Source organism: Nomascus leucogenys, chromosome 5, assembly GCF_006542625.1.
Source record: "Nomascus leucogenys isolate Asia chromosome 5, Asia_NLE_v1, whole genome shotgun sequence".
Taxonomy (NCBI): Eukaryota; Metazoa; Chordata; class Mammalia; order Primates; family Hylobatidae; genus Nomascus; species Nomascus leucogenys.
The window spans coordinates 74,842,198-74,914,286 of NC_044385.1; the positions used below are offsets into that span (position 1 = coordinate 74,842,198).

Sequence of the window (72,089 nt, forward strand, 5' to 3'; positions counted from 1 at the left end):
GTAACCACTATTCTACTCTCCACTTCTATAAGATCAACTTTTTTAGCTTCCACATATGAGTGAGAACATGCAGTATTTATCTTTCTATGCCTGGCTTACTTCACTTAACATAATGCCTTCCAAGCTCATCCATGTTGCCACAAATGACAAATTTTGTTCTTTTTAAATCAATAAATAGTATTCAATTGTGAATATATACCACATTTTTCATCCATCTTTCTGTTGATGAACATTTCGGGTGATCCATATTTTGGCTATTGTGAATAGTGCTACAGTAAACATGAGAGTGCAGAGATCTCAACAAGATTCTGTAACCTTACTACTGAGTATATATCCAAAGTATTTTATTCTTTTTGATGCTGTTGTAAATGGAATAGTTTCCTTAGTTTCCGTTTTTGGATTGTTTATTGTTAGTGTATATAAATGCAACTGATTTTTATGTATTGATTTCCTATCCTGCAACTTTGCTCAATTTGCTTGCTTATTAGTTCTATTGGGGTTTTGTGTATGTGTGTGTGCATGGTATCTTCAGGTTTTTCCACATATAAGATTTTATCATTTGCAAACAGACATAATTTTACTTATTTATTTCCAATTTGGATCCCTTTTACTTATTTTTCTTGCTTAATGTTACTGCAGCTTTCTATCCAGGAAATGAGGATTTGAACGGTGATGGGGAGGTGAGCAATGGCTGGATTTGGAACATATTTTATGGGCAGAACAAATGGAACTTGTTGGCTCAGAAGTGGGTGGTGGAAGAAAGAGGGAAGTTAAAAGTGACTTCTAGGTTTATGGATGGATTAACTGGCTAAATTATTGTGGTGCCATTTGCTTAGACAGAGTAGATGGGGGGGATGCAGGACTAAGAGGGGAAGAGAAAAGCTCCATCTGGGCCACATTAAATTTAGCCATGATTGTGGATCAGATAGATAAAAGCAAGAGAAGGAGGGAAGAAGTCACAACACAGACCTCTGGGGAAAGCTCACACGTAGAAAAGGGATGGAAGAAGAGTCATCAGAAGGTGAGGCAAAGAAGAGCAATCTGAGGGGTAGAAAAATAACCAGGAAAGTCAGAGAAACAAGGGAAAAGTTTCAGGAAAGTGGCAATGGTCAACTATGCAAACAAGAGGGGAAGGAAGGTGAAGACTGAAAGAGGATTTTTTATGTGAGGAACAAGGAGGTTTTTGGTGACCTCTGACAGAACATTTTCAGCAGAGTGGATAAGGTCTCTGCCTGAGTGCAAGTGAGCTGAAGATGCAAGTGAGTGAGGGATGTGCTTTAAATAAGTCTAAAGTGCTATGTGTGTAAGGCAGTGTTGCTATTTCTGTTGCCATGGAAACAGAAACCATTTAGGAGAACTAAAAGCCACTTAGAATCCCCGATTCTAATCCATCATATCCGCTTGATCTCTTGAGAAAGATAATGACAAAAACCAGTTATTAGAGGGGCAGGGCAATTTTAGGTTTCTTCTTTTTAGACATAGCCCCTAAATGGAAAGTTTCCCCCCTCTTGAGAAGGGAGCTTGCACTAACATCTACACTGGCTTCTAAAAAGCACAGATGACCTGCTACACTTCCTGACTTTCTTGCTATTGGTTGGCACTGTTCATAAATATAATTTGCTGTTTCACTTTTCTTTGAAATGAGCAACCTGAATTACTCAGAGGAGAAAGGCAGGAGAGACAGAGGCAGCAGAAGCCAGGGCAGCTGAAAGACAGAGACCTTCAGGTGGGCATTTTAATCTTTGTTTTGTTAATTCAGTGTTGAGAATCGTGACTTGATGATCACATAATGGTCAGAGGAGTAATTTTTTAAAAGTAAATTTGTTTTGTTCTACTATAAATGTTATTTTCCTATCATGTACATGGTAGTTTAAAAAATACTGTGGAAGTACAAAAATGTTGAAAGAAGCCAAATTCTCCACCAAAATAGCCTCTATTGATATTTGGGGATTTTCCCTTTGTGTGTGTGTGTGTGTGTGTGTGTGAGTGTGTGTATGCACGTATAACTTTAGTTTTCATAGTTGCGTCCCCGCACTATGGACAAGTTTATATTCATTTCCTCCATTTCAGTCTATGGTTTTTCCATGTTGCTGTGAATTCTTTGTAATCATAAATTAAAGCTGCTGCATATTATTGCATTGAGGAACTTTACTATACTTCCTCCATTTTTGGCTGTTATCCTATTTTTCATAGTTTGGGTCCTTTTATTATATGAGATATATTTTTTCCATTCAGTGTCTTGTTTTAGGGGCAGAAGAAGTTAAATCTGAGCACATATATTTCAATGGTTTTGCTCAGAGGCACAGTGAGAGTGAAAGAGTATGTGAGATCATGAGCATATAATCTGTTCCTTACCCCACTGGGACCCTACTCAGTGTTTCTCAACTCTGGCTGCACATCTAGCCAGAATCACCCGACTCTGAGGAGATTAGAAAATTACCCCTAGAATAATTGAAGCTTGACTTTTGGAGATCAGTGAGTCATCTGCAGTATTTTGTCTTGTTTTCCAGAAACTTCTCAGGTGGTTCTAATGGGTGGTCAGCATAAAAACAGATAACCTAGGTCATTCAAAATATTTTTCTGTCTCTGAAATATACCTGAGAGTAATATGTATTAGGAGAAAGGGAGGTATAATTTCAGGCAAGCCAACCAAATCTCCCTTTCAACACTACATAAATAATGCAAATTATAAAATAATTTGTGGGAAACATAAGGCTTCTAGAAATTTCTATCATCTACCCAGCCACATAAAATCTTGAGATGAGAATCTACTTGTGTTTCGATTTACTAATGTTTTAAAGAGATGGATTTGTTTCCAGTGCTTCGGTGGTTAAAAGTTAGAGAATTTGAGGCTCTACTATGTTCTAAATGTATCTGAATCATGCCCATATCTGCTAGAATCTACCAAGGCAGCCAGGCTTCCTTTCTTTTGCAAACTCTTCAAGATTAAACACAAGGTGGGTATTTAATAGCTGGCCAGTTCACTAACACACTGTGGGCACAGCAAAGATCGATGGGATTGGATTTGGAGGCAGAAGGTGGCTCACTCTGGCTTTCAGGAGCCCCATAGACATGGCACTTACCTTGTCTGGACCTCATATCCTCAGGAGGGAAGTGGACAGAGTTTATGCCAGGGCTGCATTCTGGTTTCTCCCATCAGGGACTGAAAACAGAGCCAGAGCCCCTAAACCACACTGAAGAGTTGCTGTTGCACTCTTAGCCTGCTGCAGGCCAGGAATCATCCCAATGAGACCAGCAGCATGTTGTTAATCAAATTTCTTGTTTTGACTCAGTGGAGAACACCTGTTTAGTATCTTCTTTAATGAATGTAAACATTCACATAGTACTTTACTATTTACAAAACATGTTTACAGGCATCAGTTCATTTGATCCACATACTAGCCTTAAGAACTGGAGGATGTAATTCTTATTTTAAAGATGGTTAAGATGAGACCAAGAGAACATAGGATCTTTCCCAGGTGGAACCAGAACTGGTCCAATCTGGTTGAGCCCAGGGCACATGGTCCTTTCTTACAACTTAAATAATAGCTATTGTGGGAAATTGGTTAAACAAATTTCATAATGTTTATATAATTGGCTATTCTGTATCCAGTTAAATGATGACATTGATGTTGTTAGTTGGCAAAGAAAGGTGATCATGACACGAAATAAGAAAAAAGCAAGATACAAAACAGCATTGTAAGTGTGCTCATTTTTGTTTAAAAATACTTGTATATATTTCAAGAAAGATGAAAAAAACATACATGCAAAATTTTAGCTATGTCTGGTTGGTGGTAAAGTTCATTATTTAAGTTTATTTCAGCTTGTATTACATTGTAATTTTTTTTTACCATGAACATGTACTACTTGTGTAATAAAAATAAAGGAAAGTAAATAGAATTGTTCATGTGTTTCTGGTTGGCTCTTCTCCAGATGAAATGGCCCCATCTTCTTTCACTTGACCATAAAGAAGGCTCCTATTTAATTATCTGAGTTTTGTACATTATTGTCACAAATCTTATTGTGATTGTTAGCTAGTACTGACTGAACTCTTCACATGTGTTGGGCACCAAGTTAATCACTTAACATCCATTTTTTTTTCATCAATACTCACTCCAGTGCTCCTTTGGCAGACGAGAGTTTGAAGCTCAGAGGGCTGCAGTAATAAAAGAGACTAAAAGGCAGAGCTGAAACTTAAACCCAGGACCCTTTTAACTCAAAAGCGCATACTTTCATTCATTATATCACTCTGCCTCCTATCCACCTGGGATCACATGAGCAGCCTCCATTTTGTAGGAAAGGTGATATATTTTTTTCAGTGTACTCATTGCTGTGTACATGAGTACATGATGGTTACCTTGGGCATCGTTAGCATTTCCTGTGTACTCCAGAATCAAAGATCCTTTCTGCTTTTCTATAGTTTGCTCTGTGCACCAGATATCTGAGGCACTCTAGTTCCCCAAGGGTAAGCCTTTAAGATAAAAGCCTCACAAGGGATTGTGCAATTACCCATTGAACTCTGGCTAATGCGGCAGCCAAACTGGATAATACAAAGAAAGGCAAGCATTTTGCTGTGGGTGCTCAGCGTTGCTAGAGAGCTTTTTGAAATCCATGTCAGAACCCCCTAGCACTGTATTTCTTTATTTCTCAGGGTATTGGCCACTGCCTCCTTTGTACTGCAGTTACTTATGTACAGTATGTTCTATTGGACCAAGACTCTGACATTGGAGTCCTTGCATAGAACCTAGCACATAAACTCCATTGAGAATAAAGGCATTGTGTAAATAAATCATTTCACCCAATGAATGCAGACTTTAGTTACAGCTAATGTTTATCTCTGTTGAACTTTATTAACCTCTTTAATTGACCCATGGAGAAAATATAATCTTGACAGAATTTAAAGGAAAACCTCTTCCAATGGATTGATGACTTTGTGGCAGTATGGTCAGTCTTTTGACAAAGAAATCTAATTATTATTCAAGAGGCCCAGGATAAGGGTCTAAGCAGTGAGTTAGAGTCAAGAAATTCCGAAGTCGGAAAGGTCCTTAGGAAGAGCTGGGACCAGAGGCAGAGTTTTTTTTGCCTCTTTAGTGTAAAGTCCTTAAGGGAGAGGTTTCAAAAAAGTACAGGAAGCAGACTATAGAAAGAACAGAAGAAAGGAGAGAAAGGAGGGGAGTAGAGGAGAGGGGAGAGGAGGGAAAGAGATGGAAAAGGAGAGAGGAAAAGAGGGGAAGGGAGCCAGTTTACTCTGGAAGTTTAAATATTAATTAAGCTGGGAGAAATTAAAATAATTTAGTCTGCCATTATTACCTATATTTTATATTATATAAATAAGAATTTATTATAAAAAACATAATTTCCCATATAAGTCTCCTCCCATGAGGCTGTAGAAACAGCATCGTACCTTGTTTGTACCTCTAGTACAGAAAAACAATCATCTAAAGAGTATTTGAAGGCATCCTAGATTCTTTTTTCTCTTTTGTCAAATTATTATTTTTAAAGTATTTTAAATTTGTATAAATTTATGGATTACACATGCAATTTTATTACACATATAGATTGCATAAATTGTGTAGTGGTCAAGTCAAGGCTTTTAGGGTAACCATCACCTGAATAACATTGTATCGCAGATTCTTTTAAGTAAGTTGGTTTCTTTTTATTTTGAGTCTTACCTTAAAAATAAGGTAAATTCACTGAGAGATATGTAAATCTTTTGTAAATTCACTGTTATCTTGTAAATTCACTGAGAGATATGAAGGCGACTCCCTTTGTTAGTTGGAAGAGGCACAAATCCCTATTGGGAACCTGTTGGCACAGAGTCAGAGAAACAGTTTGCTACCCTCCAAGATATAAAGGGTGCTGCTTCCTACAGTGTTTAGAACAGAGCACCATTTGGGTACCCTCTGTGGCTGCCTTCTGCTCCCATGCCATGCCATTGACAATTGACCCTATATTCCTGTTCCCAGACTTTAGATTTGAATTTCGGGAAAGGAAAATTTTCAAGGAAAAACACATTAACATCATTTCATTGTAAAAACCATATGAGTTATTTCCCACCCCCCCAGAACATATTAATTGTAAGGCATAAAATGAGGGCATTGGATAACAGCTTCATTAGCTCATTTATTGATCTGAACACATTCATGTGCTTCACGCTGGGGCCTGGAGTACAGCAGTAGACACGTGTTTGCCTTCCATGGGCAAACAGTCTTGTGGGTAGGGATAGACAGGAGACAACTGCTGCCCCTGGAGTAAATGCTGGATGGGAAACCCAAGGGTCTGCAAACAGCCAAGTCGTGGAGGGATCAGGGAAGGCTTTTTCTGAAGAAAGTGATGTTTAGAAAGAAACAGGAGACTGGGTAAGCAATAGCCAGGAAATGAGCTGGAGCTCAGAAGAAATGGGCAAGAGAGAGCCTGTAGTGTTGGGGACCTTGAAATAGGCTTCATGAGACTGAATATCCTTTACTGAGAGGATGGTGGGGAGAGAATATGCTGGATAACAAGATCGATACTATGAAAAGCTTGGAGATGAACTTGACTCTGAGATGATAATGGATTTTAAGTGGAAGAGTAATGTGGTCAGATATGCATTTTGGAAAGGTCACTCTGGCCACTGTGTGAAAAATGAATTGAGAACAGCCAGAGTGGAGATACGGAGCCATTGAGGAGGCTGTGCCCATTGTCCAGGTGAAAGAGGACAGCCTGTACTAGACCGGTCTTGAGCTGACTCCTGAGATGAAAGGAGGGAGTTGGTGGAGCCTGCTGGGTAAACAGGCCAGGTCTGCCACAGAGGAGACACTGGGCAGCAGGACAAGCAGGAGAGGAGGAGAGCCCATGGTTTACTTTTGCTCCTGGCCCTCTCTTCTTTAGGTTTCAGATACCCACTGCCCCCATGCCACTGGCAGCAGGTGGGGTGGCAACAGAAATGACAATGCACGGTGCCAGGCAAAGTGCAGCTGCGTCCCTGGCTGTCACCTGTGCTGCCTCCTGGGGTCCTCTCAATAACTCTGAGAGGTTGAGTACTTGCTGATGGTCACACAGTTTGCACAAGGAAGAGCAAGGATTTGGGTTCAGTTGGGATTTATTCCAGAGGTTTTCCATGATATCGCAATGTCTCTATGTCATTTTAGGAAATACACATGATGTTTAACAAACTACCTTTGTAAATAATTTCTTTTCTCTAAGAAGTGAATTTAATAGTGGAATATGAAATGCTGTCTCGGAGAAATGAGAAAGAGAGGGAGTTTTAATTTGAATAAATGGGCTTGTGAGGAGCCCCTGAGTCATGTCATTTAGTTACCTTGATTATGGACAGGGAGGACCCTAATGTTGATCAATCCGTAGGGATTTATTGGAATAAACAGGACAATGTCTCTATGATAACACTTGCTGTTCTTCTGTCTTGGATAGAAAACAATTCTGTGATTCTGTGGTCTTCCTTAGATCAGACATTTGGTGAATAATAGATACCTCCAACCTTTCTAAATACAAGGATGAAGTGTCTTAGAAAATGAAAAATATATTGTTGAGATTTTTACACAAAATTAAATTCATAATCAGCATCATAGACTCATGTGTTATATTAACCAAGGAGAGCTGAGGAAAGTTTTGAGAGCCAGAGAGAGGGCAACATTTAGTCAAAATAATGTTTTTAAACAAAATGAGGCCATATCTCTAAGGAGCTCAGAGCTCTTCATATATGATGTTTTTGTTGAGTTGAATTTTTGTTTATTTGGTGGCTGAATGTTAGTGGTAGGATGAATGTGCAAGAGAAGCTAGCTTTTGGAGTCTATTAAAGGAGGAAACAAGGAGAATTAGTAAAGACAGAGGTGGGAAGAAGGAGGTCTGAGGTAATGCCATACATCTTGTTCTTGAGGGCAGAGGTGTACCCTGGCATGTTTGGATGCCAAACTTCTGCTAGGTTTCAATCCCTGCTGCATCCCTCGGGATAAGTTGTTCTCTGGGAGCATTATCTCTTCAAAATAAAACAAGAAAGAATGAAATTGTACAAGAACTCCCATTTTAAGGGAGTAATTGTCTGCAAATGTGTTCATAATCAATAGGCACCATTTCTGCACAGGGAAATTCTCAACAAAGAAACTTCAGTGAGGCTGAGTATGGTGGTTCATACCTGTAATATCAGCGCTTTGGGAGGTCCAGGCAGCCGGGTGGCTGGAGCCCAGGATTTTGAGACCAGCCTGGGCAACATGGCAAAGCCCTGTCTCTACTAAAAAGTACAGAAAGTTAGCTGGGCATGGTGGCATGCACGTGTAGTCCTGGCTACTTGGGAGGCTGAGATGGGAGGATCGCTTGAGCCTGGGAGGTCGAGGCTGCAGTGAGCCATGATCGCACCACTGCACTCTAGCCGGGTGATAGAGTGAGATCCTGTCAAAAAAATAAAAAGAAAGAAAGAAAAAAAGAAAGAAAGCGAGAGAGAGAAAAAGAAAGGAAGAAAAAGAGAGAAAGAAAGAAAGAGAAAGAAAGAAAGAAAAAGAAAGAAAGAGAAAGAAAGAAGAAAGAAAGAAAGAAAGAAAGAAAGAAAGAAAGAAAGAAAGAAAGAAAGAAAGAAAGAAAGAAAGAAAGAAAGAAAGAAGCTTCATTGGATAATGTACAAATTGACCAATCAAAATGACAGAGGGAAAAAACTTGTCAGCAAAAGATAGAGAAAAAAGCATCTATTGCTAAACTGTCAAGACAATGCTGATGCTTACAGGATCTGACATTTTGGCCACACAGACACTTTCCAAACTGTCATTTTTCAGCCATGCAAATCTTTGCCCTAATGACAGTCTGACAGTACATGTCTTTTTGAGGTATCTCTTCCTCCACCTGTCTGTGTGCATTTGTGGCAGAGGATATTATTACCACACATTTGGTGGTCTGGGCAAAGTTCTCCTTTCAGTGGAAGAAGGCCACAGCCAGTTCACACCGTACGTCCACCCACTCCAAGCTAGGCCCAAGAGTCAGTGCTTCAACAAGACCAGCAGCCCCAGGGAGAGTTCAGGCAAGGAAGGTGGCTCCTATAAGATCTCAAGAGCCAAAGAACATTCTAGAAAGAGTAAGAGGTAGACACAAGCTGAAGGGTGGATTAGTAGCTGGGAGGAGTTACTGAAAAGTTGGCAACCCAACTAACATGATTTCAAAAAAAATGTTCTAATTAGAAAACTAAATATCATACAAGACAGTGTATCTGAACTTTAGAATTAAAATAAGAAACCAAGATTTTAAAATTCAGAAGTTATTTGAGGGGTTTCTAAACTTTCTCTTTGCATTCTGGGATTTAGTCAGGAGGTAGGTTGGAGAGATGAACCAATAGCCAACATTCCCAACATCCCTGATATCCTCCTCACCCACACACAAATCCTGGTGGATTCCTGAGAATCTGAGGAGAGATGGAGAAGGGAGGCTGGAACATTTGCTTATATAAGAAGCCAATTTGATAAGGCAACTACAAGGGAGTAGTTGTGGCAGAGGATATTATTACCTGAATGCATTTGCCTCCCCAAGGGGACCCTTCCCTGTTGTGGCAATTGCATATTAAAGCCAACCCACTCTTGCCACAAGAGTTGACCCAGATCTACCCACAATGGAGAGCGGAACAGTTTCAGAGACTGCTCCTCAGGGGCTTCAAGCTGTTCTTAGGAATCTGTAGAATCCTATGACCCACTCACCAAATTTTCTGTCTACTGAGCTTCAGGGCAAGTCAGGCTCTGTTTAGTTGGGATTCAAGGGGAGAAGACTCTGTGAGCTTTGAGACTTCCAAATGTGGCATCTTAACTAAAGGAACTGCTAAGAGGAGGGTAAAAATGAGACAAGTAAAGCTGCACAGGCCCCGGAGGGGAAACTTTAGTCTCCCTGCAGGGTGAATTATCAGGCCCCTGGACTCTGGCTGAAAAGTCCTTCCCTGTCCCAGAGCTGTTGAAGAGAACCTCTGCAATACAGAGAAAGTGAATTGGAGAATTTCCTCCCCAGGGGACTTCCAGAGCCATAAATCCTTATTAACTGTACCAGTTTACAGTAGATCTGCCAGCAAACTCTTCACCAATGGCCCAAAGTGCTGACTTCATGGTTAAGTGGCATTCAGAAAGCAAAGTGTCACTAGCCTGGTGGCCAATGAAGTGACTCATACTTTGGGGGCTCCTTGAGGCACTTTGTGGGTGACAGGGTAGAGGAAAAATCAGTGCAGCAAAATTCTCCAAGGCACTGAGTCCATGAAAACAAGGCCCTGTGAGATTCACTCCCCTCCATCCCACTTCCCCTGGAAGCTCAGAGACCAGATCCGTTTCACATTCAAAATATGTCACAATTTCAGTTCTTTTTATCTGTGTTTCTGTTTTGATCTCCAAGAACTTAATTCACCTTGACTTTTTGAAAAAAAAACTTCTGAAAGCACAAGACCGTTCTTGGAAGGCCAGAAAGGTCTAGAAACCTTGGCATTTCTGACGTGACATTTGGAGCCTGTTACAAATAAACTCTGAGTTGTCAGCTTGGGTCTCGAGAGTAGACTCTCAGTGATACTTCCCTGTTCTGGAGGACCGTGTTAATTCAGCACTCTGGGGCCTCTGGGATTCTGAGGAACAAATGCATTGTAGAATCCTCTCTGCACAACTTCAGAGACCTTATTCTGTCAGCCTTTGCAATAACAACAGCTAACACTTAATATGGCACTTTCTCTGTTCCAGGCCCTGACCTAAGGGCCATTCATGTATTATCTCACTTTATCCTTACAACCCTATGAAGTAAGAACTATTATTAGCATTATCCTCTTTCTTTTGTTTATTTATTTAAATTAATCTTTTTTTTTAATTTTTCTTTTTTATTGAGACAGTGTCTTGCTCTATTGCCCAGGTTGCTCTTGAACTCCTGGGCTCAAGTGATCTTCCTGCTTCAGCCTCCCAAAGTGCTAGGATTACAGGCATGAGCCACTTTGCCTGGCCGCATTATCCCCTTTTACTGATAAGGAGCTGACGCCCAGGGAGACAAAGTAATTTTCCCATGGTCATAGAGGTAGTCCATTAATGAATCAGGATTTAAATCCTGAGGTTGCTGCTCTGCTACTGCTTCCCTGCAGCTAAGAGCAACACCTGTCATGCTTCTCACCATTTTTTATCATTAAATCATTTCTCAGCCTTGCTTTTATATATTTACTAGTGCCCTGGGAAAATTTTGCCTCCTTAATGCTTGTTCTAGGTCCCAATTCCGAGATTTAATAATAATAGTTAACATCACTGAGCGCTCCTCACCCTGTATGAGACAACTCACCTTCATTATGCCATTTATAGACAGCGTAACTGAGGCTCAGAGAAGATAGGTCACTTCTCCAAGACCTCACAGCCAGTAAGTGGCAGATGTGGCCTGCTACCTTATACCAACTGTCTCCTGTGAACACTTCTATTTGTTTTAATTTATTTGTCAAATTGACAAATAATAACTGCATATTCATGGGGTATATATTGATGTTTCTATACATATAATGTTTATTGATCAGATTAGGGTAATTAGCATATACATAATCTCAAATATTTATCATTTCCTTTTGTTGGGATCATTCAATATCCTCCTTTGAACTAGTTGAAACTATTTAATTCATTATTGTTAATTAGAGCCATCTTACAGTGGTACAGAACGTTAGAACTTACTCCTCTCATCTAGTGGTAATTTTGTATCCTTTACCAAATCTCTCCCTTTCCCCCACTCTTCCAGGCCTCTGGTTTCCTCTGTTCTACTTTTTACTTCCATGAGATCAACTTTTTTTACTATTCCACATACGAGTGAGAACATATGGTGTTTGACTTTCTGTTTCTGGTTTAGGAAATATAATGGACTTAACATAATGTCCTCCAGTTCCACCCTTGTTGCCACAGATGACAAGATTTCATTCCATTTTATGGCTGAATAGTATTCCATTGTGTATATATACCACATTTTCTTTATCCATTCATCTGTTGTTGAACACTTAGGTTGATTCCGTAACTTGGCTATTGTGAATAGTGCTGCAGTAAACATGTGAGTGCAGACATCTCTTAGGCAAACTGGTTTCAAAGCTTTTGGGCAAGTACCCAGAAGTGAGACTGATGGATCTTATGGTAATTCTATTTTTAGTTTCTTGAGGAACCTCCATATAGTTCTCCATGGTGGCTATACTAGTTTACAGTCCCACCAACAACACATGAGTTCCCTTTACTCCACATCCTTGCCAACATTTGTTTTTTCATCTTTTTGATAATAGCCATCCTAACTGGGGTGAGATGATACCTCATCGTGGTTTTCAGTTGCAAAATCATCACTGATGATTAGTGATGTTGAACATTTTTTCATACACCTGTTGACCATTTGAATGTCTTCTTTGTAAAATGTCTGTTTAAATCATTTGCCCATTTTAAAATTGAATTTTTTTTGCTGCTGTTGAGTTGTTTGAGTACCTTGTATATTCTCAATATTAGTCACCTGTCAGATTAGTAGTTTGCAAATATTTTCTCAAATTCTGTAGGTTGTCTTTTCACTCTGTTGATTGCTTCCTTTGCTGTGCAGAAACTTTCTAGTTTGATAATCCCATTTGTTTATTTTTGCTTCTGTTGCCTGTGCTTTTGAGGTTTTATTCATGAAATCATTTCCCAGACCAGTGTTCTGAAATGTGTGTCCCATGTTTTCTTCTAGTAGTTTTTATCATTTTGGATCTTATATTTAAGTCTTTGATCCATTTTGAGTTAAATTTTGTAGAGTGAGAGGTTTGGGCCTAGTTTCTTTCTTCTAGAGATATCCAGTTTTCCCAGAACCATTTATTGAGGAGACTGTCTTTTCCCCAAAGAGTATTCTTGGCACCTTTGTCAAAAATCAGTTTGCTCTAGATATTTGGATTAGTTTCTGGATTCTCTATTCTGTTCCATTGGTCTTTGTGTCTGCTTTTGTTAGTAACATGCTGTTTTGGTTACTATAACTCTGTAGTATATTTTGAGGTTTGGTAGTGCGATACCTCCAGCTTTGTTCTTTTTGCTCAGGTTTGCTTTAGCTATTTGGGTTCTTTTGTGGCTCCATACAAAGTTTAGAACTTTTTTCTATTTCTGTGAAGAATGTCATGGGTATTTTGATAGGAATTGCATTGAATCTGTAGGTTGCTTTGAGTAGGGCTGTCATTTTGACAATATTAGTTCTCCTCTATGAGCATGGATTGTCTTTCCATTTGTTTGTATCCTCTTCCATTTATTTCATCAGTGTCTTGTAGTTTTCCTTGTAGAGGTCTTTCACCTCCTTGGTTACATTTCTTCCTAAGGTTGTTTTTTTGTTTGTTTGTAGCTGTTGTAATGGGATTGCCCTCTTGATTTTTTTTTCAACTAGTTCATTGTGTAGAAAACACTACTGATATTTGTATATTAATTTTGTTTCCTGCAACTTTATTGAATGGTTTATTAGTTCTAAGAGTTTTTGGTAGAGTCTTTCTATATATAAGATTATCATCTGTAAACAGGAACAATTTGACTTCTTTCTCTTGAATATGAATGCCATTTATTTATTTCTCTTGCCTAATGACTCTGACTAGGATTTCCAGTGCTATATTGAATAAGAGTGGTGAGAGCAAGCATCATTGTCTTGTCCCAGTTCTTAGAAGAGAAACTTCCAGCTTTTTCTAATTTAGTAAGATGTTTGCTGTGAGTTTGTCACATATGGCCTTTGTTATATTGAAGTACTTTCCTTCTATACCTAATTGTAAGAAGTTTCTGTCATGAAGGGAGCTTGAATTTTATCAAAAGATTTTTCTGCATCTATTGAGGATCATATGGCTTTTGTCTTTCACTCTATTGATGTGATGTATGATGTTTATTTATTTGCATATGTTGAACCATCCTTGCATCCTGAGATAAATCCCACTTGATCATGGTGTATTGTGTTTTTGATATGTTGTTTGATTTGGTTTGCTAGTATTTTGTTTGGCATTTTTGCTTCTATATGTATCAGGGATATTAGCCTGTAGTTTTATTTTTTTTTTCTTATGTCCCATTCAGTTTTGGTATCAGGGTTATGCTGGCTTCATAGAATTAATTAGGAAGAATTAATTCCTTCTGCTTCAATTTTTTGGAATAGTTTGAGATGAACTGATATGAATTCTTCTTTAAAGATTAAGTAAAATTCATCAGTGAAGCCATCTGATGTTTCTTTTTGGGAGACTCTTTATTACTGATTCAATCTTACTATGTGTTTTTGGTTTATCCAGGTTCTGTTTTCTTCATGGTTCAATCTTGGTAGGTTGTATGTGTCTAGGAATTTACCCATTTCCTGTAGGTTTTCAAATATATTGGCATATAATTGTTCATGGTAGTATGGTAGTCTCTAATGATCCTTTGTATTTCTGTGGGATCTGATGTGATGTTTCCTTTTTCATTTCTGATTCTATTTATTTGGTTCTTCTCTCTTTTTTTCTCAGTTTAGCTAGTGGTTTGTCCATTTTGTTTACCTTTTCAAAAAACCAGCTGTTCACCTTTTGTATTTTTTTAAGTATCAATTTTATATTTCTATTCTGCTCTTTATTACTTCTTCTACCAATTTTGGGCTTAGTTTGCTCTTGCTTTTCTAGTTCCTTGAGGAGCATTTTTAGGTTGCTTATTTGAAATCTTTTTGATTTATAATGTAGGCATTTATTGCTATAAATTTGCCTCTTAACACTGCTTTTGCTGTGTCCCATAGTTTTTGGTATATTGTGTTTCTATTTTAGTTTGTTTCAAGGAATTTTAAAATTATATTCTTAATTTCTTTCTTTACCCATTGGTTATTCAGAAGCATGTTGCTTAATTTCCATGTATTTGTACAGTTTTGGATGTTCCCCTTGTTATTGCTATCTATTTTTGTTCCCTTGTGGTCAAGTAAGTTACTCGATAAAATTTTAATTCTTAAAAAATTTTTTTTGAGACTTGTTTTCTGTCCTAATATATTGTAAATCATGGAGAATGTTTCACATGCTGATGAAAAATAAATATGTATTCTGCAGCTGTTGGCCGAAATGTTCTGTAAATGTCTGTTAGCTCCATCTGGTGTATGGGGCCATTTAAATCTGATGTTTCTATGTTGGTTTCCTGATTAGATGATCTGTCCAGTGCCAGGAATTGGCTGCTGAGTCCCCAGATATTGTTGTACTGGGGTCTATCTCTTCCTTTAGATTTAATATTTGCTTTATATATTTGGGTGGTCTAGTGTTGGGTGCATATATACTTACAACTGTTATTTTTTGGTGAATTCATCTTTTTATTATTATATAATGTCCTTCTTTTCTCTTTTTAGAGCTTAACCTGAAGTCTGTTTTGTCTGATATAAGCATAGCTATTTCTGCTCACTTTTGATTTCCGTTTGCATGGAATATCGTTTTTCGTCCCTTCACATTCAGTCTATGTATGTCTTTACAGGTTAGATGATTTTCTTATAGGTAGCACATAGTTGGGTCTTGTGTTTTTAAATCTATTAGGCTAGTCTATGTCTTTTAAATGGGGAATTTAATCCATTTACATTCAAGGTTATTATTTCTTGGGAGGTGAGGACTTACTTCTATTATTGTATTGATTCTTTTCTGATTGTTTTGTGTATCTTTTGTTCCTTACTTCTTCTCTTATTGTTTATCTTTGCAATTGAATGGTTTCCTGTGGTGATAAGGCTTGATTCCTTTCTGATTCTCCTTTGTGTATCAGCTCTACTAGCAAGTTTTATAGTGTCGCATGTTTTCATGAAAATGGTTATCATCTTTTCACTTCCAGATATGGCTCCTTTGAGCATTTCTTTTAAGGCTGGTCTAGTGGTGATACATTCTCTTAATTTTTGCTTGTCTGGGAAAGATTTTATCTCTTCTTCATTTCTGAAAGATAGCTTTGCTTGGTATGATATGCTTCATGGACAGGTTTTTTTCTTTTGGTATGTTGAATTTATCATCTCAATTCTCTCTTGACCTCTAACGTTTCTGCTGAGAAATCCACCCTTAGGCCAATGAAGATTCCCTTATATGTGGCTTGATGCTCTTCTCTTGCTTCTTTTAAAATTTTTTCTTTGTCTTTGACTTTTGACAGTGTAAGTATAATGTGACTTGGGGAGGATCTTTTCGCACTGAATTTATTTGGAATTTTTTTAGCTTCTTGGACCTGGATGCCCATCTCTCTCTCAAGACTTGGGAAGTTCTCTGCTATAATTTTATTAAATATGTTTTCCTACCCTTTTCTCCTCTCTTTGCCTTCTGAAACACCCATAATATAAGCATTTCTTTCCTGAATGGTGTCCCATAAATCCTGTAAGCATTTTTCATTTCTCTTTTATGCCTTTTTTTTTTGTCTGCCTGGGTTATTTCAAAAGACCTGTCTTCGTGCTTAGAAATTCTTTCTTCTTGGCCATTCTGTTGTTGAAGCTCTCTATTGTATTTTTATTTCATTCATTGAATTCTTCATCTCTAGGATTTCTTTTTGGTTCTTTTTTATGATGACTATCTTTTTTGTTGAATTTCTCATTCAAATTGTGAATCATTTTCCTGATTTCATTGAATTGTCTTTCTGTATTCTCTTATATCTCACTGAGTCACCTTCAGATTATTATTTTGAATTCCTTTATTTGCATTTCATGTATTTCCTTATGATTTGGGTCTGTTACTAGAATTATTATTTTCCTTATGAGGTGTCATGTTTCCATGCTTTTAAATATTTGATGTGTTCCTATGCTGATTTCTACACATCTGGTGGAAAAGTTTTCTCTTTCAATTTTATGGACTAGGTTGCACAGGGCAAAGCTTATTCATATAAATGTGTCCTGGAGTATCAGTTCAGTGAGATGAGTAGATCTTGGTTCTACATAGACATTTTAGTGTAGTCTTCATGTGGTTTCTTTGGCTGTAATCCACATTAGTGGCATTTGCAAGTCTCTCAGTGGCCTAGGCTGTAAGAATTTGTAGTGATTGCCAGATGTGGGCTTCCTGGGCTGTTTCTCAGATAAAGGGCATGTGTGTACACGATGGGTCAATGAACTACAGGTTAAGTTTGCTAGGGTTAAGGCTATGGGGCTGTTACCCTGGCTGGGAGTATGTGAATGCAATTGCTCAGTCAGCCTGGGGGGTAGAGGGCATGCCTGCCAGGAGTGGCTTGCAGGGATATTTCTCAGTCTCAGGATGCAGGTACATAGCTGCTTGGATGGCCTGAGGGAACATTTGCTGGGGCAACCCATTAGGCTGTTTCTCTGGCTCAGAATGTGGACACAAGTCTGCTTGGCTTGCCTGGGGACATGCCCTCCAGGGGTGCCCCACAGGGCTGTTTTTCAGGACTGTTGTATGGGTGCACAATTGCAAAGCTAGCCTAAGACTGGTTTGCTGGGCGTGACCTCTGGGGATGTTTCTCAGGGCCAAGACTCAACTGCACAGCTGCTTACTTGGCCTGGGAGCGTGTTTCCTGTGAACATTTCTATGATCTATAAAAAGTGTCCTATTTGCCCTTGCACAGTATGTGGTAGCTCTTGGAGCTAACATTCAAGACAAGCTCTAAAGTTATTAGATAAAACATACAGTACTATTGTGGGAAGAGCTGTAGATTGCAGGGTGGGGTATTAAAGTAGGAGCCTCTTAGTGTGGAGAATTAAAAACCGCAAAAGAGTGGTTAGATGAAAGTGAGGAGGAGAAGAGGAAGCCTAATGTGGCTGCAAATTTGCCTAGACCATCAAATCCTATGGTTCCATGTCTAATACTTGTGCTTTAAGAGCACACTGCAGTAACACTTGTTTTCCTAGTGATGATGTTTACTAAGTTCCCTCAAATATGTGCTTGTCAGAATAGGGTATGCAAAATCAGTGGAAGACTGTCCATTCCACATGAAAATCTGATTATCTGGAGAGGCAGACATGATGTGTCTGCCTGACATATATCCTCTGAAGAGCAAGGAGAACTAATCTTAGGCTGCAGTAGTTTTTATACAAGTGCCATAGGAATAAAAAAAAAATAGAGAGACCCTTGGGAAATGTCAGTTGCTAAGGTGGTCTGCAGAAGGCAATGTAGATGTTGAAGAAGATTATTTGGATTGGCAAGAGTTAGGCACATTGCAGGTTGAGGAAGGGGGGGATTAGGAAGAGGGGCAGGTTAGAGACCAAAGAGAGTGGCATGAAAGGCACAGGAACACGCATGAAGAAGTACAAGCCCAGGTCTTGGCTGCCTGGTCTTGAAGAGAAGTAAAATAATAAAAAAAATACCAGTGTCATAGTTTCAAAATGTCTTTACATGCATTATTATATTTGCTTCTTTTGGAGCCCTCATCAGATATGGGGTTGGGGGGCATCATCCTCATTTTATTTTATTTTTATTTATTTATTTTATTATACTTTAAGTTCTGGGATACATGTGCAGAATGTACAGGTTTTATACATAGGTATACATGTGCCATGGTGGTTTGCCGCACCCATCAACCTGTCATCTACATTAGGAATTTCTTCTAATGCTATCCCTCCCCTTGTCCCCCACCCCCCGACAGGCCCTGATGTGTGATATTTTCACTCCCTTGTGTCCATGTGTTCTCATTGTTCAACTCCCACTTCTGAGTGAGGACATGTGGTGTTTGCTTTTCTGTTCCTGTGTTAGTTTGCTGAGAATGATAGTTTCCAGCTTCATCTATCTCCTGCAAAGGACATGAACTCATTCTTTTTTATGGCTGTATAGTATTCCATGGTGTACATGTGTCACATTTTCTTTATCCAGTCTATCATTGATGGGCATTTGGGTTTGTTCCAAGTCTTTCCTATTGTGAATAATGCTGCAATAAACATGTGTGTGAATGTGTCTTTATAGTAGAATAATTTATAATCCTTGGGTATATACCCAGTAATGGGATTACTGGGTCAAATGGTATTTCTGGTTTTATATACTTGAGGAATTGCCACACTGTCTTCCACAATGGTTAACCTAATTTACACTCCCACCAACAGTGTAAGAGCATTCCTATTTCTCCACATCCTCTCCAGCATCTGTTGTTTCCTGACTTTTTTTTTTTAATTTAAGTTGAGGGATACATGTGCAGAATGCGCAGATTTTTTACAAAGGCATACACATGCCATGGTTGTTTGCTGCACTCATCAACCCATCCTCTACATTAGGTATTTCTCCTAATGCTATCCCTCCCCTTGCCTCCCACCCCCCGAAAGGCCCCAGTGTGTGATGTTCCCCTACCTGTGTCTATGTGTTCTCATTGTTCAACTCCCACTTATGAGTGAGAACATATGGTGTTTGGTTTTCTGTTCCTGTGTTAGTCTGCTGAGAATGATGGTGTCCAGCTTCATCCATGTCCCTGCAAAGGACATGAACTCATTCTTTTTTATGGCTGCATAGTATTCCATGGTGTATATGTACCACATTTTCTTTATCAAGTCTATCATTGATGGGCATTGGGGTTTGTTCCAAGTTTTTGCTATTGTAAATAAGCTGCAATAAACATACGTGTGTATGTGTCTTTATAATACAATGATGTATAATCCTTTGGGTGTATACCCAGTAATGGGATTGCTGGATTGAATGGTATTTGTGGTTCTAGATCCTTGAGGAATTGCCACACTGTCTTCCACCATGGTTGAACTAATTTACACTCCCACCAACAGTGTAAAAGCATTCTTATTTCTCCACATCCTCTCCAGCATCTGTTGTTTCCTGACTTTTAATGATTGCCATTCTAACTGGTGTGAGATAATATCTCATTGTGGTTTTGATTTGCATTTCTCTAATGACCAGTGATGATGAGCTTTTCTTCATATGTTTGTTGGCTGCATAAATGTCTTCTTTTGAGAAGTGTCTGTTCATATGCTTTGCCCACTTTTTGATGGGGTTGTTTGTTTTTTCTTGTAAACTTGTTTAAGTTCCTTGTAGATTCTAGATGTTAGCCTGTTGTCAGATGGATAAATTGCAAAAATTTTCTCCCATTCTGTAGGTTGCCTGTTCACTCTGATGGTAGTTTCTTTTGCTGTGCAGAAGCTCTTTAGTTTAATTAGATCCCATTTGTCAATTTTGGCTTTTGTTGCCATTGCTTTTGGTGGTTTAGTCATGAAGTCTTTGCCCATGCCTATGTCCTGAATGATATTGCCTAGGTTTTCTTTTAGGGTTTTTATGGTTTTAGGTCTTATGTTTAAGTTTTTAATCTATCTTGAGTTAATTTTTGTATAAGGTGTAAGGCAGGGGTTCAGTTTCAGTTTTCTGCATATGGCTAACCAGTTTTCTCAACACCATTTATTAAATAGGAAATCCTTTCCCCATTGCTTGTTTTTGTCAGGTTTGTCAAAGATCAGATAGTTGCAGATGTGTGGTGTTATTTCTGAGGCCTATGTTCTGTTCCATTGGTCTATACATCTGTCTTGGTACCAATACCATGCTGTTTTGGTTACTGTAGCCTTGTAGTATAGTTTGAAGTCAGATAGTGTTATGCCTCCAGCTTTGTTCTTTTTGCTTAGGATTCTCTTGGCTTCATAGCCTCTTTTATGGCTCCATCTGAAATTTAAAGTAGTTTTTTCTAATTATTTGAAAAATGTCAATGGTAGCTTGATGGGAATAGGATTGAATGTATAAATTGATTCTTCCTATCCATGAGCATGGAATGTTCTTCCATTTGTTTGTGTCCTCTCTTATTTCCTTGAGCAGTGGTTTGTAGTTCTCCTTGAGGAGGTCTTTCACATCTCTTGTAAGGTGTATTCCTAGGTATCTTATTCTCTTTGTAGCGATTGTGAATGGGAGTTCACTCATGATTTGGCTCTCTGTTTGTCTATTATTTGGGTATAGGAATGCTTGTGATTTTTGCATATTGATTTGTTTCCTGAGACTTTGCTGAAGTTGCTTATCAGCTTAAAGAGTTTTTGGCTGAGATTATGGGGTTTTATAAATATACAATCATGTCATCTGCAAACAGAAACAATTTGACTTCCTCTCTTCCTATTTGAATACACTATTTCTGTCTCTTGCCTGATTGCCCTGGCCAGAATTTCCAATACTATGTTGAATAGGAGTGGTGAGAGAGGGCATCCTTTTCTTGTGTGTATTTTCAAAGGGAATGCTTCCAGCTTTTGCCCATTCAGTATGGTATTGGCTGTGGGTTTGTCATAAATAGCTGTTATTATTTTGAGATATGTTCCTTCAACATCTAGTTTATTGAGTGCTTTTAGCATGAAAGGCTGTTGAATTTTGTCAAAGGCCTTTTCTGCATCTATTGAGATATTCATGTGGTTTTTGTCATTGGTCCTGTTTATGTGATGAATTATGTTTATTGATTTGCATATGTTGAACCAGCCTTGCATTCCAGGGATGAAGCCAACTTGATCGTGGCAGATAAGCTTTTTAATGTGCTGCTGAAGTTGGTTTGCCAGTGTTTTATTGAGGATTTTCACATCAATGTTCACCAGGGATATTGGCCTGAAATTTTCTTTTTTTGTTGTGTCTCTGCCAGGTTTTAGTATCAGGATGATGCTGGACTCATAAAATGAGTTAGGGAGGAGTCCTTCTTTTTCTATTTTCTGGAATAGTTTCAGAAGGAATGGTACTAGCTCCTCTTTGTACCTCTGGTAGAATTTGGCTGTGAATCCATCTGGTCCTGGGTTTTTTTGGTTCGTAGGCTATTAATTATACTGACTCAACTTCAGAATTTGTTATTGGTCTATTCAGGGATTCCACTTCTTCCTGGTTTAGTCTTGGGAGGGTGTATGTGTCCAGGAATTTATCCATTTCTTCTAGATTTTCTAGTTTATTTGCATAGAGGTGTGTATAGTATTCTCTGATGGTAGTTTGTATTTCTGTGGTGATATCCTCTTTATCATTTTTTATCGTGTCTACTTGATTCTTCTCTATTTTCTTCTTTATTTTTCTGGCTAGTGGTCTATCTATTTTGTTAGTCTTTTCACAAAAAACAGCTTTTGAATTCATTGATTTTTTGAAGGGTTTTTTGTGTCTCTATCTCTTTCAGTTCTGCTCTGATCTTAGTTATTTCTTGTCTTCTGCTAGCATTTGAATTTGTTTGCTCTTGCTTCTCTAGTTCTTATAATTGTGATGTTAGGATTTCTATTTTAAACCTTTCCTGCTTTCTCCTGTGCACATTTAGTGCTATAAATTTCCTTCTAAACACTGCTTTAACTGTGTCCCAGAGGTTCTGGTACATTGTGTCTTTGTTCTCGTTGGTTTCAAAGAATTTATTTATATCTGCCTTAATTTCATTATTTACCCAGTAGTCATTCAGGAGCAGGTTGTTCAGTTTCCATGTAGTTGTGTGGTTTTGAGTGAGTTTCTTTCTTTTTTTTTTTTTTGAGACAGAGTCTTGCTCTGTCACTCAGGTTGGAGTGCAGTGTCACAATTTCAGCTCACTGCAACCTCTAACTCCTGGGTTCATGTCATTCTCCTGCCTCAGCCTCCTAAGTAGTTGGGACCACAGATGCCTGCCACCACGCCCGGCTAATTTTTTGTATTTTTAGTAGAGGCGGGGTTTCACTGTATTAGCCAGGATGGTCTTGATCTCCTGACCTTGTGATCCACCTGCCTCAGCCTCCCAAATTGCTGGGATTATAGGCATGAGCCACTGCACGTGGCCTTGAGTGAGTTTCTCAATCCTGAGTTCTAGTAGATTGCACTGTGGTCTGAGAGACAGTTTGTTATTATTTCTGTTCTTTTGCATTTGCTGAGGAGTGTTTTACTTCCAATTATGTGGTCAATTTTAGAATAAGTGCAATGTGGTGCTGAGAAGAATGTCTATTCTGTTGATTTGGGGTGGAGAGTTCTGTAGATGTCTATTAGGTCCACTGGGTCCAGAGCTGAGTTCAAGTCCTGAATATCCTTGTTAATTTTCTGTCTCATTTTTCTTTCTAATATTGACAGTGGGGTGTTAAAGTCTCCCACTATTATTGTGTGGGAGTCAAAGTCTCTTTGTAGGCCTCTAAGAACTTGCTTTATGAATCCGGGTGCTCCTGTATTGGGTGTGAAGGGGTGAGTTGCCCCTCCACACCTGTGGGTGTTTCTCGTTAGGTGGAACAAGAGACTTGGAAAAGAAAGAGACACAGAGACAAAGTATAAAGAAAAAAGGCGGCCCAGGGGACCGGCGTTCAGCATACAGAGGATCCTGCCGACCTCTGAGTTCCCTTAGTATTTATTCATCGTTCTTGGGTGTTTCTCGGAGAGGGGGATGTGGCAGGGTCATAGGATAATAGTGGAGAGAAGGTCAGCAGATAAACACATGAACAAAGGTCTCTGCATCATAGACAAGGTAAAGAATTAAGTGCTGTGTTTTAGATATGTATACATATAAATATCTCAATGCCTTCATGTCCCACCTCCAGCCCTAAGGCAGTTTTCCCCTATCTCAGTAGATGGAATATACAATCGGGTTTTACACTGAGACATTCCATTGCCCAGGGTCAGGCAGGAGACAGATGCCTTCCTCTTGTTTCAACTGCAAAGAGGCATTCCTTCCTCTTTTACTAATCCTCCTCAGCACAGACCCTTTATGGGTGTCAGGCTAGGGTACAGTCAGGTCTTTCCCTTCCCACGAGGCCATATTTCAGACTATCACATGGGGAGAAACCTTGGACAATACCTGGCTTTCCTAGGCAGAGGTCCCTGTGGCCTTCGACAGTGTTTGTCTCTCTGGGTACTTGAGATTAGGGGTGGTGATGACTCTTAACGAGCATGCTGCCTTCAAGCATTTGTTTAACAAAGCACATCTTGCACAGCCCTTAATCCATTTAACCCTGAGTTGACACAGCACATGTTTCAGGGAGCACAGGGTTGGGGGTAAGGTTACAAATTAACAGCATCTCAAGGCAGAAGAATTTTTCTTAGTACAGAACAAAATGGAGTCTCCTATGTCTACTTCTTTCTACACAGACACAGTAACAATCTGATCTCTCTTTCTTTTCCCCACAGGGTGCATATATATTCAGGATAGTTAGCTATTCTTGTTGCATTGACTGCTTTATCATTATGTGATTCCCTTCTTTGCCTTTTTTGATCTTTGTTGGTTTAAAGTCTGTCTTATCAGAGACTAGGATTGCAACCCCTGCTTTTTTTTTTTTTTTTTTTTTTGCTTTTTCTTTCCATTTGCTTGGTAAATATTCCTTCATCCCTTTAGTTTGAGCCTATGTGTGTCTTTGCATGTGGGATTGGTTTCCTGAATACAGCACACCTATGGGTCTTGACTCTTTATCCAATTTGCCAGTCTTTGTCTTTTAATTGGGGCACTTAGCCCATTTACATTTAAGGTTAATATTGTTATGTGTGAATTTGATCCTGTTATTATAATGCCAGCTGATTATTTTGCACATTCGTTGATGCAGTTTCTTTATAGTGTAGATGGTCTTTACATTTTGGTATGTTTTTGCAGTAGCTGGTACCGGTTTTTCTTTTCCATATTTAGTGCTTCCTTTGGAGCTCTTGTAAGGCAGGCCTGGTGGTGACAAAATCCCTCACAATTTGCTTGTCTGTAAAGGATTTTATTTCTCCTTCACCTACGAAGCTTATTTTAGCAGGATATGAAATTCTGGGTTGAAAATTCTTTTCTTTAAGAATGTTGAATATTGGCCCCCACTCTTTTCTGGCTTGTAGAGTTTCTGCAGAGAGATCTGCTGTTAGTCTGATGGGCTTCCTTTTGTGGGTAACCCGACCTTTCTCTCTGACTGCCCTCAACATTTTTTCCTTCATTTCAACCCTGGTGAATCTGATGATTATGTGTCTTGGGGTTGCTCTTATTGAGGAGTATCTTAGTGGTGTTCTCTGTATTTCCTGAATTTGAATGTTGGCCTGTCTTGCTAGGGTAGGGAAGTTCTCCTGGATAATATCTGGAAGTGTGTTTTCCAACTTAGATCCATTCTCCCTGTCACTTTCAGGTACACCAATCAGACATAGGTTTGGTCTTTTCATATAGTCCCATATTTGGAGGCTTTGTTTGTTCCTTTTCATTCTTTTTCTTTAATCTTGTCTTCATGCTTTATTTCATTAAGTAGATCTTTCAATCTCTGATATCCTTTCTTCCATTTGATCAATTCTGCTATTGATACTTGTGTATGCTTCACAAAGTTCTCGTGCTGTGTTCTTCAGCTCCATCAGGTCTTTTATGTTCTTCTCCAAACTGGTTATTCTAGTTAGCAGTTTCTGTAACCTCTTATCAATGTTCTTAGCTTTCTTGCATTGGGCTAGAACATGATCCTTTAGCTAGGAGGAGTTTGTTATTACCCGCCTTCTGAAGCCTACTTCTGTCAATTCATCAAACCCATTCACCATTCAGTTTTGTTCCCTTGCTGGTGAGGAGCTGTGATCCTTTGGAGGTGAAGAGTCATTCTGGCTTTTGGAATTTGGGGCATTTTTGCACTGGTTTTTCCTCATCTTCATAGATTTATGTACCTTTGATCTTTGATGCTGGTGACCTTTGGATGGGATTTTTGCATGGGTGTCCTTTTTGTTGATGTTGATGTTATTACTTTCTGTTTGTTAGTTTTCCTTCTAACAGTCAGGCTCATCTTTTGCAGGTCTGCTGGAGTTTGCTGGAGGTCTACTCCATACCCTGTTTGCCTGGGTATCACCAGCAGAGGCTGCAGAACAGCAAAGATTGCTGCCTCCTCCTTCTTCTGGAAGCTTCATCCCATAGGGCACCTGCCAGAAGCCAGCCAGAGCTCTCCTGTATGAGGTGTCTCTGTTGACCCCTGCTGGGAGGTGTCTCCCAGTCAGGGGGCATGGAGTTTAAGGACCAACAGGGTTCGGGGATCCACTTGAGGAGGCAGTCTGTCCCTTAGCAGAGCTCAAGTGCTGTGCTGAAAGATCCGCTGCTCTCTTCAGAGCTGGCAGGCAGGAACGTTTAAGTCTGCTGAAGTTGTGCCCACAGCCGCCCCTTCCCCCAGGTCCTCTGTCCCAGGGAGTTGGGAGCTTTATCTATAAGCCCCTAACTGGGGTTTCTGCCTCTCTTTCAGAGATGCCCTGCCCAGAGATGAGGAATCTAGACAGGCAGTCTGGCTATAGCAACTTTCCTGTGTTATGGTGGGCTCTGCCCAGTTCGAACTTCCTGGCAGCTTTGTTTACACTGTGAGGGGAAAACCGCCTATCCAAGCCTCAGTAATGGCGGATACCCCTCCCCCACCAAGCTCACACATCTCAGATTGACTTCAGACTGCTGCTGTGCTGGCAGCAAGAATTTCAAGCCAGTGGATCTTAGCTTGCTGGGCTCTGTGGGGGTGCATCTGCAAGTGATCTGCAAGATCACTTGGCTCCCTGGCTTCAGCCTCCTTTCCAGAAGAGTGAATGGTTCTGTCTTGCTGGCGTTCCAGGCTCCACCAAGGTATGGAAAAAAAAACTCTGCAGCTAGCTCAGTGTCTGCCCAAACAGCAGCCAAGTTTTGTGCTTGAAACCCAGGGCCCTGGTGGTATAGGCATCCAAGGGATTCTCCTAGTCCGCAGGTTGCAAAAACCATGGAAAAAGCAGAGTATCTGGGCCAGATAGCGTCATCCCCCATGGCACAGTCCCTCAAGGCTTCCCATGGCTAGGGGAGGGAGTTCCCCAACCCCTTGCACTTCCCAGGTGAGGCACTTCCCACTCTGCTTCTGCTCACCCTCCATGGGCTGTGCCCACTGTCTAACCAGTCCCAATGAGATGAGCTGGGTACTTCAGTTGGAAATGCAGAAATCACCCACTTTCTGCATTGGTCTTACTGGGAGCTGCAGACCTGAGCTGTTCCTATTCAGCCATCTTGCCAGTCACCCTATCCTCATTTTATAGATAAGCTTCCCTCAAAGAAGCTAAGTAATTTGTCTATCCAAGGTCACCTAGTTAGAAAAGGCAGACCAGAATCCAGGCCTCTGTGCTCTTTCTGCCGTCTGTTCCCTGATTGTACAGCTCCACTAGTTGGTGCTGACTCTCATATATGAGAATACAGATACGACTGGGACCAAGTGGTGGAAAGTCATATTTGTGGTTGAGGAATTTCCATTTGGTCTGATAGGCAATTACACTCTCCGAGTGAAATGAAAGTTGCATTTTCGTTGGTTACATCTAGCAATGGTATATAGATTTTACTGGTTAAATCTCTAAAAACAGATGATGCTATGGTTTCTACGCATCAGCTAACAAAGTCTGAGGTTAGGATAGTGATACTGTACATATAGAGTAGGGACAAAGTATAAGAAATATGATATAAAAACAATGGAGATAACTCAGCCAATAGATTGCATGTGAAGTATAGAAGAGAAAAGAATTAAAGAAAACATCCCAATAGTGGTTACCAACTGAGTGAGATCAGTTTGAGGAGATGGATAAATTCAGGCAGAGTTTGAGGTAGAGGCAGAATCTCCAAATAAGACTATCCTGTAGGCAACTAAAAATGTTGGAACTATATCTCAGGTTAGAATTTAGGAAAAGCCATTTGAGCTCTCCTAGTCCCAGATTTGTTTCTTTATTTGTAAAATAGAGATAACAGTGCCAATTTAGCCCGTCTCAAGGATAGCCAGTGGGGCAAATGAGATCTCTGAAAAGAAAATTCTTTGCAAACTATAAGACGAAAATATGGGCTGTCAAAAGGCATATCTGGGAGGCAGAGGCAAAGAAACAGTGCAAAGTTTCCATGGTGAGTAAATCCTTTGAGGCAATATAGGCAGAGGTGAGCCGAGGACAAAGATGGGGCTCCAGTGGGTGTCCACAATAGGGTAAAGATGAAGTGACTGGGGGTCAGAAGGGTGAGCAGTCAGGAAATGGAAAACCATGAAGCCTCAGGGCTACAGAAGTCAGATGAGTGGAGGTTTCAAAGACGTGAGAATTGAAGTCTACAGAGTGACTGAAAAGGAAGTTTGAGAAAAGACCAGTAGAACAGGCTGCTGAGCAGGAATGAATGATCTTAATCCTAGTCATGTAAAATTCTAAGGAGGGTCTCCTCTGAGGTGGAGGGCATGGGGCAGGGAAGGCATATTGCTGTAGATTAGGAAGAAGATAATGACAAAGAAATGACACCAGAGTCCTCTGGTTCAGGGTGTCTAGGTGCAAAAGAACAAGAAGAAATGGTACAGAATTTCAGTTGGTCACAGAGTTTGGTAGGAGGACTCACTAGCATTTGATACTCAGAGAGCAAAGGTTACACAGCTATAGAGTGGGAAGGTTGAGAGTCAAGCCTGGTCTCCTGGATTTCTGGTAGACTGTACATTCTACCATACTATGGCTCAAGTGCATGACATTCAGAGAGGAAGAGAGATGAACAGAGGAAGAAACTAAAGTTACATGAGAAAGATGCACTGAGAGTAAGAGTCAAGGTGACCCAGAGAGAAGTACATATCCTCCCTCCCTGACTCAAAGTCTTTCTCCAGCAACAAAGCTTTTGCAGTAGCTGCAGAACTCAAAAGCATCCTCTCTCCTTCCTGAGGTCACTGTTTCAACTGCTGCTTTTGTTTTTTTTTTTAATTAGCTTCCTGCCTTCAGCTTTCTACACCACCCCTCTGATCACTGATAACCTTCCTGTTACTGAATCGCCTGGTACTTTTTTTTTTTTTTTTTTTTGAGACAGAGTCTCACTCCATCACCCAGGCTGGAGTACAGTGGCACAATCTCAGCTCACTGCTGCAACCTCCACCTTCAGAGTTCAAGCCATTCTTGTGCCTCAGCTTCCTGAGTATCTGGGATTACAGGCAAGCACCACCACATTTCTCCATACCAAGGAATTTGGGTTTCATCCTGAGGGCAGTGAGAGCCTCTGAAATGTGGAGAGGAGATCTCCATTTTAGAGAGGTGACACTGGCAGTAGATGAGGACAGTTTGGTGGAGGCAAGCCCACGTACAGAGAGGCTAATTTTTGCATTTTTAGTAGAGTTGAGGTTTCACCATGTTGGCAAGGCTGGTCTCGAACTCCTGGCCTCAAGTGATCTGCCCACCTCAGCCTCCCAAAGTGCTGGGATTACAGGCATGAGCCACCGCACTGGGTCCACCTGTTACTTCTTATTCCCATTGAACACTCACTTCTCCTTAAAGCAGTCTTTTTCTCCTTAAAGCAAGTCTTGGCATTGTGTTCTTGACTCTCCTCGTATCATTTGGCCAGTCTTTCCCAATCATCATTCCAGCCTCTTCTCTCTGCCTGTCCCTTAATTGTTAGTGTTCCCCAGGGTTCTATTCTCCTTTCTTCTCACAGCCCCCCTGTGTGAGCCTCTCCACTCCTCTGGCTTCAGTTACCATCAAGTGCTGACAGCCTCACATTTATCAGGTTTGCCTAGTTCCTCCTCCCCAGCTATATAGAGCAACAGGACAGCTCCATTTGCCTATTTCTTGAACGCCTCAAATCCAAAATGCCCCAAATTAAACTCCCCATTTCTTCAGCCCAATCAGCATCTTCTTTGTAAGTTCCCTTCGTAAGTTCCTTTTATTAATGAAAGGCACCACTTCCTTCCCCTAATACCTGAGAGGAACCTTGACTTCCCTTTTCCCTGACCCTCTATATTTAGTCCATCCACAGTCTGGTCAGTTCTCACTCAGTCCCATCCAGGTCTGTGCAGCCTCTCTGTTCTGCCCAATCACAAGAGCACCCCTACTCACCTCTCTGTACTTGGGCTTGCCTCCACCAAACTGTCCTCATCTACTGCCAGTGTCACCTCTCTAAAATGGAGATCTCCTCTCCACATTTCAGAGGCTCTCACTGCCCTCAGGATGAAACCCAAATTCCTTGGTATGGAGAAAGGCCCCTCTGGAACCATTCTTTGCCCACCCATCCTCCTTGCATGCTTCACCTAGGCTCTACTATATTACTTACACTTCCCCAAACTTGGCATGTGCTCTCAACTTGGGGCCTTTGTACATCGTTTTCCACTGCCCAGAGTCCCTGTCCCTCTCTCCTTAGTCAATTTGTCTCCCCAAGAACCTTAAAAAAACTCCCCTCATTCCCCAAGGCTGGTGTGGCCCCTCCCCTGCATTCTCATAGCACTCTTGAGGTTTCTTTCTGTGGGCCCTTCTTCCTCATAGAGCTTTGTCCTGTTGACTTGTTTGACCCATTCATCACCCCAGAGGTTCCTTTTGGTCTGAGATTATGTTTTCTTCACTGTCATATACACAGGGCTGAGTATATGTGGCTCAGAGAAGCAGGACAGCATTTTGATTGAGCAGACAACTGGGTTCAAGCCACATCCTACCACTAACTTGCAAGGGAATTTGGGCACACAAGCTATTCCATGCCTGTGCACTTTGGTCTTCTCATCTATAAAATGATCAAATCAGAGTACCTAGAGCTGTTATCAAGTAAGAGTAGCAAGGATTGTTTGAGGACTAATTGAGTTAATAGCATAAGGAGATGGCAGAGTGCACGGCACAGAGTAACTGCAGTACAACTCACTGTTGCTGCCCCTTGTTGGATGAAGGAGCATCTGTGGCTTGAGGTGTGGTGGGTTGATAAAGGAAATGCATTTCCCCAGAGCCCTTGGGCAGGCTTGGCCAAGACAGATGGCTTGAAGTGAGGAGCCATGAGGGTAGCAATCAGAAAGTCAAGAACCCTGATGCCAATTTACCAGAAGGGTTTCCAATGTGGGAGTTACAGGTGGCAGAGACAGTGGGCAAACAGTATACTCAGAAGGTCACTGAGTAGCAACTAGGGAGGCTTCCACGTGGCAGGTCTACCAGTTTTCCCCCTCTGTCTCAGGGCTGCTCTACACAGAAGCCTATCATTATTTCCTTGTAAAGATGATGCAAAGTGCACCAACCTCTGTTCTCCAGGTTATTTGCACTGTAGCAATTTGCCACAAGGTCAGGGCAGCTCATTGTCTAATTGCACACTGCTCGCGGCTATTCTGGGTTTGTTTGAGTCAATGCATCTTCAGACTCTGTGGGCAGGATGCAGATTCAAATCTGGGAACCAAAGGTGGGCAAACCCATCTGCCCATAGTCAGTGTTGATGGAGAGGGGTTAGTGGGGGAGGAGTCTGTGCCAGTGTCTAATGATCCCATGAGAATCTATCAAAAGATGTATTTTTCTAAGTATAAATGAAAATAACATCTGTGAAATCAAGAACAGTTGCAGCTTTGCTATCACTCTGACAACATTCTAAGCATCGACGTAAGCTATTCACCCTCATCAGACTTTAACTGGTCACACAGCATGTTTGGTTTTCTTCCTAACTCAAATATGGAATCTCCATCTGCTGCTGCTGCTCCCTGTCCCTTCTTTGTTGTTTAATTACCAGCAAAGCTGCAGGAGATGAAGTCTTAATTCTGCCTTTGTTCTGAATCCCCTTTCAGTACAGTAAGCTGTGCACATGCTCACTCCTCTCCCATTAAGGCCGTGGAAATTATGCTGCCAAATAATTTCCCAGTTTCCCTTGAATTTGCCTTTTCATATATTTCTCAGCTTCCTGTCACATACTTCATTGGTCTGGCTAATTTTTACAGTCGCATCTAGCGGACGATTTTCTTTTCTTTTTTTCGTTTCTTTTTTTTTTTTTTTTTTTTTGCAGTCTAGTGAAATGTTGCAGTGTGGTGTAGTCAAATGTATTTTATATGGGCAGGAAAGCACAATCAAAATATTTTAAAGGTTTCTCAAGAGAAAGTGTTGAGCTAACTGGAATTTTGAATGTGGGCTGGCCCTGCTTTTTGCTGGTAGCCTTTAGCTATATGAGGTTTCTCGGAAGGATGTTTGTATAATTTTTTTTCTTTAGCTTTCTGGGAATAAGATGCTCTTAGTATCAATGCCCCCGGCTTCTGTGATTATACTCTCCCTACAACTGCAGCTGCTTGACAACCATCTATGACGCCCATTTCCCATTCCCATCTAGCCCCCTGTGGGGCCTAAAACCAACCCCAACCTCAAGCAGAGGAACTGAAACAATTCTAGAACTCAGTGTTGCCCTTGGTGTTGCTCTGATCTTGATCTTGTGCTTCAGTTCTAACATTAAACTTCTCTTTTGTTCCTGAGATATTGTTCCCAGTTCATTAGGGGAAATGGACCCCTGTCTTGGCATTCATGGTCTGAGTCTCTGCACTCAAGGCTTTGTCTAATTCAGAATTCAGGACTCACGGCCCACCTGCACTAGCCATGCCTCCTCCTAAGTCTAAAGTTCTCTCCTTGCACTGTGACCTGGTAGTAAGTGCCTTGCTGCTTACAGATGGACTTCCCCATTGAGGTCTGCCTTCCTCCCCAGTTGCTTAAGAAGTTGTTATTGCTGGGGTCTGTTTTTGGTCAACCTGCTCCCCGCAAATCCTTGTTGGACCACCTATTACTATTGTTTTTGGTGATCTGTTGTCTGTGGTCATGCCTGCTGGATTTCATGCCCTGCCTTTGACAAGGAACTTACCCCAGCATCTGTAGCTGACAGTGTCCCTGAGGGCCTGCTACATCCCAGCAAGTGAGGAGTCCAGGGCTTGGTCCTGCCTCTCTCAAGCTGCCCTTTCCCTGCAATTCACAGCCCTCTTGATCTTGAGATGGAACAAGCGGTGGTCTTCATGGTCAAAGAGTTAAAGACTTGATTGCTTTCAAATCTATTTCTACTTTTTCATCCCCTTCTCTAACTTCTTAAACTGTGAGCTTTCCCTAAGATTCTAACAGAATCTTGGCTCTAAAGTTAAGTTCTTTAAGACTAAAATAGGTTCTATATGGCCATGTGGATGGACAAGACTGTCCTTTTCAATAAAAGGCCATTTGTAATGAAAGCTTTATATAAAAATTCCTCTAACTGATTCCATATCAGTCTTAGTTCTCTCTCCTTGTCCCCTAGGCTCCGTGTGTTCACTCTGGTTCTAGTGCCCTGCCCATCCAGAGCTGACACATAATTGTGACATTAGTCCCTCTCCACATTTGCTTTATTGACCTGGCTTGTGCAAGCTGCCTGTACCACCTCTAGTATTCCATCGGAGTACCTTCTGATTGTGCATTTAGTCCTGCTGTCCTGGCCCTGCCAACTGACAGAAAGTATAATTCACTGTAAGATTGAGTAAAGACACTATCTCCAAGCTTCTAGCTTTGTTGTATTCACTTTCCTGAGTCAGGCTCACAGAGTTCTGGCCTCTATGTGACTATTTCCCTGAATTATATCTGCCACCTTGACCTGTCTCCTTAGCTCTAAAGTATGTGCTCCCCATTCCAGCTAATGGCCTCACAATTCACCTTACAATCTAAGCTAGGAACCTCAGATTTGCTGTTGAGATACATCAGAATGAGAGAGCCATTATCCATGTAATCAGAACTAAGGCCCCAGCAGTAAACTCAGAAATAGGATTGGATGCTTAGCTCTGCACATGAGAAATTTCATATCAGTTCTCAAGAAATCAACTTACACCCACAGAACTCATAGGGAACTACACCCACAGAACTAATAGGGAACTAATTTTTTTTACCTTTTATTGTAGATTCAGGGGTACATGTGCAGGTTTGTTATATAGGTAAATTCGTGTCACAGGGATTTCTTGTATAGATTATTTTGTCACTCAAGTACTAAGCTTAGTACCCAATAACTATTTTTTCTGATTCTCTCCCTTCTCCCACCATCCACCCTCAAGCAGATCCCAGTGTCTGTTGTTCTTCTCTTTGTGTCCATCTGTTCTCATAATTTAGCTCCCACTTATAAGTGAGAACTTGTGGTATTTGGTTTTCTCTTCCTATGTAAGTTTGCTAAGGATAATGGCCCCCAGCTCCATCTGTAGTCCTGCAAAGGACATGATCTCATTCTTTTTTATGGTTACATAGTATTCCATGGTGCATATGTACCACATTTTCTTTATCCAGTCTACCATTGATGGGCATTTAAGTTGATTCCATGTCTTTGCTATTGTGAATAGTGCTGCAATGAACACATGCGTGCATGTGTCTTTATGATAAAATGATTTACATTCCTTTGGGTATATATCCAGTAGTGGAATTGCTGGGTCAAATGGTAGTTCTGTTTTTAGCTCTTTGAAGAATCCTCAGACAGCTTTCCACAATGTCTGAACTAATTTACACTCTCACAAATAGTGTATAAGCATTTTCTTTTCTCTGCAACCTCACCAGCATCTGTTTTTCTTTGACTTTTTAATAATAGCCATTCTGACTGGTGTGAAATGTTATCTCATTGTGTTTTTGATTTGCATTTATCTAATGATCAGTGATATTGAGCTTTTTTTTCATATGCTTATTGGCCACATGAATAATATGTCTTCTTTTGAAAAGTTTCTGTTCATGTCCTTTGTCTACTTTTTAATGGAGTTTCTTTTCTTATAGGTTGGTTTAAGTTCTTTATAGATGCTGGATATTAGACCTTTGTCAGATGCATAGTTTGCAAAAATTTTCTCCTGTTCTGTAGGTTGTCTGTTTACTCTGTTGATAGTTTCTTTTGCTGTGCAGAAGCTTTTAAGTTTAATTACATCCTATTTATCAATTTTTGCTTTCGTTGCAATTGCTTTTGGCATTTTCATCATGAAATCTTTGCCAGACAGGGAACTAATTTTTAACCCAGAATTCTGTTTTGTAAATTTAGAATGAGGATTATAATGGGGTATTCAACTTTCCTTTTATTGCATTCTTCCAGTTCACAATCCATAGTCACTTTTTTAAAAAAATTATTTTACAGACAGAGTCTCACTTTGTCATCCAGACTGAAGTATAGTGGCATGATCATAGCTCATTGCAACCTCAAACTCCTGGGCTCAAGCAATCCTCTTACCTTAGCCTCCTGAGTAGCCAGGACTATAGGTGCACACCACCATACCTGGCTAATTTTTTTAAATTACTTTTTGTAGAGATGGCGGGGGGGGTCTCACTATGTTGGCCAGGCTGATCTTGAACTCTGGGCCTCAAGTGATCCTCCCACCTTGGCCTCCCAAAATGCTGGGATGACAGGTCCATAGTCCCTCTTCCAGAGAAACTTCACTGAGTGGATGAGTTATTGGGGGTTCCATGGAAGAAATAGGCTTTGAGTAAAGGAATGGGGTAATCTTGAAAGATTCTCATTATGAACATGTCGGAATAATCAGAGTAATCCGTGTTTCTATAGCGAGATGGCATCAACTCTCACATTCATATAAGGTATAAAAAGTAAACTCCTCTTGATGTCTTCCTAGCAAGCATCAAGAGGATTTTACTTTTTATACCTTATGTGAATGTGAGAGTTTATGTCATCAGTTCATCCTTGGTAGCTAATGGGATGACAGGTGTTGAGGTTAGATCATCCGTACATTCATTCACAAAGGTGGAACAATGAGGGAGCACTTAGTGCCAAGTACCCTGTGAAGCATACACAGTGTCTCAACCTCTCATATAATACAACAACTCCATGAAATAGATGTTACGTATCCTTGTTGTGGTTGAGTTATGTACCCCCAAACAATATGTCCAAGTCCTAACCCCAGGTACCTGTGAAAGTGGCCTTATTTGGAAATAAGTTCTTTGCAGATGTAATGTTAAGATGAAGTCATACTGAATATGGTGGACCCTAAGCCCAATATGACTGGTGTCCTTATAATAAAAGGAGAAGACACAGAAACACAGAGAAAAGACGATGTGAAGAGACAGAAGGAAAATGCCAATAATGACAGAGTCAAGAGATTGGAGTCACATTCTGTAAGGCAAGAAATGCCAAGGATTGCTGGTAAATACCCAAAGCTAGAAGAGACAAGGAGGGATTCTTCCCCAGAGCCTTCGAAGGAAGCACAGCCCTGCTGTATTAGTCCACTCCTGCACTGCCATAAAGAAATACCTGAGACTGGGTAATTTATAAAGAAAAGAGGTTTAATTGGCTCATGGTTCCATAGGCTGTACAGGAAGCATGGCAGCATCTGCTTCTGGGGAGGCCTCCGGGAGATTTTACTCATGGCGGAAGGTGAAGCAGGAGCAGTTGTCTTACATGGCAGGAGAAGGAGAAAGAGAGAAGGGGGAGGTGCTATACACTTTTAAACACTCATGAGAACTCACTCACGAGAACTCACTATCACGAGAACAGCACCGAGGAGATGGTGCTAAACCAATCATGTGAAATTGTTCCCATGATTCAATCACCTCCCACCAGGCCCCACCTCCAACACTGGAGATTACAATTGAACATAAGATTTGGGTGAACAGAGATCCAAACCATATCCCCTGCTGACACCTTGATTACAGACTTCTGGCCTCCAGAACTGTGAGATAATAAATTTCTGTTGTTTTAAGCTACGCCTGTTTGTGATACTTTGTTAAGATAGCCCTAGGAAACTAGTACAACCGCCATTTTCCAAATGAAGTAAGGTATGCTTGGAAATGCTGATTTACCCAATTGCAATTTCTTAGAGCTCCCTGACTGCAAACTCTTGAACTAATGCTCCTTTACTCTCTTGCTGGTTGATCTAGCCTATTAGGTGATAGTTCCCTTTCTTTTCTGTTAACGTCATATTCTAGATAAATGACAACATCTTTGAGATAAATTACATAACAATATAATCATTCCCCCAAGTCTGATTGTGCAGAACATTAGTTCTATAAGATGTGTTAGCATGCAAAATGTTTTCAAAGTTAAAAAAAAAGAGAGAGAGAAATTCTGTGTAAATCAGGCTTTTTGTTTGTTTGTTTTCTGTAGGACCTCATAGAAACTTCAAAATGTACTGTGAATCTCCAAGAGGGGCATATTAGAGCTTGCCATGTTTCTCAGGCTAATTTGACCAAGAAAACCTTTTCTTTTACAGAGCATCTCGTGGATTCGTGTTTAGTGGAAGATACAGTGGGAAGTGCTAACTTGAAGGATTAGTAACTCTTTTCTTTTTTTTTTTTGACATCATTTACATGCCAACCATGTTTTTTGAGTATTATCTTCACATAGATGTCTAAAGAAGAATTGAAAAATATTATTGCTGCATCAGAAATATGTTGACAAACCACCTTTTGGGGTAGGTTAAATTAACTACTGCTTTACCATACCTCTTTTATTCTTTAGATCATTATATGGATTCTCAGGGTCAAGGTCTTCTAGTCAAAGGCCATTAGGGACATGGCTGTAGTTAACAAAATTGGGTTCATGGACTTCTTGTATCCAGAGAAAATGCACACCATTGGAAATTGCGGTGTCTCAGGAAAGGGTGTTAGTCATGAATTATATATATTATAAGATTTGTGCTCATGTTAGGTAATTTGAGGATAAGATTCCAGGAAGTAGGACTTTGCAGAAGCAAATGTGGTTTTTAGTTCTTCTAATAGACTCTGAAAACAGGGACCCAGATTATCATACCCAAGCAATGAAAATATGTCCCCCAAAATCTGTGTGTTCTTTTCTAGATGTCCAATAGGCTTTCCTCCCACAGTCATGGGCTGCTCTGTAGTATTTATACAGGTGCAGCAAGAAGTGGTTAGCACAAATTTCTCTTTGGCTAGCTAAGAAGAGATTTAAGGCTATGTGATTATCCGTGACAACTTTGCCTTACAAATTTGAATGTAAACCTAGGCTTCCAGAGCAGAAGTAGTATAATTTACGACTTTTTTCAGGCTCAGAGAAAAGTTTTAGTTGATACTTTCCAGCTGTAGTAGTCATTGCTTGCATAGTGTCATTTTTAAGTGTCGACTGGATTAAGGAATACCTGGAGAACTTGTAAAGCATGACTTCTGCGTATGTCTGTGAGGGTGTTTCCAGAGGAGATTATTGTGTAAATCAGTGGACTGTGTGGGGAACCTCTGCTCTCAATGGGTGGGCACTGTCTAATTGGCTTGGGGCCAGAATAGAGCAAAAAATAAGAGAAAGAGATTTGCTCTCTTGCTCCTGGAGCTGGGACATTCTTCTCCTTCTGCCCTTTGACATTAGAACTCCAGGCTCTCTGGCCTTAGGACTCCAGGACTTTCACCAGTGGGCCCCCGGGTTCTCAGGCCTTCAAACTCAGCCTGAGAATTACACCTGGTTCTGAGGCCTTCGAACTTGGACTGAGCCACACTGTTAGCATTCCAGGGTCTCTATCTTGCAGACGGCCTGTTGTGGGACTTTTCAGCCTCCATAATTGTGTGAGCAAATTCCCCTAATAAATCTCCTCTCATCTATCTATCTATCTATCTATTATCACCTATCTACTTATTATGTAGATGATTGATAGATGATAATTGGTAGATTATCATCTATCAATCATCTATGTATTATCTATCGATTATCATCTATCAGTTATCCATCATCTATGAAATATCTATCATATACCAATTATCTATAATCTATCTATCATCTATCTATCTCTCTATCAGTCATCTATTATCTATCGATTATTTATCATCTATCAATTATCTATCATCTGTCTATCATCTATAATTCTATAGTATCCTATTGGTTCTGTCTGTCTGGAGAACCCTAACTAAAACACATAGTATGCAACACAAGAATGCAGCCCTCCATCTGAAGAGTTCTCTCAAGTAGCCTGTGCTTGAGTTTTTTGGAGATTTCTTTGCATTCTTTTTAGGGAAACATGATCCACTGGAGGGGTGGTAGTTTTAAACAACTGAAATTCTCTAACAATTTTCCTGAATATACAGTAAAGTTAGTGTGTGGCAAGTGGCCATAAGCTTTATGTCCACGTAAGAAGGACTGCCCTGATGAAACAGAAACTGTATTAATATTGGCAATTTAAAAATCATTAATTACAACAGGAATTCGCCTTTTTCTTTATTTGGTCGTGGTTGTGGGGGTGTGTCACTAGAGGTGGGAAAATTCCTTCAGTGAAGTCAAACTAGTTCTGCTAAGCAGGCTGGAGTGTCTCTGAAGTAACTGTTCTTACCCAGGATCGGCCCAATCTTTGTTCTCACTCCTCAAGGATTAGAGTTTGCTGATAGGCTTTTGAGGACCTCAGCAGACATATTTTTCTGGAGTGCAGTGGTGCAATAATGGCTCACAGTAGCCTCAAATTCCTGGGTTCAAGCAATCCTCCTGCCTCAGCTTCCCAAGTATCTGAGATTTCATCTTTTTTATAGGGGTTCTTGTAGTGTCAAGAGACCTCTTCTTCTTTTTTTTTAATTATACTTTAAGTTATGGGGTACATGTGCAGGTTTGTTACATAGATATGCAAAGGCCATGGTGGTTTGCTGTGCCTATCAACCCGTCATCTACATTAGGTATTTCTCCTAAGGCTACCCGTCCTCTAGCTGCCCACCAGCCAATAGGCCCTGGTGTGTGATGTTCCCCTCCCTGTGTCCATGTGTTCTCCTTGTTCAACTCCCACTTATAAGTGAGAACACGTGGTGTTTGCTTTTCTGTTCCTGTGTTAGTTTGCTGAGAATGATGGTTTCCAGCTTCATCCACATCCCTGCAAATGTCATGAACTCATCCTCTCTTATGGCTGCATAGTATTCCATGGTGTATATGTGCCACATTTTCTTTATCCAGTCTGTCATTGATGGACATTTGGGTTGGTTCCAAGTCTTTGCTATTTTGAGTAGTGCTGCAATAAACATATTTGTGAATGTGTCTTTATAGTACAATGATGTATAATCCTTTGGGTATATACCCAGTAAAGGGATTGCTGGGTCAAAAGGTATTTCTGGTTCTAAATCATTGAGGAATCCCCATACTGCCTTCCACAATGGCTAAACTAATTTACACTCCCACCAGCAGTGTAAAAGCATTCCTATTTCTCCACATCCTCTCCAGCATCTGTTGTTTCTTGACTTTTTAATGATCACCATTCTAACTGGCATGAGATGGTACCTCATTGTGGTTTTGATTTACATTTTTCTAATGACCAGTGATGATGAGCTTTTCTTCATGTGTTTGTTGGCCGCATAAATGTCTTCTTTTGAGAAGTGTCAGTTCATATCCTTTGCCCACTTTTGATAGGGTTGTTTGTTTATTCTTGTAAATTTGTTTAAGTTCCTTGTAGATTCTGGATATTAGCCCTTTGTCAAATGGATAAATTGCAAAAATTTTCTCCCATTCTGTAAGTTGCCTGTTCACTCTGATGATAGTTTCTTCTGCTGTGCAGAAGCTCTTTAGTTTAATTAGATTCCATTTGTCAATTTCGGCTTTTGTTGCCCTTGCTTTGGTGTTTCAGTCATGAAGTCTTTGTCCATGCCTATGTCCTGAATGACATTGCCTAGGTTTTCTTCTAGGGTTTTTATGATTTTAGGTTTTACATTTAAATCTTTAATCTATCTTGAGTTAATTTTTGTATAATGTGTGAGGAAGGAGTCCAGGTTCAGTTTTCTGTATATGGCTAGCCAGTTTTTCCAACACCATTTATTAAATAGGGAATCTTTTCCCTATTGCTTGTTTTTGTCAAGTTGTCAAAGATCAGATGGTTGTAGATGTGTGGTGTTATTTCTGTGGTCTCTGTTCTGTTCCATTGGTCTATATATCTGTTTTTGTGCCAGTACCACACTGTTTTGGTTACTGTAGCCTTGTAGTATATTTTGAAGTCAGATAGCATGATGCCTCCAGCTTTGTTCTTTTTGCTTAGGATTGTCTTGGCCATACAGGCTCTTTTTTGGTTCCATATGAAATTTAAAGTAGTTTTTTTTCTAATTCTGTGAAGAAACTCAATAGTAGCTTGATGGGGATAGCATTGAATGTATAAATTACTTTGGGCAGTATGGCCATTTTCATGATATTGATTCTTCCTATCCATGAGCATGGAATGTTTTTCCATTTGTTTGTGTCCTCTCTTATTTCCTTGAGCAGTATTTTGTAGTTCTCCTTGAAGAGGTCCTTCACATCCCTTATAAGTTGTATTCCTGGGTATTTTATTCTCTTTATAGCAATTGTGAATGGGAGTTCACGCGTGATTTAGCTCTCTGCTTGTTTATTATTGGTGTATAGGAATGCTTGTAATTTTTGCACATTGATTTTGTATCCTGAGACTTTGCTGAAGTTGCTTTGCTGAAGGAGTTTTTGGGCTGAGATGATGGGGTTTTGTAAATATATAGTCATGTCATCTGCAAACAGAGACAATTTGACTTCCTCTCTTCCTATTAGAATATGCTTTATTTCTTTCTCTTGCCTGATTGCCCTGGCCAGAACTTCCAATACTATATTGAATAGGAGTGGTGAGAGAGGGCATCCTTGTCTTATGTGTATTTTCAAAGGGAATGCTTCCAGTTTTTGCCCGTTCAGTATGATATTGGCTGTGGGTTTGTCATAAATAGCTCTTATTATTTTGAGATTATGTTTCATCAATATCTAGTTTATGCAGAGCTTTTAGCATAAAGGGGTGTTGAATTATATCAAAGGCCTTTTCTGCATCTATTAAGATATTCATGTGGTTTTTGTCATTGGTTCTGTTTCTGTGATGGATTATGTTTATTGATTTGTGTATGTTGAACCAGCCTTGCATGCCAGGGCTGAAGCCAACTGGATTGTAATGTATAAGCTTTTTGATGTGCTGCTGGATTCAGTTTGCCAGTATTTTATTGAGGATTTTTACATTGATGTTCATCAGGGAAATTGGCCTGAAATTTTCTTTTTTTGTTGTGTCTCTGTCAGGTTTTGGTATCAGGATGATGCTGGCCTCATAAAATGAGTTATGGAGGAGTCCCTCTTTTTCTATTGTTTGGAATAGGTTCAGAAAGAATGGTACCATCTCCTCTTTGTATCTCTGGTAGAAATTGGCTGTGAATCCACTGCTCCTGGGCTTTTTTGATTGGTAGGCTATTAATTACTGTCTCGATTTCAGAACTTGTTATTGGAGACCTCCTCTTTTTCAATGCATTGGGAACTCAAGACTAATCCCAAATCAAATGCCTATGCCAGTGTATAAGTATTCTTTTTTCTTTTGTCAGCTTGCAGGTCTGGATGAGGGCAATTTATTTTGCCATCTGAACTTATTTTATGTCTAGGTAAAGCTTATATTACTTTTGAAATATAAACTTTACCTAGACTTGCTATCACAAAGTCAGTGATAGCATATCCTACGAGGCAAATTTTACTTTTTGTTCATTTGTTTGTTTTCTCAGTCTGAACCAACAACAAGCAAAGTTAAATTATGGATATCCAAGGGAGTCTATAGAAGGTCCATGCAAGGTATGGAGAGTTCCTCAACAGAGGTAATCAATCATCAGCTTCTTTTTCTACAGATGAAGGAAAGAGGGTCACTGGGTTTAGAGTGTTACAGTGATGAATGGCAATATTTGAAGGGAAACCAACAATATTTCCTAGGAGATTAAGTGACTAGCTGAAAAATCTTGAGTTACATCTATCAATAAAACATCAGGGGAATTATTAAGTTTAGTGTAGACCCTAGAACTAATTTGACAAAGTCACTCCAGCTTCCACAAGCTTTGCTGCAGCTGCTAGAACTCTTAAACAAGACAACTATGTTGTGACTACTGGAGCTGATGAAAGACTGAAATAAACAATAGATTTTTGATGAGTCCCATATCCTTGAGTCAAAGCCCCTAGTGTTTTTTCAGACTTCTCATGACAAAAAAGAAAAGTGGGGTTGCTAATTGAGAATCTTGGAAGAAGATATTTTGATACACAGTTATCTTTGTGCTTAAACATGAGCATTCTTTTTTTAACCCAAAAAAAGGGTATCATCCTTGAAAGATATTTATATTAGCATATTTTACTTAAATATAATTAACTTAGAAAAAATAAAAATATTTTTATCAGCTTTTTATTAGTAAGTTTGGTAAATAAAAGAGCTCTCATAATAATTTAAATTAATTTAAATTCAAAGGATATTTGAAAATCTAATTATTCCCATTGTCTTTCCTTTCACAGATGACAAAACAAATCTTGTTACCTAATAGCCATTACAGTAAATCCAAAGATAGTTTAGGCACAAAAGACATATTAATAGCTTGATTATTCTGAATTTGGGGCCTGAATTTTGGAAAGAATCAAGAATAGTTGTTCCAGGAGACAAGATGTAAGTCACAAGTATCTAGGGTCCAGAAGTAATTATAGACGACATTGTAAAATAATTGCTATGTGTTAGCAGTTAACAATAGTCACTAGAAACAACATTTTATTAAAGCAAGGAGTCTTTTAAAAAATGATTTAAAAGTGTCAAAAGCACTGAAAGTTAACAGAATATTTTATTGACAAAAAGAAATATTTACTAATATGGACATAGCATAACTTAATTTTTGTATATTAAAAAGACTCCAATTCTAATTTTACTCTTTTTGTACATCATTCATGTAACATTCTACAGGAGAGGATTTATTAATATGGCTTTACATGTATGCATTTAGGCATACACAGATATGTAAATATACAAATAGATACTACATTTTAAATTTTACATTTTAACTATAGCTTTAAAATTAAATCTATTAGATAAAATAATATGTATGTCAAAATAAAATTTACCCTCTGAATAAATGGTTTCAACTTTCCTAATAAACCGAAAATCAACAGGATATTTATTCTGTATACATATTTGTGTTTCTCTGTATTAAACATTTATATTAATTCTCATCTTTAACCAAAGTTATCAACCTTCCTTTTCTTTAGGCACAAAAGAAAAAGGAGAGAAAACATAATTTACTTAGATATTTTTTGGTCTACTAGCATTTATTTCATACAATTTAAACAGTTTCAATATATAAATATAGGATGTCATTCAAAGGAATTTGCATGTTTTGTTAATCTATTGTCATTTTAAGAAATAAACATAATTGTATTTAATGACCAGTGTTTTTGTGTTTATTTAGAAATTGTGTAGGCATCCAAAGGATTATTATCAATTAACCATTTGTCTAAGTCCTTAAAGTTTGTTAAGGATCAGGAAATTACAATTTTAGTTAACAAATGAAAATTTGATTTGTAGCATTGTAAGAATTTTATAAAAATTATAAAGGCATTTATTATTATCATTTGCTTTAGTTTAATACAATTTTATATATATTAAACTAAAATTCTAAATTTAGACAAGTTATAGAAATAGTGGAATCTTGTTGAACTCATAACTAATGTAGAAAATTCAGTTTAATAAAAAAATTTAATTTTGACCTTGTAGAAACCAAAATATTGGGCTGACACTAGTTTTTGTATTAAAGTAATTTTTTGAAGACTCTGAATCACGCCAAACATGTAATCTTTTAACTTATATATAATGCCTTTTCTTCTTTTCTCATAATTATAATAAAGGCTACTATGTAAATATACTGTTAGTGCCCACAGAAAGAAACACAGTTTAATAACATTTTTTCCCCTTTTTTTCAGACATTTTGACTATTTATCTGAACTAGAGATCCCTTGAATGTGCACACGAAAAGTGAATGGGTCATTTGATAAGGTAACGATTAATTTCCGAAGAGAGGGGAAAAGAGAGAAAGAGAGGAGGGGGAATAGGGGGAAAAAAAGAAAGAAAAGGGAGCCTGCTGCAGATGAATATGAAATCAACACCAAAAAAACATAATTATATGTTCCCTCTGAAAAGAGAGGGAGGAAGGTTTATATGTAAAACAATGGATTTTGAAATATAAAAAGAGTGACATTAAAATTGGTTTAAGCCCCTGGTGATTTTATCAATTAACTAGCACTTACTAATTCCTAATGTATGGAAATAAAAGGAGGGGCTATCACCAACTTTAAACAAAAGAATAACTGTTAGACAAACAGAACAATCTCCTCTTGAAGGTTTCTTCACTTTTCTAAAGTGCCTCTAAAGTAAAACATCATGTTTATATTAAAAGTTCCTCAAGGTGGCCATTGCAATTCCAGATTGTCCTTGGTGAAACTGTGCCCACTGTAGAGATAAACATGCACGTTTGTGTTACATTGTGGAAATCTCAAAGAAACAGGTATCTGGCCTGGAAGAAGTGCAGTTTTAGGTTGAGTGGAGCCCATCAGAGATGCAATGGTCTGTAAGGGTGGCACTTGTCTGACCTTGATTCTCCGATCTTGAGTCTCCAGAATTTGGGCAAAGGTCAGTTGCCTACAATGAGGGCTGAGAAACGAGAAAAAAAGTAGTTCTCAAGCTCACAAAGATAAGACAGAGGAAGTCCTTACAAGTTTTGAAATGGCGACCTGACACAAAGTTTATCCAAAGGCCAAAGTTTGTCTAAAGCATGTCAGTACTGAATTCTCAGTCCCTGGAGCCAGAGGACAGACTTATGGGGACTTGGCTTGTCCTTTCCTTATGGACTTTTCCTTGTATAGACAAACAACACTCAGGACAATAGACAGATCATAGAACAGGTGTTAGAGGCTAGAAAACAATATTTCCAACTGACTAGATTTGCAACAAGTTTTACAGACTAGAAAGACTCCAAGGATCTATTCCTAGGAAAACAAAATAAACACATTGCTGACAGTTCTCAACAAAATAGGGGAGCCTAGCCATGAACAGGGTCCCACATGTATGCATCATTACTGAGTCAAGGGTACTTGCTTAAGGCAGCAAGGACTTTTGAAGAATCTCATGAAACTCCATTTTCATCAATCCTTCAGAGCCCAAGACCACCAGAAACACTCCTGTAATGGAACAAGTTGGCTTTCTTACTAATTGCAACAAAGCTTTTGAAAGCCTTCTCTCATCTTCCTGGGGATCATCTCTCCAGGTGTACAGAGACAGCGTAGGTAGGTTGTGGGGGAATGGAGAGGAAGGGGAGCTTCCCTAAGTGAAAACCTAAGTGTTTTCCTAAACACAAGCACCACTGAGCAGTTTGTAGATGGAATTTTGCAATCAAAATTGCAGGGTATTCTGTTCCAGCACACCTTTTTTTTCCCTCCATTTTGAGATGATTAAAAATTCCCATGTAGATGTAAAAAAAAAAAAATAGAAAAATCTCTTATACCCTTTCCCCCAATGGTAACATCTCGCAAGACCATGGTATATCAGAACCTGGCTTTTTTATTTTTTTATTTTTTTTGGTAGAGTCTCACTCCATCACCCAGGCCGGAGTGCAACTGTGTGATCACAGTTCACTTCAGCCTTGATCTCCCGGGTTCAAGTGATCCTCTCATCTCAGCCTGCTGAGGAGCTGGGACTACAGGCATGCACCACCATGCCCAGCTAATCTTTTTCATTTTCTTTTCTTTTCTTTCTTTCCTTCTTTCTTTCTTCTCTTTCTTCTTTCTTTCTCTCTCTTATTCTTTTTCTTTTCTTTTTCTTTTTTCTCTTTCTTTCCCTTTCTTTTTTCTTTCTTTCTCTTTCTTTATCCTTTCTTTTTCTTTCTTTCTTTCTTCTTTCTTTCTTTTCTCTCTCTCTCTCTCATAGAGATAGGGTCTCAGGTCTTACTATGTTGCCTAGGCTCATCTCAAACTCCTGCACAGCCCAAATATTGACATTAATACAGTTATGATGTAGAACATTTCTGTCACCACAAGGATGCCTCAAACTCCACTTTTTAGCTACCTCTACTTCCCTCCCACCCCCACCACCTTCTTAATCCCTGGCAATTACAAATCTTTGTTCTCCATTTCTATAATTTTGTCAGTTCAAGGATGTTATATAAATGGGATCACACTGTATGATTAGTTTTTATTTTCACATAGCATAGCTCCCTAGAGATTTATTCAAGTTACCAAATGTATTAATGGTTCACTCCTTACATTGCTGAGCAGAATTCCATGGTATGCATGTACCACTCTTTAACTATTGAAGGCTATCTGAGCTATTTCCAGTTTGGGGCTGTTACAAATAAAACTGCAGTAATCACTGACTTATAGGTTTTTATGTAACCATAAGTTTTCATTTCCCTGGGATAAATGCCCAGGAATATAATTACTGGAATGCATGGTAGTTGCATGTTTAGTTTTTTAGGAAACAGCCAAATTGTTTTCCAAAATGACCATATCATTTTACACTCTCACCAGCAATGTCTGAGTGATCCAGTTTCTCTATATTTGGTGTAGTCACTATTTTTTATTTAGCCACTCTAATATATTAGTATGTAGTAATACTTCATTGTGGTTTTAATTTGCGTTTCCCTAATGGCCAATAATGTTGAACAATTTTTTATGTGCTTATATGCTATCTGTATATCTCCTGAAATGTTTGTTTCTATCTTTTGCACATTTTCTAACTGGAGTTTTTTATTTGTTTGCTTGTTTTACTGTTGATATTCAAGAGTTCTTTATATATTCTAAATAATCCTGTTTTAATAAGTGATTTGCAAATATTCTCTCCCAGTCTGTAGCTTGTATTTTCATCCCCTTAGCAGAGTATTTTGTGGAACAAAAGTTTATCATCTTGATGAGCTTCAATTTATCAATTTTTTCTTTTATGGATCATGTTTTTCATGTCAAGTCTAAGAACTCTTTGCCAGTCCTAGATCCCAAAAATTTGTTTCCTAAAAATTTTATAATTTTACATTCTAGGGAAAACTAGTTTCCAAGATGGCAGAATAGGAACAGCTCCAGTCTGCAGATCCCAGTGTGAGCAATGCAGAAGATGGGTGATTTCTGCATTTCCAACTGAGGTACCGGGTTACTCTCACTGGGGCTTGTCAGACAGTGGGTGCAGCCCATGGAGCAGGGTGGAGCATCGCCTCACCTGGGAAGTGCAAGGGGTCAGGGAATTCCCTTTCCTAGCAAAGGGAAGCCGTGACAGACGGTACCTGGAAAATTGGGACACCCCCACCCTAATACTGTGCTTTTCCAACGGCCTTAGCAAGTGGCACACCAGGAGATTATATCCCCCACCTGGCTCGGAGGGTCCCACATCCATGGAGCCTTGCTCACTGCTAGCACAACAGTCTGAGATTGAACTGCAAGGTGGCAGCCAGGCTGGGGGAGGGGCATCCACCATTGCTGAGGCTTGAGTAGGTAAACAAAGCTCGAACTGGGTGGAGCCCACCGCTGCTCAAGGAGGCCTATCTGCCTCTGTAGACTCCACCTCTGGGGGCAGGGAATAGCTGAACAAAAGGCAACAGAAACTTCTACAGACTTAAACGTCCCTGTTTGACAGCTTTGAAGAGAGTAGTGCTTCTCCCAGCACGGAGTTTGAGATCTGAGAACGGACAGACTGCCTCCTCAAGTGGGTCCCTGACCCCCAAGTAGCCTAACTGGGGGACACCTCCCAGTAGGGGCCGACTGACACCTCATACAGCTGGGTGCCCCTCTGAGATGAAGCTTCCAGAGGAAGGATTAAGCAGCAACATTTGCTGTTCTTCTATATTTGCTGTTCTGCAGCCTCCACTGGTGATACTCAGGCGAACAGGGTCTGGAGTGGACCTCCAGCAAACTCCAACAGACCCACAGCTGAGGGTCCTGACTGTTAGAAGGAAAACTAACAAACAGAAAGGACAACCACACCAATACCCCATCTGTACGTCACCATCATCAAAGACCAAAGGTAGATAAAACCACAAAGATGGGGAGAAATGAGAGCAGAAAAGCTGAAAATTCTAAAAATCAGAGTGCCTCTTCTCCTTCAAAGGAACACAGCTCCTTGCCAGCAACAAAGCTGGACAGAGAATGACTTCGAAGTGTTGAGAGAAGAAGACTTCAGATCATTGGTAATAACAAGCTTCTCCAAGCTAAAGGAGGATGTTCTAACCCATTGCAAAGAAGCTAAAAACCTTGAAAAAAGATTAGACAAATGGCTAACTAGAATAAACGGTGTAGAGACGTCCATAAATGACCTGATGGAGCTGAAAACCATGGCACAAGAACTACGTGATGCATGCACAAGCTTCAGTAGCCAATTTGATCAAATGGAAGAAAGGTTATCAGTGATCTAAGATCAAATGAATGAAATGAAGTGAGAAGAGAAGTTTAGAGAAAAAAAGTAAAAAGAAATAAACAAAGCCTCCAAGAAATATGGGACTATGTGAAAAGACCAAATCTACGTCTGATTGGTGTACCTGAAAGTGACGGGGAGAATGGAACCAAGTTGGAAAACACTCTTCAGTATATTATCCAGGAGAACTTCCCCAACCTAGCGAGGCAGGCCAACATTCAAATTCAGGAAATACAGAGAACACCACAAAGATACTCCTCAAGAAGAACAACTCCAAGACACATAATTGTCAGATTCACCAAAGTTGAAATGAAGGAAAAAATGTTAAGGGCACCCAGAGAGAAAGGTCGGGTTACCCACAAAGGGAAGCCCATCAGACTAACTGTGGATCTCTTGGCAGAAACTCTACAAGCCAGAAGAGAGTGGAGCCAATATTTGACATTCTTCAAGAAAAGAATTTTCAACCCAGAATTTCATATCCAGCCAAACTAAGCTTCATAAGTGAAGGAGAAATAAAATCCTTCACAGACAAGCAAATGCTGAGAAATTTTGTCACCACCAGGCCTGCCTTACAAGAGCTCCTGAAGGAAGCACTAAACATGGAAAGGAACAACCAGTACCAGCCACTGCAAAAACATGCCAAATTTTAAAGACCGTCAATGCTAGGAAGAAATTGCTTAATTAATGAGCAAAATAACCAGCTGGCATCATAACGACAGATCAAATTCGCACATAACAATACTAACCTTAAATGTAAATGGTCTAAGTGCTCCAATTAAAAGACACAGACTGGCAAATTGGATAAACAGTCAAGACCCATCAGTGTGCTGTATTCAGGAGATCCATCTCACATGCAGAGACACACATAGGCTCAAAATAAAGGGGTGGAGGAAGATCTACCAAGCAAATGGAAAACAAAAAAAGCAGGGGTTGCAATCCTAGTCTCTGATAAAACAGACTTTAAAACAACAAAGATCAAAAGAGACAAAGAAGGCCGTTACATAATGGTAAAGGGATCAATTCAACAAGAAGAGCTAACTATCCTAAATATATATGCACCCAATACAGGAACACCCAGATTCATAAAGCAAGTCCTTAGAGACCTACAAAGAGACTTAGACTCCCACACAATAATAATGGGAGACTTTAACACCCCACTGTCAACATTAGACAGATCAACGAGACAGAAAGTTAACAAGGATATCCAGGAATTGAACTCAGCTCTGCACCAAGTGGACCTAATAGACATCTACAGAACTCTCCACCCCATGTCAACAGAACATACATACTTCTCAGCGCCACATCATGCTTATTCCAAAATTGACCACATAGTTGGAAGTAAAGCACTCCTCAGCAAATGTAAAAGAACAGAAATTATAACAAACTGTCTCTCAGACAACAGTGCAATCAAACTAGGACTCAGGGTTAAGAAACTCACTCGAAACTTCTCAACTACATGGAAACTGAACAATCTGCTCCTGAATGACTGCTGGGTACATAACAAAATGGAGGTAGAAATAAAGATGTTCTTTGAAACCAATGAGAGCAAAGACACAACATACCAGAATCTCTGGGACAATTTAAAGCAGTGTGTAGAGGGAAATTTGTAGCACTAAATGCCCACAAAAGAATGCAGGAAAGATCTAAAATTGACACCCTAACATCACAATTAAAAGAACTAGAGAAGCAAGAGCAAACACATTCAAAAGCTAGCAGAAGGCAAGAAATAACTAAGATCACAGCACAACTGAAGGAGATAGAGACACAAAAAACCCTTCAAAAAATCAAAGAATCCAGGAGCAGGTTTTTTGAAAGGATCAATAAAATTGATAGACTGCTAGCAAGACTAATAAAGAAGAAAAGAGAGAAGAATCAAACAAAAGCAATAAAAAATGACAAAGGGTATATCACCACTGATCCCACAGAAATACAAGCTACCATTAGAGAATACTATACACACCTCTATGCAAATAAACTAGAAAATCTAGAAGAAATGGATAAATTCCTGGACACATACACCCTCCCAAGACTAAATCAGGAAGAAGTTGAATCCCTGAATAGACCAATAACAGGTTCTGAAATTGAGGCAATAATTAATATCCTACCAATCAAAAAAAGTCCAGGACCAGATGGATTCACAGCCGAATTCTACCAGAGGTACAAAGAGGAGCTGGTACCATTCTTCCTGAAACTATTCCAATCAATAGAAAAGGAGGGAATCCTCCCTAATTCATTTTATGAGGCCAACATCATCCTGATACCAAAGCCTGGCAGAGACACAACAAAAAAAGAGAATTTTAGACTGATGTCCCTGATGAACATCGATGCAAAAATCCTCAGTAAAATACTGGCAAACCAAATCCAGCAGCACATCAAAAAGCTTATCCACCATGGTCAAGTTGGCTTCATCCCTGGGATGCAAGGCTGGTTCAACATATGCAAATCAATAAGCATAATCCATCATGTAAACAGAATCAAAGACAAAAACCACATGATTATCTCAATAGATGCAGAAAAGGCCTTCAACAAAATTCAACAGCGCTTCATGCTAAAAACTCTCAATAAACAAGGTATTGATGGGACATAACTCAAAATAATAAGAGCTATTTATGACAAACCCACAGCCAATATCATACTGAATGGGCAAAAACTGGAAGCATTCCCTTTGAAAACTGGCACAAGACAGGGATGCCCTTTCTCACCACTCCTATTCAACATAGTGTTGGAAGTTCTGGCCAGGGCAATTAGGCAGGAGAAGGAAATAAAGGGTATTCAATTAGGAAAAGAGGAAGTCAAATTGTCCCTGTTTGCAGATGACATGACTGTATATCTAGAAAACCCCATTGTTTCAGCCCAAAATCTCCTTAAGCTGATAAACAACTTCAGCAAAGTCTCAGGATACAAAATCGATGTGCAAAAATCACAAGCATTCATATACACCAATAACAGACAAACAGAGAGCCAAATCCTGAGTGAATTCCCATTCACAATTGCTTCAAAGAGAATAAAATACCTAGGAATCCAACTTACAAGGGATGTGAAGGACCTCTTCAAGGAGAATTACAAACCACTGCTCAATGAAATAAAAGAGGACACAAACAAATGGGAGAACATTCAATATTGTGAAAATGGCCATACTGCCCAAGGTAATTTATAGATTCAGTGCCATCCCTATCAAGCTACCAATGACTTTCTTCACAGAATTGGAAAAAACTACTTTAAAGTTCAAATGGAACCAAAAAAGAGCCTGCATTGCCAAGACAATCCTAAGCCAAAAGAACAAAGCTGGAAGCATCATGCTACCTGACTTCAAACTATGCTACAAGGCTACAGTAACCAAACCATCATGGTACTAGTACCAAAACAGAGATATAGACCAACGGAACAGAATAGAGACTCCGGAAGTAATACCACACATCTACAACCATCTGATCTTTGGCAAACCTGACAAAAACAAGAAATGGAGAAAGGATTCCCTATTTAATAAATGGTGCTGGGAAAACTGGCTAGCCATATGTAGAAAGCTGAAACTGGATCCCTTCCTTGCACCTTATACAAAAATTAATTCAAGATAGATTAAAGACTTAAATGTAAAACCTAAAATCTGGCCAATATCCAGAATCTACAAAGAAACAAATTTACAAGAAAAAATCAAACAACCCCATCAAAAAGTGGGCGAAGGATATGAACAGACACTTCTCAAAAGAAGACATTTATGCAACCAACAGACACATGAAGAAATGCTCATCATCCCTGGCCATCAGAGAAATGCAAATCAAAACCACAATGAGATACCATCTCACACTGGTTAGAATGGCGATCATTAAAAAGTCAGGAAACAACAGGTGCTGGAGAGGATGCGGAGAAATAGGAATGCTTTTACACTGTTGGTGGGAGTGTAAACTAGTTCAACCATCGTGGAAGAGAGTGTGGTGATTCCTCAAGGATCTAGAACTAGGAATTCCATTTGACCCAGCCATCGCGTTACTGGGCATATACCCAAAGGATTATAAATCATGCTACTATAAAGACACATGCACACATATGTTTATTGTGGCACTATTCACAGTAGCAAAGACTTGGAACCAACCCAGATGTCCATCAATGATAGACTGGATTAAGAAAATGTGGCACATATACACCATGGAATACTGTGCAGCCATAACAAAGGATGAGTTCATGTCCTTTGTAGGGACACGAATGAAGCTGGAAACCATCATTCTGAGCAAACTATCGCAAGGACAGAAAACCAAACACTGCATGTTCTCACTCATAGGTGGGAATTGAACAATGAGAACTCCTGGACACAGGGTGGGGAACATCACACACCTGTGTGTGGGGTGGGGGGAGGGGGAGGGATAGCATTGGGAGATATACCTAATGTAAATGAGGAGTTAATGGGTGCAGCACACCAACATGGCACATGTATACATATGTAACAAAACTGCATGTTATGCACGTGTACCCTAGAACTTAAAGTATAATAATAATAATAAAAATTTTACATTCTACATGAAGTCCATGCTGCATTTTAGTTAATTTTTATATAGGGTGTGAGATTTAGTTCAAGGTTTGTTTTTTTGCCTATGGCTATCCAATTGCTCCAGCGCCTCTGAAAACCCTATCTTTCCTCCACTGTATTGTTTTTGCACTTTTGTAAATAATTAAGTTGGGCATAGTTATGTGGGTCTGTTTCTGGGTTTCTATTCTTTTCTGTTGATCTATGTGTTTGTCCTTCAGCCAATACCATGCAATCTTAATTACTTTATAAAATAAGTCTTGAAATTAGATGGATTGATTCTTCCCACGTCAATCTTTTTTTCAAAATGTCTTAGCTATTCTAGTTCCTCTGCCTTTTCATTTAAGATTTAGAATAATCCTATCTATATCTACAAAAAAACTTACAAGGATTTTACTGGGAATTTCATAATTTTGTATATAAATCTGGGGAGAATTGACATCTTTATTCCATTGTCTTCTAATCTATGACATGCCATGTTTCTCCATTTCTTTAAAACTTTAATTTCTTTCACCAATAATTTGTAGTTTTCAGCATGCAAGTCCTGTACATGTCTTGTGAGATTTACACCTGTCTTCCATTTTAATTTTGAATGAATATAAATAGTATTGCATTTTTAACTTCAGTGTGCTCATATGTGTATTACTAGTTTATAAAATATAATATATTTTCTATGTTTATTTTGTATTCTGCCACTTTGCTAAATTCACTTATTAGCTCTATGAGATTTTTGTTTTCTTTGTGTGTGTGCATGTATGTGTATGTTTGTACGTCTCTTGGGGTTTTCTATGTAACTATGTCATCTACAGATAGGAAGCATTTTATTTCTTCCTTTCTAATCTATACGATATTTATTTCCTTTTTGTGTTTTTGCCTCATTTCGCTGGTTAGAACTTACAGCACTGTGTTGAATAAGATAGTGAGAATGGGCATCCTTGCATTGCTCCTGATCTTATAGGGGAGACACTCAGTCTTTTACTATGAAGTATAATGTTCTCTGTAGGTTTTTTGTATATGATCTTTATCAAGTTGAGGAAGTTCCTCTTTACTCCTATATTTCTAAGAGTTTTGATTGCGAATGGATATTGAATTTTGTCATGCACTTTTTAAAATATTAATTGATATGATTACTTGGTCATGGTGTATAATTCTTTTCATATATTGGTAAATTTTATTTGATGGTATTTTGCTAAGGGTATTTTGCACCTACATTCACAGGGGATATTCATCCATAGTCTTTTCTTTTGTTCTGTATTATCTTTGCCTCATTTTGGTATCAGAGTAATACTTAGCTTCAATAAAATAAATTGGGAAATACCCTTCTCTTCTATTTTCTGGAAGACACTGTATGGAATTGGTGTTGATTCTTATTTAAATAGTTGGTAGAATTCTCCAGTGAAGCCATCTGGATCTGGAGGTTTCTTTTTTTGAGAGTTTTTCAACTAAGAGTTTAATTTCCTTAATCGTTATGGGAATATTCAAATTATCTATTTAATGTTGGGTGAGTTGAGATATTTTTCATTTTATGAGGAATTAGTCTAGGTCCTCTAAGTTGTGAAATTTATGTTTGTAGGGTTATTCAATGTATTTTCTCATTATTCTTTTGATGCCTCGTGTATCTATCAATAGTGTTATCTCCTGTTTTATTCCTGACAATGGAAATTTATGTCTGTTCTACTTTTTTTTGGTACCTCTTGCTAGAGATTTGTCAATTGTATCAGGAGATGTAATATTTTACTTAATATATTCAAATTTTAGTTCATTATTGTCTTTGTCTGTTCTGCTACTATAAGAAAGTTACCTGGCCAGGCATGGTGGTCCATGCCTATAATCTCACAGGTTGAAGGCCAAGGTGGGAGGATCACTTGAGCCCAGGAGTTCAAAACCAGCCTGCGCAACATGGAGATACAGCATCTCTACAAAAAAGAAAAAATAGCTGGGCATGGTGGCATGCACCTGTAATCGATTGTACTGACTTTTTTCAAATAACCAGTTTTTCATTTCATTTTTTTCTCTGTTTTTTTCTGTTTTCAATTTCTTGATTTCTGCTCTTTACTATTTCCTTCCTTTTGCTTGCTTTTTTTTTTCTTGAGGATGGAGTTTAGATTCTTATTTCATGACTTTTCCTTTTTGTAATGTATGCATTTAGTGTTATACAGTTTCGTCCTAATACTGCATTTGCTACATCTCACAAATTTATATTTTCACTTTTATTCAGTTTAATATATTTTTTGTTTCCCTTGAGATTTCCTTTTTGACCCATGGATTATTTAGAAGTGTGTTGTTTAGTTTTCAAGTGTTTTGAGGGTTTCCTGTTATCTTGCTGATGTTGATTTCTAGTTTGATTCCCTTGTAGTTAGAGAACACATTCTATATTATTTCAATTATTTGAAATCTATCGAGGTTTGTTTTATGTCCCAGGATGTGGTTTATCTTGGTATAAGTTTTGTGAACACTTAAAAGCATAAGTATTCTGCTTTTGTTGGGTGAAGTGTTTTATACATGTCAATTTGATCCTGTTGGTTGATGGTGTTTTTAGTTTTTCTATATCTTTGCTGAGTTTTTTTCTATTTGCTTCATTGATTGCTGAGAGAGGTCCTTGAAGTCACCAAATATCTCTTCTTTCAGTTTTTTCAGTTTTACTTCAGTTTTGCAACTCTGTTGTTTGGTGCATACCCATTTAGAATTGGTATGTCTTCTTAGTGGTTAAACCCTGTTATTATTATATAGTGTCCCTCACTGTCTCTGGCAATGTCATTTGCTTTGAAGTCCATTTTAGTTGATACTAAAAGAGCCATTCCTTATGTCCTTTGATTTGAATAGCATGTATTTTTCCATCCTTTTACTTTCAACCAGCCAATATTGCTATTTGAAGTGTTTGTTATAGGCAGTACATAATTGGGTCATTTAAAAAATATATTCCTTTCCTCTATCTTTTAATTGGTATATTTAGACTACTTATATTTAATGTAATTATTGATGAATCAGGGATGTCTGCCATTTTATTTTTTGTTTTCTGTTTTTATTATCTGTTTTCTTTTTCCTGCCTTGTTGTTGGTTATCTGAACACTTTTTAGAATTCCATTTTTATTTATCTGTCATGTTTTTCAGTGTATCCTTTTGCATATCATTTTAGTGGATGCTCTAGGTATTTCTCTCTCTCTGTCTCTCTCTCTCTCTCTCTCTCTCTCTATATATATATATATATATATATATATATACATATCTTATGATAGTCTATTAGCATCATCATTCTACCAGTTCGAGTGAAGTATAGAAAACTTATTTCCTCTTATGTCTCTTTGCCTTCCCTCATTTATAATATAATTATCTTAATAATTCCTCTACATCCATTTAAAACCACATCAGGCAGCATTAATGTTTTTGTTTCAAAACTTTAAATGTAACTTAGACTCTAAAAGAGGACAGCCTATTGTATTTGCATATATTTTGGCTTACCATGTTCTTTCTTATTTTCTAATATTCTAAGGTTCCTTCTTTTATGAATTCCTTTCTGTTTAGAGAACTTCCTTTAGTCATTCTTTGTTGTTTGTTTGTTTTTTGTTTTGTTTTTTTTTTTTTGGAGATGGAGTTTCACTCTTGTTGCCCAAGCTGGAGTGCAATGGCGTGATCTTGGCTCATTGCAACTTCTGCCTCTGGGTTCAAGTGATTCTCCTGCCTCAGCCTCCCGGGTAGCTGAGATTACAGGTGCCTGCCACTGGGCCCAGCTAATTTTTGTATTTTTAGTAGAGATGGAGTTTCACCATGTTGGCCAGACTGGTCTTGAACTCCTGACCTCAAGTGATCCACTGGCCTCAGCTTCCCAAACTGCTGGGATTACAGGTGTGAGCCACCACACCTGGCCTAGTCGTTCTTTTAAGATAGGTCTGCTGGCAACAAAGTCTTAGTTTTCTGTCTGAAAAAGTCTTGATTTTCTCTTTGTACTTGAAGGATATTTTTGCTGGACATAGAATACTAGGTTGGCAGGTCTTTTCTTTCAACATTTGAGAAATGTGCCATTTCCTTCTGTCCTTCATAGTTTCTGATGAGAAATCTGCTATTCAGTAGTTTTAGGCTGCAATATCTAAGGAAGGTATTCATGTCAACATGGGCACTAGGTCACAAGTTCCCTAAGTTTGAAGCGTCAGCTTCAACCAAACAAATTAATGGCTATTCTACATTCAAAAACCAGGAAATTTAAATTTATTATGAAATGTAATGCAGCATATAGTAAAGACTTACCCAGTGTTTTAAAACTCAACTTTCAAAGAAAAGATAGTATTGCTCCCTGTTTCATTAAAACCTAGAGATATGTAATCAGTAAGCAAGAAGGAAAAAGGGAAATTCACAAAGTAACTTTCTGTGTCTCTTTATTTTTAACCCAGCATGAAGAGAAATTTTATGTCCTTGCATCCATCCATCTCCGTATCAGAAATGGAACCAAATGGCACCTTCAGCAATAACAACAACAGCAGGAACTGCACAATTGAAAACTTCAAGAAAGAATTTTTCCCAATTGTATATCTGATAATATTTATCTGGGGAGTTTTGGGAAATGGTTTGTCCATATATGTTTTCCTGCAGCCTTATAAGAAGTCCACATCTGTGAATGTTTTCATGCTAAATCTGGCCATTTCAGATCTCCTGTTCATAAGCACGCTTCCCTTCAGGGCTGACTATTACCTTAGAGGCTCCAATTGGATATTTGGAGACTTGGCCTGCAGGATTATGTCTTATTCCTTGTATGTCAACATGTACAGCAGTATTTATTTCCTGACCGTGCTAAGTGTTGTGCGTTTCCTGGCAACGGTTCACCCCTTTCGGTTTCTGCATGTCACCAGCATCAGGAGTGCCTGGATCCTCTGTGGGATGATATGGATCCTTATCATGGCTTCCTCAATAATGCTCCTGGACAGTGGCTCTGAGCAGAAGGGCAGTGTCACATCATGCTTAGAGCTGAATCTCTATAAAATTGCTAAGCTGCAGACCATGAACTATATTGCCTTGGTGGTGGGCTTCCTCCTGCCATTTTTCACACTCAGCATCTGTTATCTGCTGATCATTCGGGTTCTGTTAAAAGTGGAAGCCCCAGAATCAAGGCTGCGGGTTTCTCACAGGAAGGCACTGACCACCATCATCATCACCTTGATCATCTTCTTCTTGTGTTTCCTGCCCTATCACACACTGAGGACCCTCCACTTGGTGACATGGAAAGTGGATATATGCAGAGACTGGCTGCATAAAGCTGTGGTTATCACACTGTCCTTGGCGGCAGCCAATACCTGCTTCAATCCTCTACTCTATTACTTTGCTGGGGAGAATTTTAAGGACAGAGTAAGGTCTGCACTCAGAAAAGGCCATCCACAGAAGGCAAAGACAAAGTGTGGTTTCCCTGTTAGTGTGTGGTTGAGAAAGGAAACAAGAGTATAAGGAGTTCTTAGATGAGACCTGTTCTTGTATCCTTGTGTCTATCTTCATTCACTCATAGTCTCCAAATGACTTTGTATTTACATCATTCCCAACAAATGTTGATTCTTAATATTTAGTTGACCATTACTTTTGTTAATAAGACCTACTTCAAAAATTTTATTCAGTGTATTTTCAGTTGTTGGGTCTTAATGAGGGATACAGGAGGAAAAATCCCTACTAGAGTCCTGTGGGCTAAAATATCAGATTGGGAAAAAATGCAAAGCACATTGGATCCTACTTTTCTTCAGATATTGAACCAGATCTCTGGCCCATCAGGCTTTCTAAATTCCTCAAAACAGCCACAACTTCCCCAGCTTTTCCAGCTCCCCTGTCCTCTTCAATCCCCTGAGGTATAGCCAACTAATGACGCTACTGGAAGCCTCAGAGCAGAAAAGAAGCACATCCTAAGATTCAGGGAAAGACTAACTGTGAAGAGGAAGGCTGTCCTATAACAAAGCAGCATCAAGTCCCAAGTAAGGACAGTGAGATAAAAGAGGGGAGAAGGATTGGAGCAAAAGAGAACTGGCGATAAGTAGGGGAAGGAAGAATTTCATTTTGCATTGGGAGAGAGGTTCTAACACACTGAAGGCAACACTATTTCTACTGTTTCTCTCTTGCCAGGGTATTAGGAAGGACAGGAAAAGTAGGAGGAGGATCTGGGGCATTGCTCTAGGAAATGAAAGAATTGTGTATAGAATGGAAGGGGGAGCATCAAGGACATGTATGTCAAATTTTCTTTGAGATGCAGGTTAGTTGACCTTGCTGCAGTTCTCCTTCCCATTAATTCATTGGGATGGAAGCCAAAAATAAAAGAGGTGCCTCTGAGGGTTAGAGTTGGGCACTCCAGGGCAAGATGGAGTAGAGGGCAAATTGAAAAGGTTGTTGCACTCCTGAAATTCTATTAACATTTTGGCCGAAGATGAGTAGGGAGATGCTGCCTTCCCTTTTGAAATAGCGTAGGAAAACGCTAAATAGTGTGAGAGGTTCCTTTCTGTCCACTGAAACAAGGCTAAGGATACTACCAACTACTACCACCATGACCATTGTAGTGACAACAATTGAATGCAGTCTCCCTGCAGGGCAGATTATGCCAGGCACTTTACATTCATTGATCCCATTTGACATTCACACCAAAACTCTGAGTTCCATTTTACAGCTGAAGAAATTGAAGCATAGAGAAATTAAGAAGCTTGTTTACGTTTACACAGCTAGTAAGAGTTTTAAAAATCTCTGTGCAGAAGTGTTGGCTGGGTGCTGTCCCCACCACTACCCTTGTAAACTTCCAGGAAGATTGGTTGAAAGTCTGAATAAAAGCTGTCCTTTCTTACCAATTTCCTCCCCCTCCTCACTGTCACAAGAAAACCAAGAGTTTCTCTTTACTACGAGTTGTTGACTGGTAGTACAGTAAAGGGTGGAGGTGATATGGCATTCTGAAAGTAGGGAGGGACTAAGTAAGTCATCAAACTAAACACAAATCCCAGTACCCTTTCCTTATTTAGCTTCCAGAATGATGACAAACAGACCCAATCCCTGTCAAGACAGGACCCTGGAGGATTCTCCTATGGGGAAACTGCATAATCTGAAAAAAAGGCTGACAGATACAAATAGTTGAGGATCCTTCAACACAAAAGCTGGGTGTCTGCCCTGTTACTCACCTGATGATGAAGCCCACAATGCAACAAATCCCTTCCACTCACAGCATTTGGTCAACCTGTCAGAGCCTCATTCTTAATTATGAACAAGTCAATGAACACAACACATTTGAGGGAAAGGCCATAACATGAAAGGCACCAACAAATAAATGTGAGAGTAGATAGAGATCTTTTGAGTATAAAAGGTCCTCCAAAATAAGAGATTAAACCAAGATAGAGGAAAACACAGTAGCTAGGAAACAAGGAATCCAACATAGGAGAAAGTGAAGGGAATTCCCAGGATGTTGGTGTGTAGCAGGCTTAGAAAGCAACTCATTCATGTTGGAGCAGGACTCTTTTTTTTTTTTGAGATGGAGTCTCGCTCTGTCTGGAGCAGGACTCTCAAAGGACTCTAGGAAAGATGTCTCTCAGAAAAAGAAGAAATTAATTGATTCTTACACATTGAGAGGGATTTAGATTTCTCTTGCAGAGATTGAGATAAACTAGTCACAAATACATAGAAAAATAAGCAAGTAAAAACACAATAGAGTTTTTAAGTGCTAGAGGAAAAGAAACTTTTGTATTAGAGAGGAAATCTAACCACAGTACACTACATGGCTCAGCTGTGAATAATATTTACATAGAGGATAATGTGAATATAATAGTCTCCTTTATCTGTGGTTTTGCTTTCTGCAGTTCAGTTATGGCCAACCAGTCTGAAAATATTAAATGGAAAATTCAAGAAATAATTCTTAAGTTTTAAAACATGTGCTGTTTTGAGTAGCATGTTGAAATCTCACACTATCCTCCTCCACCCATGTTCTGGGCAGGGCAAAGTGGGATGGTGTGAGATTTCTCCAGTGGATCCACAATGTATATGCTACCCACCCATGAGTCACTTAGTCATCATCCAGTTGCTCAGACCAACTGTTGTGGTATAACAGTGTTTGTGTTAAAATCACTCTTATTTTACTTACTAATGTCCCCAAAGCATGAGAGTAGTGATGCTGGCAAATAAGATACACCAAAGAGAAGCTGTAAAGTTCTTCCTCTAACAGAAAAGGTGAAAGTTCTTGACTTAATAAGGAAAGAAAAAAAACACATGCTGAAGTTGCTAAGATCTACAGTAAGAACAAATCCATCTGTAAAATTGTGAAGAAGGCAAAAGAAATTTGTGCTAGTTTTGCCGTTGCACCTCAAGCTGCAAAAATTATTTATTACACCCCACAGTGTGTGATAAATGCTTAGTTAAGATGAAAAGGTATTAAATTTATGGGTGGAAGACATGAACAGAAATGTTTTCCAATTGACAGCAATAGGGTTTTGTACTATTTGGGTTTGGTATTATTCATATTCAGAGTCTTGGAATGCAACTCCCACAGATAAGGGGGTGCTGCTGGGGTGAAATACTGTGATATAACCTTTTTTTCAGGAAATGAAGGGAGAAGATGTGCACGTGTGTGGGAGAGGTATAAGAGACCTATGTTGCCATATTCCATCACAGAAAATGCATAATAACTAAATCTGAAAAATGATGAATAGCTATACAACCATATTATTTAGCAATAGGAGATAAATACAGGTAGAAGCAGAAGAAAGAATGAGCAGGGGTTACCTCTATGGAGAAGCTGGGGTGGGAGGATAGGGTGGGGACTTCTCATTTTAAAAACTGTATAATTGCCTAACTTGTGAATATGTATTTCTGAAGTAAAATAAAAATTAAGTTAAAATTAAATTTTAAAATTCAAACTAATTCTGAGTTGTTTTTTAAAACAAAAACAAAAACAGACAAGAAAGCCCATCAGAAATGGAAACTGAACATTGACAGAAGAAATGAAAGCAGGAAAGGACCAGAGTTGGATCTGGGTTCTTGAGAGAAGCCCATCTAGTCCTGCCATGGGAGGCAAGTCCTCTCTTGGGGTGAGGAAAGTCACTTTCTGGGGTTCAAGAGATTTGATATGTTACTTGGGATATTTTTAGTTGCAAGTAACAGAAAACCCAACCCCAAGTGGCTTATATAATAAAGGGATTTTATTATCTCATATAACTGAAATATACCAAGGGAAGTTGGACTTCAGGCCTTGTTCAACCAGGGCATCTGTGGGCCTTCCTCCCCAGATGTTGGCTCTGCCACATTGGTGAATCCTCTCAGGGAAACAAGCTGACTGCAAGCAGCCTGAGACTACATACTTCCTTATTTGTTTCTAAAGCAAACTAATGAAGAATGGATTACTCTGAATGAGGATGATGACAGTACACACCTAAAGTAGTTGAGGTGAAACCCACTGAAATCTCAGCTGGGAAAAGGGTGAAATGGGGCTTGCAGAGGCCACATATGTACTGCAAATGAGGTGGAGAGAGAGCTGTCAACCAGCCAGGCATCCATGCTGGGTGTGGCCTGTACCTGAGCAGGCAGCTGGGCAGCTTTGGAGGGTGGGGAGAAATGCGGGCTCTAGGAAGAAGGGCAGAAGTTAAATTTTGAATTTTGGTTGTGAAGTCATAGGGATTTTCAATTGTCAATGAGAAACCTTAACAATTTTCCAAGGGCAAAATGGCCCAAATAAAGCTGGGAGTAACAGAGCAACCAAGGTCCTTAGGATGAGCAATAAGGGAGGGGTTGTGAATTATTAGTGTCTATGGCGTGTGTGTGTGTGTGAGAGACAGACAGAGAAGTAATGGCTTGCTTTTCCTTTTTCCAGCCAGAGTGAAGCCTCCTATTTGTTGAAATATGTCCTTGGAGAGGAAACAAAATGGAAGTCTTTATTTACCATAGCAAAAGCCAAAAGTGTCCTGGGGTTTTGGACACAGCTCTTTTTGTTTGAGAGAGTGGGTATTTCCTCAAGCAACTACATACATTGTTCAACTGGGAGAAAGGATTTTTGTTGTGTAAACTTTGGTGGAATCATGAGACTGGAACTGTGCTTTCTCATTGGGGACCTAAGAAGCAAATGCCATTATATTTTGTAACTGTGTTAAATTCTTTATTTTGGATTTGATTAAGCTGATTTTCAGTTTATTCTGAAGTAGAGATTATGTCAAACTGGCCAAAGATGGGTTAGGAGAGGACATGGCTTTCTGTAGAGAATTTATTTTTCTGTTTGGAAAATAATTTGAAAATAGAGACCCAATCAGGGGAAAATGAGAGTGGGGAGTGGGCACAGGGGTAACTCTAAGGATGTGGTGATGGGAGATCCTTACTCTGAAGACATCTCATCCCCAAGCAGATGAAGGCAGCTGCTTGGGGCTAATAAAAGCCACCAAGAGAAATATAATGAGAAAAAACTTGTTAGAATGTTAATATATATTTTAAAGCTCTAATAAGTTTCCTTAAAGTATAGCATTGGCATAAGAATCCACAGAGAGATTAAATAAATAGCTTGGACACAGATGCTAATTTATGTGGGGAGTTTGAAAAGCCTCAGAAGGGGTAGCTGCATGATGTGCTGAGGAGGCTAAATTCTAAACCCAAGAACCTCCATCCCCAATCCCTGAAGACCCCTACATCCCAAGTGTGGGGTGACAGCAGGGAGAACCTGCCGCTTAGGTCGGTGGACCAGTGTGGACCAGTAGTTGATTATCAGAGGAGTCTCCCTAATGAGCTGGCTCATGTATGGCCTCAGGATCTTTGCATAACCTTCAAGTTAGGGGAAAACAAACCATCATGTTACTCTCAAATTAGAGAGCCATTGTAACAAACCAAGACTGAATTTCCCATTAGCTTAATGGGACAGGTGCTTAAAGTTTGATAGAAATTAATGTAAACTAATGTTCTTAATATTAAGTATGATGCCTTGGAGCCATCTGGGTGAGAAGTTTCTATTTATTCTGGGCCTATGACCCTGGAGAAGTTTTTCAGAGAGATTCTGTCTGACTGCCCCAGCCCAGTCAGACTTGCTCAGAAGTTATATCGAAGCAGAATCACATGAATGTTTAGGTGTAAGAGCACCTGGTTATAGATGATAGTCATAATTATTAACCCTGTGTATTAGTCCATTTTCTTTTATTTATTTTTTCATTTTTTGAGATGGAGTTTTGCTGTTGTCACCCAGGCTGGAGTGCAATGGCGTGATCTTGGCTCACCGCAACCTCCACCTCATAGGTTCAAGCGATTCCCCTGCCTCAGCCTCCCGAGTAGCTGGGATTACAGGTGCCTGCCACTATGCCCAGCTAGTTTTTGTATTTTTAGTGGAGACAGGGTTTCACCACATTGGCCAGGATGGTCTTAAACTCCTGACCTTAGGTGATCTACCCAGCTCGGGCTTCCAAAGTGCCGGGATTACAGGCATGAGCCACCGTGCCTGGCCAGTCCATTTTCATGCTGCTAACAAAGACATACCCAAGACTGGGCAATTTACAAAAGAAAAAGGTTTATGGGACTTACAGTTCCACATGACTGGGGAGGCCTCACAATCATGGTGAAAGGTGAAAGGCACGTCTCACATGGCAGCAGACAAGAGAAGAGAGCTTGTGCAGGGCAACTTCCATTTTTAAAGCCATCAGATCTCCTGAGACTTATTCACTATCATGAGAACAGCACTGGAAAGACCCGCCCCACGATTCAATTACTTCCCACCAGATTGCTCCCACAACATGTGGGAATTGTGGGAGTTTCAAATCAAGATGAGATTTTGGTGGGGACACAGCCAAACCATATGACCTTGTTAGACATTATCTTATGTGTAGGAAAAGGCAAGGACCAGGGTCATTTATGTTTTAATGAATGTAGTGACTCAGGCAGGAGACATGGGAGGTTGTGTCCTCTAAGCTGTTTTGTCTTCAAAGCATCCATCCAGAGACCTGCATGTTGTCACAGAGCCATGGACTTTATGAAATTATGCTAGCAAGCAGAAATGAGCAAACATGGCTTCTTACATTTGCTATTTGATCCCACAAGTTTCTGCTTTTGTTCATAAATCAACTGTCTGGTTACATTTACAGGACCAATATCAACTGTCCCACATAGCTAGAAAGCCTCTTTCCTGAGAAGGTCACTAATCTCTCAGTTGCAGTTGTAAGGAATGAGCATCAGGCCCAACATGCATACTTGCCTATTTATTGGAAAACACTTTGGGTTGCATCCATTTTTCTAATGAGTATGATCCTTGTTTTTTTCTGGCATTGCCTTTCCTGTGCCTAACACAACACCTCAATAGGACTATTACAAGAATACTACGAATTATGCATAGCAGTGTATATTTAATAGCATTAAAGTGAGTTACAGACAGAAAAAAATATGACAACCATTTAACAACACTGGAGCATATGTTTGAATTCTTTAAATTAATTGTACTATTTTCTCTCTTTTTATACCCATATTTATTAAAGCTTTTTTTCACAACAACAATTTTGGACTAGAGCTTATCACTTTAATAATATATTCATAAAAATATAACTTTAGAACAGATTTAACAAAATAACCAAACTTATGACTGAAAACAGACTTTTATGAATTTATATAATTGTTGGAACATTTATTTCAATAACACACTCATAAATGTAACTGAAAGAAAATCTAGTATCATCATTTGATGATGCCTTTCATACAGTTTACCAAATAATTATTATTATTTCATCCAAAAAAGACTTAATTTATGATTTTAATCCTGGGGAACCTGACTCAGATGTCAAAAGATTTAAAACATTTAATCAAAACAGAATCATGAGGCATTGTAAAATAAGTTATTCTTTTAACCAGAGTAATAATCAAAAGGCTTCAAAAGTAATACGTAAAGTTTCATGGATGTAAAAGCCTTAATCCTTTTAAAGCTGTGTTTTCTTATGTAACCAAACACCTAATAAAAACAATGTAGGAATTATCTTGATAGAATATAAAATCTTTGTTTTTTAGGCCAGTTCCCAAAAAGGTAAAGGAAACTCTCCTGCAGTGTGATTGCTTCCCCTTATGGGAAGCCCATTTAGAAACCCTGAAAGTCAAATCTGATGAAAAGAGTATTTGAATTTAATCAGACACAGGAAGAGTGTGTCCAGGGTCATGAGTAAACACTATATTTTAGAAGAATGTAAACAAGTAAACTAGTACCTTGAGCAAGGGAATACATGCTCTTAGTAACAGCATGGAAATTTCCCCGGTTACATGGAACAATTTAGACATATCAAAAAAAGTCAAAAGCCCAAAATCAAGTTATACTGAAGGAAAACCTTGTTTTTCTAGACCTTCAAGATAAACATTTCAGCATCAGGCCACAGCAGCAAAGGTAGAATGGGAGGAAAAAGTGTTACAGGAGTTGATGAGAAGGTTAAAAGAGAGGGTTATTATTCCAGCCAAGCAAAAAGACATACCTTCTCAAGGGGGGACAAAAATAGAAGGCAATTATATATGACCTGAAAATCATGTGCAGTGAGGTACAATAAAAGTTAAAACTTCTGAGGTACAAGTTTGAGAAGTTTCAAAAAGAAACAAATTTCAGGATTAAAAACCAAAATCTCTTGTAATTTTACAAAGAGCAAATCAATACTTTAAGAAAACCTTGTTCTAACATACGAGATCAAAATTTTTAGTTTTGTCTTGATGTATTTTTAATATTAAAACTCAATATTTAGAAAAACGTTTTTTTAATTATAGCCAACTTAATCACATACAAAATTCATTTTATAAATTCTCTTTTCACAAACTTTCTTATGACTTACGCAAACCATGTATAACATGCTTGGACTTTCTGCTTTATCTAATCCTTTCTCTTTCTTAAATAACCAGTCATTTTGTTTACGAACAAAAATTTACCATACAAGATCCTTTCTCATAAAATATTATTCTCTTATTTTTTACCTTCCTTACCAAAATTACATCTTCATATCCATAACTTTCTTCCCATATCTCTCCCCTAGCGACTGCTTCCTTTCTATCTTGTTTCATAAATAACCTACGAATTAGATGAAATTTTTATTTTTCTCAATAAAGAGCACATTTTGATGCCTTTCTTATAACTTTTCTTCTTAAAAACACATCATATTTTGGGGGTACATTTTATGTATAGAAATATATATATTAATTAGAATTTTTATTCTTAGTAACCTTAAAGTTTAGTATAAAACTAGAAACCAAGCAAGCTTGAATTGTCTGGCACATGTCAGTATTTTATAGATGAGAAACATTTTATAGTTTTTTAAAAACACCTTTCCTTATAAGTTTTTCTTAATTTGAAATGACCCAAACATTTAATGAGTATCTATTATTTAATTTAATATAACATTAAGATTTTAAACTACATGAAAAGGTCATTATAAGCATTTATCTCATTTACATTTATTTAATTTACTTAGTTTTTAATAGTTTACCTAGATTACTTATAAAAACTGAAATATTAGACAAAGCTAGTCATCATTACAAGATATTCCCCTGTTAATCATTTTATAGTCTGTGAATATCAGGTGTTTACCTAAGTAAGAACCTTAAAGTGAAATATATGGGTATTTTCCTCGTAACTCAGAAGATTTGGCTGTTTTCACTAAACCAATATTATCATTATTATTAATTTATATGCATTTATGGGGTACATGTGCAATTTTGTTACATACATAGATTGCATAGTGGTCAAGTCAGGGCTTTTAGGTTATCCATCACACAAATAACATGCATTGAACTTATTAAGTAATTTCTAATCATCCAACCCCCTCCACCCTCTCACCCTTCTGAGTCTCCATTGTCTATCTCCACTCTCTTCTGTCCATGTATACACATTTTTAGCACCTACTTATGACTGAGAATATGCAATATTTGACTTCCTGTGTCTACCTTGTTTCACTTAAGATAGTGAAATCTAGTCCCATCCATGTTGCTGCAAAAGACATGATTTCATTCTTTTTATGACTGAATAGTATTCCATTGTATACATATACCACATCTTCTTTATCCAATCAACCATTGGTGGACACAGGTTGATTCCATATTTTTGCTATTGTAAATAGCACTGTGATAAACATATGAATGTGGATATGTTTTTTATATACTGATATATTTTCCTTTTGGTAGATACCCAGTAGTGGGATTGTTAGATTGCGTGATAATTCTATTTTAGTTCTTTGCAGAAACTTCATACTGTTTTCCATAGACATTGTACTAATTTAAATTCCCACCAACAGTGTATAAGAGTTTTCTTTTATCCACATCCTCGCCAACAATTGTTATTTTTTTGCTTTTTTAATAATAGCAATTCTGACTGGGATAAGATGATATCTTTGTTGTGTGTGCTTTTTTTTAAGGGGCAGGTAGCAATGAGGGAAGCTCAAATTACTATTTTTCTTTTTTGTGGCCATGAGTTATTGCTGTGTTGCCCAAGCTGGTCCTGAACTCCTGCGCTCAAGCAATCTTTTTCCATCAGCCTCCCAAAGTGCTGGGATTACAGGTGTAAGCCTCCACACCTGACCTAATTGTGGTTTTAATTTGCATTTGATGATGATTAGTGGTGTTGAGTATTTTTTCATATACTTGGCTATTTCTATGTCTTCTTTGGAAAAATGTCTATTCATGATCTTTGACCAATTTTTGTAAAATTATTTGATCTTTTGTTGTTGTTGAGTTGAATTCTTGTACAGTTTGGATATTAGTCCCCTGCTGGATGCATAGTTTGCAAATATTTTCTCCCATTCTACAGGTTGTCTGTTCACTCTGCTGATTATTTCTCTTGCTGTACGGAAGCTTTTTAGTTTAATTAAGTCTCATTTGTCTATTTTTGTTTTTCTTGCCTATATTTTTGAGGTCTTAGTCATACATTTTTGCCTAGACCAATGTCCAGAAGAGTTTTCCCTAGTTTTTTTTCTGGTATTTGTATAGTTTGGCATTTAATGTTTAAGTCTTTACTCCATCTTGAGTTTATTTTTGTATATGATGAGAGATATGAATCCAGTTTCATTCTTCTGTATATGACAATCCAATTATCCCGGCACCATTTATTGTAAAAGGTGCCCTTTTCCCAATGTACGTTCCTGCTGGCTTTGTCAAAGGTCCGTTGGCTGCAAATATGTGGCTTTATTTCTGGGTTCTCTTTTCTGTTCCATTGATCTATGTGTCTATTTTTATACCAGTACCATGCTGTTTTGATTATTGTAAACTTATAATTTGATATCAGGTAACATGATGCCTCCAACTTTGTCCTTTTGCTTAGGGTTGCTTCAGCTATTTGAACTCTTTTTTAGTTCCACAAAACCAACAATATTATGTTAGTTTCTTATTTATAAAAAATTACACAAACAAATGTCATTCTGGTTTTGGCTGGGTTTATATACTTCCTGCCAAACCGTGGCACTTTAAAATATATAGAAGAACAAATATGAAATTGTCTGTCAGGAAACCCAGACAAAAAAGTATGCTGAAAATTTTGAAGACATTTCTATTTTACTTTTCTCAATAATTTTAAAACCAGCTTATTTATTAAAGTTTTTCTTAAATCAATGAACTTTGAAAATATTTGGGCTTACTAATTTATTAGCTTATTTATTTACAAATCAAATTGGTACCATGTAGACACAACCTATAAGATAATACATGTATGCATACATAAACACATCTAAACATACACACACACAAATTAAAATCATTGCTTTCATTTTAGAATTTGAGCCATGAGGTGGTAATACAAACTCACTGGATTATAAAAGATGGTTGGGTCCAAATTATATTTGGGACCTTTTCACATGGCTAAATTTTATTTGCTCCAGTGAGTAATCTGATGAGGGTTGTGGACAAAATTTTGAGTAAAGCAGTTTTCATGGTAGTTTGATTTTTAAAACCTCTTCATGCCTTTTTTTTTCAGTGTCAAATGAGTTTATGGTTAAATTTTCAATGTTTACATGGCTGAATTGTATAAGAAAAAATCTCCAAGTAACTTTGAATTAGTAATACCATAAACAGTGTGTTTTATCTCAACATCAGTAGAAAAGTCAGCAGATTCAAAGTAGGCAGGAAAAAAATAGAGAGATAGATAATTTAGAAGGCTTTACATGTTAACTCTATAGTTGCAGGGATAATTAACATTTGAGTTCTGAATTTTTCTTGATGCAATTTGCCCATCCATTTAAAATGTGCATAAGAATGGGCCATAATACGTAGCTAACTGGAGTCCCAGAAAACCTACTATACTATATCTTTGTGTGTAAAAGTCTCATTTTTTGCCATTTCAATGTTAAGTTCCCTTTAGTAAAGCCTCCCATCTAAGGAGATGCTTGCAAATATAGGCTCTGTATGTGTTAGACATGAAGCCTGCTGGATCTTGGGTGCTTAGTTCCCCTGTTCTTTCAGTCTGGGATTATTTATCTCCCATTGTGAGAGCTCAGCAAAGCAGAAACACTAGTGATAAGTGTAATGAGTCAAGTGTGCTGCTTCAAGCATTGCCAATGCTGTTACTCGTCTTATGTGTCTTGGTTGTTTCTTCTGGTTGCCTAAAGCAATTGTGGGGGCTAGGAGCACTGGGTGACAGACTCTTATGTCTGTGTCCCTGAATGAGCCAATTTTTAATTACTTGTGATGAAGAATTTCCTATGGGACCACTGCATGTCATGAAGACTGTACTCTGACATTTCCATGAGATCTCCAGTCACCCAGAGATGCCAAATCTGAACCCAGCTAGAAAGAGCAAGTGTTTCTTGTCTTTGGAGTTAACTCAGGTCAAACCTTCAAGATTTTTAGTAATTTCTTCCCTGCTGAGCCTTGTTTATAGAATCAAATTGAAAGGGAAAACACTGGCTTAACCTAGCCAACCAGACAGCCTCACATATCTATTTCTTCCTAGTATTTTTTAACTGGAAGAATTCCCCTCCTTGAGAAATAAAAAGTCTCAAGGAAGAATTTGCCCCTTCCTCAAGGGGTAAAAGCAACTTGCTGAATAAAACTTAGAACCACCAATCAAATAGAAGTTCTGAGACTCAGGAGAGGCTCACTCAGTTGTTTGCAAACATGGAGGAGCTGGAGGGGCTCAGAGGGTTCATGCCAGTACTGAGGTGCCAGGTCCTTTCAATGGACCCTGGAAAGTCTACTCTCTGAGTCGCTTCATGGTTGCCATGATAGTTGACTTAAAAAAAAATCAAGCTTTTAAGGAATTAAAGTTTGTTTCATTCAGAAATCTTGCTGAGAACTATAGCCTGAGAATTACAGCCTGGGAGAAGTCTTTCAGAAAGGTTCTGACAGAGTGCTCCAGAACAGTGTTTTAGCTCACAGTTTACATATGGATTGTGGAGGTTTAGTGCATGCAAAATCACATCAAACTTGCCCAGATGTTACATTAAAGCAGAATCACATCAAAGTTTGAGTGTAAGAGTACATTTAGTTATAGATTACAGTAATAATCACTAACCCTGTCAGATGTTATCTGATGTGTAGGAAAAGGCAAGGATTAGGGTCATTTATCCTTTAAGGAATATAGTGACTAAGACAAGAGACATGCTGGGGTGGATGTGCTCTATCCTATTTTGTCTTCAAAAGATCCCTCTGGGGAGCTGCATGTCGTCACAGAGTCAGGGGCTTCATGAAATTCTGCTGGCAAGCAGAAATGAACAAACATGGCTTCTTGTGCTTGTTACTTTGTCTCACATGCCACAATCATTTATGTGTTCTTGATCTTAGAGATAGGTATTATTCTGAATTTTATGTTAATTATTCTTTTGTTTTTATTTATAATTTTGCTGCATAAATGTATTTGCAAGCAAAATATTATTCAGCTTTGCCTGCTTTTGCACTTTCCATAAATGGAATAATATAACTATTTCTATTCAGCTTTATCTTTTTGAGATTTCATCATGATACTGCAGCCTGTGTGATGGTAACAGTTTAATTATCCATATGTCTGTTCATGATGACTTAGGTTATTTTCCCTTTTTGCTATTAGGAACAATGCTGCTATGAATATTTTCACACGTCTCTCAATGCTCACATGTAAAAGCTTTTCCATATTATACAGTTAGGAATGTGTTCACGATCAACATTTCTAGATCTTTCTCAAATTGGTTTCACCAATTCATACTTCTGCCAGCAATGT

The 72,089-nt window shown here is 38.8% G+C and overlaps 1 protein-coding gene across 1 annotated transcript; it reads left to right on the forward strand.

Annotated features, from left to right (window-relative positions):
* The first annotated feature begins 1,420 nt into the window (after window positions 1-1,420).
* Window positions 1,421-58,750, forward strand: CYSLTR2 (cysteinyl leukotriene receptor 2). The gene is made up of 5 exons (XM_003270081.2): window positions 1,421-1,726; window positions 41,801-41,867; window positions 44,019-44,091; window positions 47,121-47,221; window positions 57,388-58,750. The coding sequence occupies exon 5, from the start codon at window positions 57,389-57,391 to the stop codon at window positions 58,430-58,432; it is 1,044 nt and encodes a 347-aa protein (XP_003270129.2). The 5' UTR covers window positions 1,421-1,726; window positions 41,801-41,867; window positions 44,019-44,091; window positions 47,121-47,221; window position 57,388; the 3' UTR covers window positions 58,433-58,750.
* Window positions 58,751-72,089: the final 13,339 nt, after the last annotated feature.

Coding starts and splice junctions, on each gene's coding strand:
- CYSLTR2 (XM_003270081.2), top strand. CDS start 57,389: ATGAAGAGAAATTTTATGTCCTTGCATCCATCCATCTCCGTATCAGAA.